Source organism: Rattus rattus, chromosome 2 (genome assembly GCF_011064425.1).
Source record: "Rattus rattus isolate New Zealand chromosome 2, Rrattus_CSIRO_v1, whole genome shotgun sequence".
Taxonomy (NCBI): Eukaryota; Metazoa; Chordata; class Mammalia; order Rodentia; family Muridae; genus Rattus; species Rattus rattus.
Window position 1 is genome coordinate 210,231,346 of NC_046155.1, and position 72,089 is coordinate 210,303,434.

The window sequence follows — 72,089 nt, forward strand, 5'->3', positions numbered from 1 at the left end:
CGCTCCCGTGAAGTATGGGATGCCACCTCACAGTAAAACTGATTGGCATAAGCTCCTGGGCACAGATACAGAGAAAGTAGATAGGATTATAAATAAGTGTGCACAGAGGAGTTTACAGAACATATTTGTTTCTTAGCTTTATCTATGTCCAAGCTAGCCCATTACATTAACAGTGGGCTCTCTGATCTTGATTTCTAAACACTTTTTAATAATAAGAAAGAACAGACCTGTTATTAAATGAACAGGTAAAGAGTTGGAATGGAAATAAAAGTGGAAGGTAAGCCTGGATCATCTTGTCCCAACAAATGTGAAGGAAAACTAGAAGACCTGCCAAATGGACAGAGTAGCCAACCGCAGAGAACTCTTCAGTGGGCTGCGAGGGATATCAAGCTCAGGCAATAAAGTGCTTTCCACGCAAGCAGGAGGAACTGAGCTCAAGTCTTCAGCACCTGTGTAGAATGGCAGGTGTCACTGCAGGCCATGCTTGTCCTCAGCACTGAGCCTCCATGGATGAGGAGGACCCATGGAAGGTTCTGGTAACCATGCTAGCTGGATCAAGGTGCTGTAGGCTCAATAAGAAACATTGTCTCAAAACATTAGGTGCAGAGCAATCAAGAAAGACACCCATGAATGGCTTCTCTCTCCACACAGTTTCACATATATGTGCATGCACAATGTAGCCCCATGAACATGTACACACACACACACACACACACACACACACACACACAAATCCAAAGTGATGGAACAATGAAGGGACAATTGAATTAAAAGGACAAAAAATAAACTAAAGATCCACCAACTCACGTTGATACACATAGATGACTAAGAAATAAATCTGTGAGTAGTGACAAAGTCCTCCTTACATAAGAATAGACAGAAATAGGAAGCCAGCTCTAGGAAAACAATCACAAGAGTCCTAATGAATGTTGCTCAAAATTCACTGACAAATTTTAATTGATTTACAAAATGTTAAGGAAATCTAAAATATGTGCATGTCTCAAAGTATTTCTCCCCAAAGATTAATTACCTAATGTTGCAGTTTCAGAATAGTCCCATAAACTTTGTTACTCTTGTTTGCAGTGGTGTTTGAGACATTGTTTAACTATGTACTCCAGGCTGGTCTCAAACTCACAACAATTCTCCTGCCTCCCAGGTACTGAGATTTCATCTGTATACCCAGGCCATAGGCTTAATGAGCTTTCTTTTTAAATATGGAGTTCAAATCTATTCTTCTTGATTGTAAAGAAGGCATGGGATCCTTCTATAGTGTTAAATGGAAATGAAACTAGTCTTTTCCCTTGGGGGAACTCAGACACCACCTTAACCTAGAGACTGAAGCCGCCATCACCAACAATGGGTCATGCCCATGTCCTGTTCCATCTGAGATGACATAACATGAAGAGAAGGCCACTTCCTCTGTGGTTTGCTTTCCAAACGCCTCTGATCCTGCCCATTTGCGTAACGCATCAGAGAAAGGTAAAGTGAGGTGCATTATGCAGAACTCATGACTTAAAAAGTATCAAGGTCATGACAACAGAAAACAGAAATAGTCACAGATAGGAGGAGACAAAGGAAACACTGTAAAAACATAGTTTGGATTCCTGGGTTGGTTCCCAGAAGAAACGGACATTAGCATAACTGTTTATCTGAAGCCAGCAGTTTAATTGATGCTACAGTACAGAGATTCACTGCTTATTTTCGACAAATGTCATACAAGTTGTTACCTTAAGCACCTGAATGAGCTTCATATACAAATTCTGCAGGATCTTTGGGAAGTCTTCCAAACATCTTTCTAGATCATGTATTTATTGAGCATGTGTGCATCGTGCAAACACGTAGAGTTCAGAAGGCATGGAGTCACTTCTCTTCTTGTTTTTTTTTTTGTTGTTGTTGTTGTTTTTGTTTTTACAATTTGGAGCTGAGGACCGAACCCAGGGCCTTGCGCTTACTAGGCAAGCGCTCTACCACTGAGCTAAATCCCCAGCCCCTGTCACTTCTCTTCTTGCACCAGGTGAAAACTGGGGATTGAACTTACATTGCCAGGCTTGAGGGCAAATGCCTTTACCTATGAAACCTTCTCCCTGCCCCTGTCAGTCAGTCAGTCAGTCAGTCCAGTCAGTCTGTCCGTCCATCCATCCATCCGTTTGTCTGTCTGTCTATCTGCTAATTGATTGCAAGGCCTCACTCTATAGCTTATTCTGGTCTCTAGCTTTCTATGTAGGTCAAGTTGGTCTCAAATTCACAGCACTCTTGCCCCACCTCCAGAGTTCTGGGATTTCAGGCATGAGCTATTATGCTCAACTTGCAACTTTCCTACGTCTAAAATTATGCTAAAATTAAAAAGAAAGCACACACACACATTAAAATGAGGAAGTAGGAACAGCAGATGATAGTTAAAGATAACTCTGTGAGCCGAAGTACAGAAATAAGAAAACCTCCAGTGTGTGGTCGGTCATGCTGTTGCCAGGAGGGAGGTAGGAGCAGAGATTGAAGTTCCTTAAAGCAACGCATTGTAGAGCATGGAAAGCCGGGAACTGAAGCATGTGCTCCTTAGATGCTCCTTAGACTCAACGATGTATCTTCTGAACTGAGGTACCTTTAAGAGTGAATGGGTGGTTCAACAGACAGGATGCTGGGAACAAAACAATAAAGTAGGACTCTTAGAAGCAAAGCAGACATGATCAACTCTGTTCTGTAAGCATAAGAAGCTTGGACATAATTTTGGAAGTTTACCACAATAAAAAGTTTAGACTTAATTTTGAAAGCAGTGTTTTCTGTAATGCATACTTGAAAGCTGTTTTAAGCGTTTCTATTGTTGTGATAAAGCACTATTACCAAAAGCAGGTTGGCAAAGAAAGGGTTTACTTTATCTCATAACTTTTACTCTATAATCCAGGGAGGTCAGGGCAGGGATTCAAACTAGGAACATGGAGGCAGAAACTGAAGCAGAGACCATGGAGTGATGCTGTGTCCTGGCTTTCTCCTCACGGCTTGCTCATCCTGCATCTTAATACAATCTAGTAGCACCAGCCCGTGAGGGGCAATACACACAGTGAGCTCTGCCTTCCACACATCAATCGCCAACCAAGGAAATGCGCCCCCAGGCTTGCCCTCAATCCAGTCTGATGGGGGCACTTTCTCAACTGATGTTTCTTTTGCCCAAACTACTGTAGCTTTATCTAAAAATGACATAAAGCTAGCCAGCGTAAATGTTTCTCAAATATTAAATGTAAAAGTGTTGATAATGGAATGTTTTCAGAAACGTTGGATCAAACAAAGCCACACCTGCTTCTTTACTGAGCCACTTTTCATGGTCTCTGATTTATGAATATGCAATGTGCCCTTTCATCTTCAAAATGTCATGTGTTGCTCAAGCATTTCTCTGTAGACCAATTCCCAGCTTCCTTCACCTAAAGTTCCACCCTCTCATTGCTGAGCATTTCCATCTTGAAGTAGCTTACTTTGGGGTTTAGGAAATCGACGATCATGGAGGGCTGGTTTCAGGGTCAGGTTTCCAGCATGTGAGTATGTGCTGTGGTGACAAGAAAATGGAACAGAACTGAATTGGTCACCTTCATTGCTACTGAAGCAGACAGAGAACAGACGATGAGGGACAAAAAGAAAAAGGCTTCTGGAAATGGTTTGAAAACTAATGATTAAAAAAAACGGGTGGTTTGCTGTGTCTCCTAAGATTTCTGTGTTATAGATGGGAGTTCCCAGTTCATACAAGTCATGGCTAATGTCAACTATCAACTTAGTGAAATTTAGAATCACCTTGTAATAGGCCTTTGAGCATACCTGTGGGAGATTGTCTTGATTTGATTAACTGAGGTGGGAAGACCTGTCCACTGTGGGTAACACCATTCCCTAAGCAGAAATCCTGGACTAGAGAGGAGAAAGTGAGGAGGGCACAGACATTTGTCAGACCCTGCCACTTGACTGTAAATGAATGGTTCTCTCCTGTTCCTGATGGTGCTATTTCCTTGTCACGATAGTTTGTAACTCAAAAGTGTGGGTCAAAACAAATTGCTTTTGCCACAGTATTCATAGAGCCAAGGAAAAGTAATTAAGACAATATGCTAATCTTGCTTGAAGGAGACCTTGGGAGTTACCTGTGATTAGGAAAGATCAAAGGGGCATTAGCAGCTTTGTATGAAGATTGCTGTCTTGATGAGCGCTTCTTTAATCCTCAAAATGTCATATGTTTTATATTAAGTATAAAAATAGTCATAGTGAAATACATTCAGCAACGTTGGATCAAATAAAGGCGGGCTCATTTCTTTACTGAGCCATTAAATAGCTGCTAAGTAATAAAATGTAGTACCACAATTTTCAGGAATTCCTTTGGGATCCATTTGCTCTCTGAGCCTCTAAGTTTAGCAGAGTATTATACTTAATTTTTCTCTTTGAAGTAAAATGACTAGGAAAGAATCCAAGTATTATGGTTTAAAAAAATGGCAACTTGGGGCAAGCTCAAAATTTGGAATGCCCAGCTTTTGTCCCTGTATAGCCAGTGACTAGTAGGGCAACTCAGAGGTCGCTGAGTCTCGGTGTCCTCTCTATAGACCTGTATCCTTCCTTCTACCCAGTCCAGGATTCTAGCAAAAGTAATAGGGAAGGGCAGATGGAAAGCATGTTGGATATCAGTTCCACTTCACAAATCCTCTCTTTGGCTCTCCATACCCAGTTGTTGTACAAGTCTTCTTGAATATTTGTCACCTTAACCTCACCTCTTCTCCATCTTATTTGCTTTAGTGCAGCCCTTCAACATCTCCAGTCCTGATGAAGTTCTTTAGCGAGGTCTGCTACTGTTACACATGTATTGTTACATTATGGGTGTGGTATTGTTACATTTTTGGCATGCTACTGTTACATTTTAAGCATACTATTGTTACATTATAAGCATACTATTGTTACATGATTGCCTTTCTTCTCTGTAGTATTTCCCTTTAATTTTCCTTACTTCTCCCAGACTTTCCTTTGTGGCAGGAAGTGAACAGCACTTCTTACCTTTCATCAAAATCTTGTAGTAGCTCAACTCCCACTACTCACTTAACGTGAGACAGGAGCAATTTGCTTTAAGAATCTCGTTTGCCTTCCTAGCATCTTGACTTTTTAAAAAAATATGTATTTATTATATATATGTACACTGTATCTGTCTTCAGACACTCCAGAACATCAGATCTCATTACAGATGGCCGTGAGCCACCATGTGGTTGCTGGGATTTGAACTCAGGTCCTCTGGAAGTCAATGCTCTTAACCACTGAGCCATCTCTCCAGCCCTTGACTTTTGAGTCCATGCACGATGCTTTATCCAAATAAAGTAAACATTTACATGTATTATACACACTAAAGTCAACATGCACACTCCTTCCTTGCCAGAAATGTCCCTTTCCATGTTGTCTTCCAATAAAACTTTATATAACTTTCAAAAATTTTTGTTCCTGTTTTCACTTCAAAATTTATTGCTGGCACTACAGTAAGGCACTCATCTTTTGGTTAGTGCTGTGCTCTGTATAAATCTCATCACATTGTGTGCTGTCCTGGAAAGAGCACCACTGCCAGCTAGGAAAACACCGTACTCTACTCAACCATGAAGTCTGTAGTACAAGGCCTGATAGTCGCTGCATTACAGACTCTTAGCAGTTAGCAGTTGTCTGGATTCGGTGGCACGAAGGACTCCAGAGTTTGGGCAGGACACTCAAGCCTTTGCTATTCTTAATTATCTATGGGGCCGGGAAGTGTTTTGTGTTTCAGGTTCCTGAATCTGTATTATGAGGAAACAACTAGATTTTCTAAAAGGACTCTGTAGCATTAACAGCTAACATGGCTTTTTATTGCAGAGGTTTTTGCCTTGTGATTTTTAAAAATATAACAAGTTTGACAAAAGGAGAGATTTCAAAGAAAAACCTGAATCTCCTCTGTATCTTAGGAAACATATAATGTCAGTATGATGGGCTAATATTTCTATAAGTTCACAGTGGAGATGACAGGTAGAACTCAGGGGTGGATCAACTACCTGAAATGTGAGGCCTTGGGTTTTGATCCCTAGGACCTCCAAACAGAACCACAAACAACTTGGGAGAGGCCTGTACTCTGAACGGTGAGGAAAGAGGGTTGCAAGTTCAGCCTACACAGTGAGTTCAAGGTTAGTTTGGGCAACCTATGGAGACTTTGTTTCAAAACCAAAAACCTCTGGTGCTACAGGACACACGGAAGGCATGGGCTTCTCATGGGCAATGACCTTGGCTCAGTTTCCAGTGCCTGAAAAAAGCAGCAAAACCCTACAGTTCACAATGGCTCTAGCTGTATCATATCACACTTTAAATGGGTACACATCTTTGACCAGTGTGCTTAGTCCACTGTGGATCCTACTTGGAAGATGCCGTGTTTGAGTCAGACTTAAATCACCAGCGTATGCTTGCATGTGTAAAACCAACCAACGTACATTTTGCTCTGTGGTTCTGACTCACAATAGTCTGGAACTACCACCACTACCACCCCACCCCCACCCCCCTACCCCCACCCCCAGCCTCCACTTGAGTTCGACTGCACTTTTGGTATCATGCGTTTTCATACTCTTTCCAGAAATAACGCTGTCTTAATTACAGGCAAAGGCCAAGGCAAGATAGTCTAATTAATTTGGAAAAGTATTTCTTTTACCTGAACCACTGATTTTTCTCATCTGAGAGTCACATGTTTGAAGAGTTATTGTTGGAACAGTCTGTGCTCTTAAAGCCTGGGAAAACCGCATCCTGTATTTCAAGGACGAGAGACTCATCGTGAACCAGGAAAACACCCTTACCAAGTGGGCATCGGGAGGTGAGTCTTCATTTATTCTTTGCGTGGGCTTAGTTAGGATTGCCTTGACATTTTTGCAGTGACATTTTAAAATGGAGTTGTCAAGTCTGCCACAGAGCTGAGGGTTAGGAAACAGGACCTTCAGGAGCTGATGGTGCACCTTCAATCCAGGAAGGATGGCGCCACCGAATAAAGAACGCAGCTCTCCTCTATTGGATTTCTTCCTCTTTTCTTGCACGTAGACATCACTTTGTCACCCATCAAAGCTTGGTTCCCTAGGAATTTTGCCAGTCTCTCCAAGCTTCAGCTGTCACTGGCCAATGGGAGAGACGCGAGCCCCGCCTCCTTCTTCCTGGGGCTTTGGCCCTGAGCATGCGCATTGGGCGTGCTTGCGCCACCGCCCATTCGCTGAGACTGCCTGCGCAGGGCCGTGGGCCCTCGGTGACAGCAGCTGGAGGTGACAGAGGAAGCCAACGAGGTCAGGGTAAGAGGAGACTGCAGAGGCGGGGGGGCGGAAGGGGCACCCCAGAACCACTGCTCGCCGGTGGTTGGTTTGGGGTGCGCAGAGCGGGGCTCCCTAGGGCGCAGGGCCAGCGCCTCCCTCTCGGGCTCCCACGCCCCGAGGCAGACTCGGGAACGAGCACCCAAGTGCGCGGCAATGGAGCCTCGGGGACCTGACCCTACCGCCAGATCCTGGCAGGCGACAACCGTGTTTTCATTTTCTGTCAACTTCCCCTCCAGAAGGACAGAAAGGGAAACGCGATGGGCCCTGGTCATCCGGCCACAGGTTCGTTCCATGGCCCAGAGCGTTTGCTTGCTTGGCTGTTGACCCTACTCACACAAGCTAACTTTCTCTGACCTACCTTGTGCACGTCTTTAATTGATTTATCCACCAAGACCCTTAACAAAGTATTTTGAGAATTCCCATATGTGTTTTGTAGGTTAAATTCAGACAAAAGAGAGAGGGGGAGAGGGAGAGGGAGAGAGAGAGGGTGGGGAAGAAGAAAAGAAAAAAGAATGAGAGAAAAAATGTTGGGAGAGGATGCCTTATAGTCAAATGGTAATTTTTTCCTTATAGTTTTTAAAAATTATGCTTGAATTTTATATGCATATATTATTTTTTGGTTGCTTTAGATCTCGTATTCTGTTAGGAATTATTATTTACAAGCTTTCCACAATCAGGAAAAAAAAAGGAAGTAACTGTGGAACACTGGTTTGGTTCCGTTTAAGGCATTCCTTTAGGTAGGTGTACCTGATCCGCGCTGTGCAGAGATTGATAAAACTGTTAAATTGTATCGAGGTGGGGTTGGGCCTTCAGATTTGCAAGCTGCTTTGGAAGTTGGCCCTGGGCTTGTGACTTGCTAAGAATAAGGCTGTAGTTTCCCAGCGTCTGGGGAAGTTAATATAACACAGTATTAACTCATTGACCTCTGGGTGCTTTCCCTTCAGCGAGCTCACTTCTAATGCTGCTCCTGATTAGCAGTCATTTCTAATTCTGATTAGGATCCCAAATGCATCCATATGGTGCTGGTGGAAAATTATGAATAATGTTGAACTATATGCCACTAAACGGCGTGTGCACAAAACCCTGGTTCAGTCCCCAGTACTGCAAGGAAATATTTCTGCAGTGTCTGATAGTCCTACTAGGTAAAACTCTCACCCTTTAGTCTGAGTGGATTTTGCTCTGGTTCAGTGTAACTCGAAATATTCATGTGTGAAACTGGAGAAAAAGAATGCTTGGTGAATTAACTGAAAGCAGACAGTGTAGCACAATGGTTGGATCCATGAAGGAGCTGGGTGGAGACGCACTTGGGTAGTTCGTGGATGAATCCTCATCTGAGAGTTGGAGCACCCTCGTGTTCATTGATTGGGTCCTATGACTCCTCTCCTGCTTGTGTCAGGACTTGGGAACAAAGTGTGAGTGGTCCAATCTCCTGAGGATGATGCATGGCTCGAAGTAGAAGTTACACTGACAGAGCTGTAGTGGAGACTGCTCACTTCAGACCTGGCGTCTCTGGAGTGTGATAACATATTGCAGGGAGAAAGAGCTAGGTGGGCGGGTGTCCTGGGAAGGACCATCTAGAGACAGAAAAGGGACACCAGAAAAGCCCAGGTGGCAATAAACCTGAAACGGTGTTTTAGAAATGTTAATATTTACTCTCAGGCTGGGCAGTGTTCTTGGGACGTGGGTACACTTGTTGATTCACACTTCAGACACTTACTCAAGACCAAGTACTAGGGACTAGACTTTGTCCAAGGTTTACACTCCCCGCACAGTGCACACCACACACACACAAATACAAACCCAGGGGAGCAAAGCGGGAGGAAGCTCATAGTTTTATGCTGGTTCTCATGATTTAAAAAGCGAAACTGGCCATTCGATTTCAACAGGCTACATTTCAGGCCAGTTTTCTGCTCAGCGGAAGCCTTTAAGAGTCTACGATGGTATGTCCAGGAGTAACTCCGGGGTAGTATTTTACATTCAAGAATCTATAACGAAATCCCCTTCGCTTGTTTTTAGATTGTACTTTCAACACGGTCTTGAGACAGCCCTCACCGTGGGTGTTACAGTTTGGCCCCCGCCTCTTCTCTTTCACCTCAGTGTTTGTATATCTTCATAAAAAGATAATTACTGAGAAGTTGAGTTGAACTCTGGCCAATAGAGCTTTCTGCAGGGAGAGAAGTGAATATGTGAGCTGTTCCAGCCACTGGCTACTGGCCCCATCTAGTTTCCGAGCACTTGAAAGGTGGCCTGGGTGGCTTTCATCTACCTTAATTCACTTTAACAGTGCCTGTCAGTGGCAGCTGGTCTGCAGGAAGTGCAGGTGCGCGGTGAAGAGCTACGTAATTATTTTGAACGAAAGGAATTCCAAATAGGTTTTCAACACAGAGTAATTTTAGGCATTGCAGCTCAGGCTACGTCCTGCAGATGGTTATAGAGCACAGGCACTTTACAAACACAGAATCAATCAACTCACTTGGAAAAATAGACCTCAGAGTCATCTATCGATAATTATTCATGAATTTATATGTTTATTTTTTTTTCCAGCAAAGTTAGCCATTGTCCCACTTAACTTGTCTTACATCTAAAGAGCCAACTCTTCTCTTTTAAAATGTCACCATAGCCGAACAGGACAGAAAAGGAGAGTGCTGCTCAGTGGTGTTACCACCGTCCAAGTTTGTTTCCTTGTTGTAAAGAAACTACCCTCGGGCCTGCAGAAACGTGTCAAGCTTGGTCGTGTAGTTGACCTGGTCCACCTGTGCTAAGTTGTTCTACAGAAAGCAGTAGGGTTTAGTCTAGCGTTTGCGACAATGTGAGCTCCCAGATTTACTGTAAGAGTTTAAGTCTTTTGCTCATCTCAGCGATGCCTCTGTTTCTTTTTTAAAAAAAAAAAAAAAAAAAAAACCAAACTACAAGAGTAGTTATGCCTACTACAGAGGCTTTCGAGATTGAGAGAAACAACCATAAAAGGCACCATGTGCAGGAAATAATTCAGCCCTTTCTCCGATTCCTGATCCCTCATCACTCAAGACAGGACCGTGGTGGTCATCTCCTTACCCTTTCTCTGGTCAGTTATGCACAGATGAGGAGGGGAAGCCCTTAGAGTGAGTGAAGCCCACTTTTCTCACCACCAGCCATGTTCTCCAGTTTGCTTGACTACAGGGAAGAGAACAGCAGGCTGTGATTGTGACTGTCTGACTTAAATTATGGAAAGGAAAATTATGGAAAAGAAAACACTGAGAAGGTTTGCACTGTATGCGTGTGAATTTTGCGAGGTAAGAGAAAGCTGGAAGGCTTTGCAGGAATGAACAGGATCCTGACATTAGTCTCTCTGTGTGTGGGGAGTGTAGGTTTCAGGGGAGTTTGTGGCCATATGCCTCTGATGAGAGCCCCATAGGTGCAGGAGCACATCAGACCTGTCCTCTGTGTATAGGAGAAAAGCACTTGCTCCCATTATCTTATTTTGATCCTGGCAGGAGGCCCAGATGCTAAGTATCTCGCCCAAGGTAGAGATTTTCTGGTTGCCACTTATCCTAGCAACTGAACAAGCAGGTGATGAGTGCTAGTAACTTCAAAGAATGGGGGAGGGCAGGAAGAGAGAGAGAGAGAGAGAGAGAGAGAGAGAGAGAGAGAGAGACAGAGACAGAGACAGAGACAGAGACAGACAGAGAGAGACAGAGACAGAGAGAGACACACACAGAGAAAGAGAGACAGAGACCGAATATTAAAGGTGTCTTCTGTAGGTAGGGATGTGAGACTTATTTGTACCCATGGTTACAGGAAGGAATTATTCACAGGGTGTCTATGTTGACTGTAAACCAAGGGTCCTTTTGGAAGCTTGACTGATAGAAAGATGCCCCTAAGCCGAGAGAAATTGTCTTTATCCATTAAGAACAATATTATATGTCAGTAAAAGGCATTGAGGTACTCATACAGCTCCTACAAGGATCTTGAAAATACATGGAGAAGAAACAAGTCAGTCACAGAGAAAACACGAAAACACACACACACACACACACACACACACACACACATCATGATCCCACTCATGTGAAACATCCAGAATAGAAAACCATTCAAGTGGATTAATGGTCCCAATGGCTGAAAGGTTGGGGACAAAAGAGATGAAAAATGATGGGAAGGAACTTTCTTCTTGGAGTAATATGCATTATAAAAGTCACACCATTGTCACGGACCTTTGTTAACACATTAAAGACCATCGAATCATGTGACTTGAATGGCTGCAGTTGTATGGTATATGAATTGTATTTTAAAAATATCTTTATTACGATATAATTCACAGGATGGGGCTAGCAAGAAGGCTCAGCAGGTAAGGGCCCTTGTTGCTCAGCCTGATGACCTGAGGTTGATCTCCAGGACGCACAATGGTGGGAGGGGAGAACCAGCTCTTAAAGTTGTTCTTTGATCTTGACACACTCACAGTAGCATGTGTACACACACACACACACACACACACACACACACACACGCACTGAATGCTCAAATATTTAAAGATACAGTTGGTTCATAGTCTGCATACAGGTCGTCAGGGTAATTGGCTCTCCAGGCCTCAGCTGATCTTGAACTCGAGGTCCTTGTGCTTAGTGACTCCCGTGCTGGGATTGCAGCTATAGAACGCCACACCTAGCTTTTTCCTGGGAGGGAGTTTATTCCTGCTACACTGTCACTGGGGGGTCAGCTTTAGTTAACTCTTTGACTTGGCTTTTAATTAAGTTGGTTGAGTCTGTATCCTCGACCTGGTGCGTGTAGAGCAAGGAGTGCGAGTGGAGGAGATCCCAGAGCTCCCGAGACTGTCTGCTGTCCAGGCATAACAGAGCCAGCTGTACCCGCTCAGCTACTGTGTTTCTTCCCAGCAGTGTCCCTCCGCCTCCCCTACACTTGGCCCCTTGTTTGTAGATTCAGCCCAACATTGCATCAAAAATGTCATTTAATTATATCAGCGTAGCACATACATGCATGTTTCACTTTTTAGCATGTTCTCTAAGCAGGACAGTGTAGCAGCTGTGTGCATAGCCTGAGACCTGAGCATAATCAGATTTTAGTAACCTGGCACCTTTCTCTGTTGGAAATCTCAGTGGTTGTTGTATTGGGTTATGGTCAGACTAGACCTGGAAACCAAGACTCTTGCTCTTCCGAGGTATTTATTCTCAGTGTTAGCAAACATGGGTAACTTTGGAATCTGAACCCTGGGCTTAAATCTCACCTTCATCCGTGGATGCTTTTGTTACTTTGGACCAGCTATAAGCCACAGTTCGCTCAAAAGAACAAAACACAGAGGATTTAAAGAGGAGGCCGTGACGTTACATTAGACACTGTGGAGCATCTCCATTTCACAGATGTGTAGTAAATGTTGGGTGACTCCTCTCTTCCCTTTCTGGGTCACTTCCCACAGATACCAGCTGTGAAGCATTTGATCTGGAGCTGGCCATGAACTTCCTCTTTATTTGCTAGATAACATTTGCCTTTTCCACGTGTTCTAGATCTGCCCGATTGGATTGGTCTTTGCATCTAAGCCTTTGTTCTCTGTCTTGATCATACCCAGATATACAATGTATGTGTTTGTTTTATAAATGCTTTCTAGAAAATAGCAGTAGTGATTTTCCCCTTTCAACCCTATAATATCCCAGGAGGATATTATATTATTTGGGAAATGTACACCAATAACTTTAAAAAATGTGATTGTACAACTTGGATGTTCTTTTAGGTGACTCCTAGAAAACCAGACAGCCTGCTTGCATCTGATGAAATCGGCCAGTCATCCAGCCAGCCATGTCTTACACTCCGGGGATTGGTGGGGACCCTGCCCAGCTGGCGCAACGCATCTCCTCTAACATCCAAAAGATCACACAGTGCTGTGAGTGCAGTTCCAAACGGACTTCCTTGCTGTCCTCAGTTCTTAGTTGAACTTAGTGGTAGTTGATACAGCATTAGCAATTAAGGGAAGAGGGAGGGAGGAGCATGATAAGAACACCACTGAAGTGGTTAGAACGCTTTAGAGTAAGTATGGAGGTGGTTTAATAGAGGGGCAGGGTGCTCGCTCGCACAGGCCCGAGTTGCGTTGTTTCTTTAATGAAATAAAGATTTACAGGTTGGTGTTTATAGTTGCTCTAAGACCGTCTGGATATTGACGTTGAGGTCTGTTGGCTTAACCTCAGAGGTTAAGATCCAGTAAGCACTACTAAGAGCTCGAAAGATGAATATTTATTAGGAATAAAATATGAATAGATAGTGCTCAGATTGACTTTGTACTCTCGAGTATGTGCTATAAAATTAAAAGAGGCAGGAAAGAACTAAGCAGGTATTTAAGGTTTTGGTCATTGTTGCCATAACAAAATGCACAGGGGTGGACAACTTATAAAGGAGTATGGCATTTAGCCACCGTTTTAGAAGCAGGAGCGCAGCTCAGCATCCCGTCTTCTGCTGATGACCTCTGGACACGTCACATGGGGAAGGGAAGCTGGAGAAAGAGGAGAGGCAGCCACACTCACCAAAATGACTGTCACCTTCATGAAGACCAGTCTAGTTCTGAGACCTAGAAATGTACTAATCACCTCTCAGTGCCATCCTAACCCACTCTAACCCTAACCCTGACCCCAACCCTAACCCCGCCCCGGCCATAAATGTTGTTTTTTATAAAAAGATAAAGAGAGAGGGGATATGTTTTTGGTGGATGTGTGGTAAGGTGTGGGGGAAGTGGTGCCTCCATGGGCCCATGCTGAGGCATCCCTTCCCCCTGAGGGACCAGCCACAGGATGGTATAGTGTAGAACAGAGTTTATTCAGGGCATGGGGAGGGGAGGGGAGATGATAGTAGAGGCAGAGAAAGGCAGAGAGAGGGGGGGGGAGGGGAGAGGAGGAGGGAAGAAGGAGGAGGAGGAGAAGGAGGAGGGGAGGAGGAGGAGGAGGAGGAGGAGGAGGAGGAGGAGGAGGAGGAGGAGGAGGAGAGGAAAGGTGAAGTAGAGGACTAGAGGCCAGCCATAAGCTCATGGAGAGAAGGGGAAGAGACTGGGAAGAGAGGGGGAAGGGACTAGGGAGAGGGGGAAGGGACTAGGGAGAGGGGGAAAGGGATGGGGACAGAGCAAGAGCAAGAAGGAGAGAACAAGAGAGAGCAGAGCAGAAAAGCAGTCCCTTTTATAGTGAGTCAGGCACACCTGACTGTTGTCAGGTAACCGTGGGGCGGAGCTTAAATAAAATGCTAACACTAACCTTAACCAATCCTAACGCTAATCCTGACCCCAACCCTAACCCTGGTCAATGCTAACCTTAACTCTAACTCTAAGCCTAATCAACCTTAACCCTTAACCCTAGCCAACCCTAACCCTAACCCCAACCCTAACCAACCCTAACCCTAACGCACTTTGGGGAGTCAAGCCTCAGCATGACATTCAAACATGGCAGAATGGTGCATTTTAATCTGTTGAGTGAGGTATTATGGAAGACGTTGTAGATTCCCTCATGAACTTCCCTTATTACAGACACAGCAAACCATCAGAGCCAATGTGGCATTTACCCCTCAGCACATACACACATACATGTATATGTTTTTTCATATGCATATAGATTTTAGGTATTAATTCCTGAATCACAGATAATCGCACACTCCAGAATACTGTAGCCATACTTCTGTAGGTGCTTTGACATTAAGAAATTGCCAAAATTCTATTTTTTTTTTCCTTTAGAGACAGGGTCTCACTAAGTATACCTGGCCCAGACCTTGCTATGCAGACCAGGCTGGCCTCCAACTCACAGAGATCCACCCGTGTCTGCCTCTGGAGTGCTGGGAATAAAGGTTCCACCGTATGGGACCCCAGAACTTGTTGACCGCATGTTAAAACACTTTTATATGTCAGCCTTACCAACAAGATAACATACTACCAAAATGCAGAATGCTTTCTAATGATCTTACCATATTTTAAATTTAATCATTGGCCTCTCAATACTATTCTACCCAAGAGATTTAAATGAGATGCCAATGTACTTTGAAGGTAAAGGAAATAAAATTACAGTATAGATGGTTCTAGAAGGCACTGGTGTCTGCTCTGATTTGGAGTAGTGTTTTCTTTGGCCACCCTCAAGGGAACCAGGAAAGAGTAATATTGAGTGTCACGCTGTTCATGGCTGCAGTTAAGAGTGCCCCATCGAGACAATGACTCCAGCATCTCCTGGCTGCAGATTTCTCTGATCTCTCCATGGCTCCCTTGCTGCTGGCTGTCTGGATGTTGCTGATTGGCCTCAGACGAATGTAATCCCTTGTGTGAAATTTAAGGGAGCTCATTGTTCAGTTTCTACATGTGGAAATCTAGTCCTTTTGTAAGAAAGGGTGCCAAAGTAGATAGGTCTCTTGGCTTCTCTTCTTAAGCAGTGCCAGGAGTTCAGGAGGCTGAGGAGTGACTGTAGCACTCTGAGATTAGAGATGCGGTAAGCAGCAGACACTACAAGCTGGAGACGGTGGCAGCTTGAACTGGAAGGAGGAAAGGACCGGTTTAAATCAGACCACGCTTGCTAAGAAAGAGATCAGTTGTTCCAGCCAGATAAGAAGTGACGATCAGAGCCAGGGCTCGGTACTACATTGTGGATAACAGCCAAATAAACAACCCGATTATTACCTACAGCAATACTGGATTATGTAGAGAGCTTCCCCAAGTATCCCATGTCCACAATTCTTGAGATGGGACCATGCTGAACCTCATTGTTCAGGCCTATAATTTCAGATACTCAGAGGGCTAAGGCAAGAATATTACCAGTTCAAGGCTTGCCTGGGCTACTGAGGAAGTTTAAGGCCAGCCTGAGTAACTTAGTGAGACCCCTGTCTCAAAAATCAAAAGGAGGGATAGAGAGATAGTTCAGTAATAGGACCCTTAGCTAACATGTGCATGGCCCTATAATTAAAATATTTTTGAATGAAGACTAATATGTTAGGAAAAAGTCCAGTCACTCTCTTCAGATATGCAAAATTCTGTCCACTGGGGCCACCGCACAAGTTCAAAGCTTCTGGAAGTTAGGCCCCCAGCTAAAGTGGGGATGGGGTATTGTTGCCAAATGACGAGAAATAGTAGTCAGATGATTCCTAGATCATTTATTCAGAAATTTACATCTTGTGGGGATAGTTCAGACCACGTGACTTTTAATTGTGGTGCTCTGGTTTGCCACATTCTGTAATAGTTCTTCGAGCGCCTATGACACGTTCGATTCTGTTCCAGAAAATGTGAACGTAGCCGTAAATAAGTCTACCAGGTCCTGCCTTTCTGTAGTTTACAGTTGGAAGTTGACAGGTGGAAGCACTTAACAAGCAACACAGCATCCTGTGAGGAGACAGACTGAAAGTGATGTGGGAGCAGCTGGGCGCTTTACTGCTTAGCTGGGCCCTGGATGCAGAAGGAGGAAGGCCTAGCTGGCAGAGAGAGCTACCAGAGCAAGTCCCATGAAGGGGATCCAGCAGTAAACACCCCAAAGCAGTCTAGAGGTTGAATTGCTCAGAAGAGAAAGAGAACAAACAAGCCTCACGTCCAAAGCTGGAGTAGCCAGAGGGGAAATCCGGGTGTGGTGTGGGGAGGGGGATGGATGAGTTACCCAGAGCTTTGTCTGCTCTGTGGGGACTAAGTTTAGATTTCACTCTACTAAGGCAGTGGAAATTACCCAAAGAGTAAGAAGAGACACAGTCAGATCTGCCCTTTGAAGGGATCCCTCAGTTGCTTCTTAGAGAACAGACTTAGGAGAGTGAGGGGGCATATACTGCTCTTGCGGAGGTCCACTGAGGGAGATGTGTCAGTGGGGAAGAGAGACCATGAAGAGAGCCAGAGGCAGGAGGTGCCAGAGCAGGTCCGCAAGGGCGAGCCTGGAAGGATAGGGAAGGGGCCTGCGTACACAGCACTGGAGCAGAGTGGTTGCAGGTATGAACTGGGTGAGACAGGCTAAGTCCAGGACTAGTTGGGGAGGACTTTGTTTCTTTCTAGTAAGTGTTTTCATTTTTATAAGAGTTCTCTCAGAAGTACATTACCACTGGATCCCTTCACCCTCGGTCAAGTAAATCTTGCAATGCCTTTTGGATGTCTACAGGAGAAGATACCAGACAGTTGAGATGCATGAGTTTGGAAGTTGGCGTCTGTACCATGATACGGAATTTGGGATCGTAGCACAGCTGGCACTTAAAGCCTTGTGTGAGTTGAGCCCGAAAGATTAGGAGAAAGGGATTGAGAGAGGGAAACTCTGGACGCCAAGAGGAAAGAAACACGAAGAGTTTGAGCGACCAGAACAAAATCCAGATGAAGTAGCTTCCTGGAAATAAGATGCATTGTTTGTTTTCAAGACAAAGTTTTCAAGACAGAGTTTCTCTGTGTCCTGAAATTCGCTCCGTAGACCAGACTGGCCCTGAACTCACAGTGATCTGCCTGCTTCTGCACTGAGCACTGAGAGTAAAGGTGTGCGACACCATCACCACCCTGGCTCTCTCTGTTCACTTTCAGTGCCTGTCTTACCTCGGGTCCTTTCCAAGTTCCTCTCTCTGCTTTCTCCTGGTTCACTGCCTAGGATTAAAGGCATGAGCCACCACCACCACCAGCAAAGATTATGGTCAGAGCAGGGGTTTCATTTTTTCCATTACAAAAGGGAAATTCTAAAATTGTACAATTGTAAAAGAAATCTTTCAAGGCCAGAGGGGGGGAAATGTACCATTCTAGAGCGGCGGTTCTCAACGTGCCTCACGACCCTTTGAGGGGTCAAATGAACCTTTCACAGAGATTGTCTAAGACTACTGAAAAATGTCGATATTGAGATTGAGATTCATAACAGTAGCAAAATTCCAGTTATGAATTGGCAATGACGAAATAACGTTATGGTTGGGAACTACCACAACTGTATTAAACGTCGCGATGTGGGGAAGGTTGAGAACCACTGCTCTAGAGACCAGCTTGCCTCTCACTCACTCTGCAAGGTGAAGCGGGTGTGATACAGGGACGGGGTGGTGTCATCCTCTTCTGAGTGTGTCTGCCTTTAAGTGCAGTCTGAAGAAAAGGCATCAGATAAGGGAAGGGAAGGAGGAGATGTGTGTGTGTGGCTTGAACAACTGGGATGGGAATGTGCCATCCAGGAAGAAGTTTGGTTGGTTGAGGCAAACTTGAGATTGGTCATGACTTTGTGGCCAGCACTGCTGTGCGTGTTTTCTGATTCTAGCGTTCAGTGTCCGAATGAAAAGAGGTTTAGAGGGGAACTAAGTGGCTGGTAGAAATCTAGCTTGCCACTCTGATAGGAGCTGCGTAGAAACCTGTGGAACCGAAAGGCAGAAGTGTGAAATCTCACTTCTCCTTTCCCAGTCTGACGAAACTATTAATACAGAAGGGTGCGACAGAATAGGGCTCTGCACCACAGGTAAGTTCTTCCTTTGACACAACGTTCACGTTTGCATCTTTTAAGTCTGTGACCTTGCAGATGACCTGGTTGTATAGATGAGTCTAGGGAGGGTAAGTAAGGTAGCTAGAGGTGGGTGTCTTGATCAAGCAGAACTCCAGGCTTCCTGGAACTGGTAAGGGACCGTTTACGTTCGCGCTAGTCTTGATCAGACAAACAAACAAACAAACAAACAAAGACTTACATGAATATTAACTCTTGCAGTTTATTTTGTGCCAAAGAAGAAAACAACAGGTTTTTTTTTAATTAAGAGGAAGTCAAGATTAACCAATAGCAAGAATACACATTTGTCTTCTTTTACCAGTATTCTGATCATCTACTTTGCAAAGCCTAAGAGAGATGAACTTTCCCCCCCAGAGGTAGTGGGTGTTGGATTGAGGGCCTCATGCGTGTAAGGCAAGTGTCCTGCCACTGAACTGTGTCTCCAGAGTCCTTGGCTCTGAAACAGTATTTTAAAGTTCAGGGTTATTGCTGTTAAATCATTTTTTATTGAAGAGAATGTGTACTGTTCTAAATCTGCTACAATCGTAACCATTTATACTACAGCAGTGATGTAAGTAACAGTAAGTAGACTATTTAGGTGTTTACACGTATATGCTGCAGATCGTAAATATTTATTACTTACATCAAAGCGGCAATCCGACCTTGAAATGACAAGTCAGGATGGAACAAGCCAGAACGTGATGGACCGCCTCGTGAATCCAATAGGGGATGTTAAAACGACGTAGCAGACATTTTCATCTCTTGGTGTAGACTACTGATCATTAGCAGAGCTGGTAAGACATCGGTGCTGCCAGCCCTCCCCGATGTGCCTGTGTGCTAAGGCCATGCTGTCTGTCCCAGGCCTCACAGGGTGTCTAGTCCTTCTTAGCTCAAGGTTTCTGACAACTGTTCCCAGAAGGTTAGAGTTGCTATGTCCTAGGTCTAGAAGCTCAGCATGCACCTCAGAAATGATATTTTCTCAAAGCTTGAGTTCACGTTCAAAAGTAGCATTTTTATTAGAGTATATGGAATTGGGCTACCCAGTCATTACCTTCTACCATCCTTAGTCAAGTCCTGGTCAGTGAGCATCTGTGGGCTGACTAGAGAAGGACACTTTTATACAGGCCACGCAAACTTCTTCCCAAAGACCTCATAGAAAAATGTTTTTAGAACACACAGCGAGAGCTTGTACTTTTGAGGAGCAGAAGAAATTTACTGAGATCTTCAGCGTAACATTTTTGCGTCTTTAAAAGCTGGCTTATGTTTATTGCTAAGTAGTGCCCGTGAGGAGTGTGCAGCCCAGATACTGTGCAGATCGCAGGGTGCATTCCGAGCCCAGAGCTCTTCGCTGGATCACACTCCCTCCGTGTCCGGCACTATGCATTTTTAGCTTCACTAATTAATTTACATGATCCTTAAGCTTCATCTGATCAAGTTAATAAGTGTGTTTTATTTTGCGTTGAGCTCTTTCGACTCTGTGGGACTCATTGGTGTGGAATAGGTCATTCGTTTTCATTTATAGTAAGTAGTCCTTATTCAGACATTTACACCAGTTTCCTTTAATACTGTCAATGTCTTTCCCAGGGCTTTTGCTCTGTTTTGTTTCCGTGCTTTACGGTTAGAAGCGATGCTGCATCTGTTCCTGGGTTGGTGGGTCTCAGGATTTGTGCATGGTCTGCATTAGTAGACACAGAAAAGCTTCCTGAAGTGCTCGCTTCCTCCAGCAGTGTCGGCGCTGACATAGCTCCATATCCTTGCCAACGAGAACAGCCTAAAGTTTAATCCATTTCAGCAACATTCTTATCTCATTGTGGCTTAATTTGCATTTCTATTTGAGTCAGGTTTCTGGGAACATAGCTGTTAGGGAATTCAGTGAACGTAGAGCATTCTGTAATCCAGCAAGCTCTGTGTGTGTGTGTGTGTGTGTGTCTGTGTGTCTGTGTGTGTGTGTCTCTGTGTGTCTGTGTCTGTGTGTGTGTTTGTCTGTGTGTGTGTCTCTGTATGTGTGTGTCTGTGTGTGTGTCTCTGTGTGTCTGTGTGTGTGTGTCTGTGTGTGTGTGTGTGTGTGTGTGTGTGTCTGTGTGTGTGTCTCTGTGTGTGTGTGTGTGTGTCTGTGTGTGTGTCTCTCTGTGTGTGTGTGTGTGTGTGTGTGTGTGTGTGTGTGTGTGTGTGTCTGTGTGTGTTTGTCTGTGTGTGTCTGTGTTGTGTGTGTGTGTGTGTGTGTGTGTGTGTGTGTGTGTGTGTGTGTGTGTGTGTGTGTCTGTGTGTTTGTCTGTGTGTCTGTGTGTATGTCTGTGTGTGTGTCTGTGTGTGTGTCTGTATGTGTGCGCATGTACATTTCAGTATGGGTTAGCATGGGCGAGCATGAGCTTGAGTGTGGTTTTTTGGGTACTATGGGCTGGACTATAATCTCTCCCAACATTATAAAGCCAGATCTCAGCCTGAGTCCTGTGTGCGGGTTTTGGTGTTAAGAGGCCATTTGTCAAGGGACTTATGCGCTACTTACAGAGCCGCATAATGGAAGCAGCCATTTGTAAGAGTGACTAGAGCAGTGCTCCTCAACTTCCCTAACACTGTGACCCTTTACTACCCTTCCTCATGGCGCAGTGACCCCCAACCATAAAAGTACGTTCCTGCTGCTTGATAACTGCAATTTTGCTACTGTTATGAACCATGGTGTAAATATCTGATATACAGAATGTCTGATCTGTCGCCCCCAAACAGATCACGGCCCATAGCTTGAGCACCACTAGGCTAAAGTATCACCAGGTTTAGGAGGTGTTTTCTGATATTAAAAGATGGGAGTTATTGGCGTAAATGTTTCAAGAGTGAGTCATGCAGCAATTAGCTGAATTAAGAACCGGAGAAAATTAATAAATAGAATTGAGGACAGTTAACTGTGAAACAGTATTTGACAAAAAAAATTTCCCTTACGTAGTTGTTATAGTTAACTCTCTGCCACTAATGGGTAGTTACAAACCTAGGGTCACACAGATGGGCCTAGTCACATTCTGTGGGACCAAATAAAAAGTGTGGGAAGGAGATTTGTGAAGAAGTGTGGCTGCAAGGGCACAAAGGAAAGGTGAGGGGAAAGAGAGAGCAGCCATAGACATTACAGACATGTATGAGTTGCCAAAGAATAACATTTTGAATAAGAAAAGAAAACTCTGGTATTTAAGTATTTTTTTTTTTTTTTGTTTTTAAGGAAAATCTGAGGTGGCTAAGAACTAACTAACGAAATACATGGGTAACAAAACCTTGTTATGGGGCTGGAGAGGCTGCTCAGTAGTTAAGAGTACTTGCTGCTCTTACAGAGGGCTGGATTCAGTCCCCACTTACAAACATCTGTCACTCCAGTTCCAAGGGGTGTAACACCCTCATCTGCTCCTCAGCCCCACCCCCACCCCCAGTATACGGTGCACATACGTGTGGGCAAAACACTCATGTACATAAAATAAACAGCAGATAACTGGAAAAAGAAAAAAAAACCTTCCCATCAGAATTTTAGTAGAGACATTTCTGCTAAAGCTTTTGTAATATTAAATGTGCCTTTCTGTGTATGTGTTGTTTTCTGTGCTCTCTGGGAAGGTACTAGGTAAAAGTTTGAGCCTTTGCTATAAATGTTACAAGAAAAATAACGGAAACATGTTTTGTGTTGAATCCCCTCCCTCCCTCCTCCCCGGCCATGCATCTCCCATAGATTGAACTATCTCATTAAGTGTAACCTTGATGGAATTTTAAAGACCCACGGTGTCTCCGGTCTGTTCAGTAACCATTCACACTCACTGTCCCTTTTGATCGTAAGAATCTCTGTTTAGCTCCTGGCCCCTTACGGTTCTTAGGACTCTGAAATGCAGTAAGAAGTTTCTATAAAAGTGTAGGTTCTTAAGTTGAGTGGTTCTGGGAGGAACCACGGGAGCGAGTCTCGTCAAAATACATCGTCTGAAATCCTCACAGGATCAATAAAAAATAGTTTAGTTTTTTTTTTTTTTTTTTTTTTTTTTTAAAATAGGGCCTTGCGCTTCCTAGGCAAGCGCTCTACCACTGTGCTAAATCCCCAACCCTAAAAATAGTTTTTAAAATATAGGTCATTTTGTTGTTGGGGGGTGGAATGTGTTTCGGTCTGGTGACAGGACGCTTGTTTTTGCCTCTGAACACATGACTGCACAAAAGGGAAGCGAGCCTCTTGACTTTTGTCCTCAGCACCAGAGCAGGCTTTTCTCTAAAAAGGACTCCAGTCCCCTGAAGTGGGCATGTCCGCTGTCACATTTGACAACAAGTGGCTGAGATTATTTACCCCTTGAATACCAGTAGCTCTGGTGTCATAGTTTTCTCACGCCCAAACCTTTGACACAGCCCAGATATAGGTAGGAGAATATCTCTTGTCCAAGGGCGTCTCAGGGAGAAGGGCAACTTTTCTTCTCTCTGGCGACTTGTCTTATAGGGTAGAGCGGGACTGCTCTTGGAGGAGGGAGTTCACCCTTCTTACTTAACTTGTACACCACATTCTCAGTCAGTGGCTGAGGTGCTTCATGGAACTCTCTCTCCTTCCTGGGTGCGAACCATCTGTTGGCTAATGCCCCGAGCATGAACTCTCTTCCCTTTGGTTTCTATCCTACCTTGTAATGTGGGAAACTCCCCTTCCTGGATCCAGTCTAAGTGCACAGAGGTGCACAGAGCTGCACAGCCGGCTGGTTCCACCTGCCCTCTTGTCCTCTTCACTTCGTTTGTGGTCACCAGATCCACACCGTTCTTCAGATGACAGCAGCCTCCACCTTGTTCTCTGGCCCCTTTCCTGTATACCTTATATTCTCCACATAAACACATAAACAAGGCAGACGTTAAAACCATGAGCACATGTCACACCCAGATTAAAACGAGGCTGTGACTTTCCTGGCCCTTGCAATGAACTGTGAACCACTGTGCTGCTCACACACCTGTCTAACCCGTCTCCACCCATCGTCCACCTCAGGGTTTTCGGCAGCTTCTTGGGGCAATCCTTTGTCACCTTTGAGAAAGCCTTTGTACCTGCATTTCTTTCCGATAGCTCCTTTGGGGTATTCAGGTGATCTCAGTCCGTTTCCTAAGTGATGTCTTACTTGACTGTTCTCTGATCATTTCCATTTCATCTCGCTTTGATTCTATAATGCCTTGTATCAGAAAAATCGAAATTTAATTGCTATTTGTCCCTGTGTTCCTCCCATTAAAATGTTAGTCTTTGAGATAAAGGTTTGAATATCTGAGCCATCAAAGTATACGAAAAAATTTAAGAATATAAGATTATAATATTCAATGGGTATTTTTTATTATTTACTTTTTCTCCTGCATCTGTTAGCTTTGTGTGTTTCATTTGTGGGTGTTATATCTATATATTAACAATCCTTTATTCATGGAAATTTTATCTCAAGAATGAATGTCTATGAGTTGGGTATCTTGACACATAGCTGTCTCCAGGAATTCATGTTTGGAGACCTACATGGGTAAAGTGATGCTGTCCATAAGACCAGCATCCCCATGACTGCACAACATGCAGCATTTACTTAAATAATTACAATAATTTTTAGCCTTATTTACCATGAACATAACTCTGTCCAGTGACTGGTTGGATCACAGTGTTGCTTCCCTTTTACGAAATTACAGTTTGTGGTTAGTTGGGCAATGGTCCCACATGCATTTGGTTGCTTGAAACTGACTAGTTTTTGTTTCTTGGAATTATTTTGACCATACTCGTCCTCATCTCTTTGGCTTTTTTATGAACTTGTCTGCTCATCTGTTCTGTACCCCTTCCTGAGCAGTACTTTTCATTACGGAGTAATTGCCCTTCGTGTGTACACCAAACAGAGTTGTTGTTTTTTAATGTAGTTGATACTTTTAGTTACTTTGAAAGAGTCCACATGGGACATGAACACTGTTTGGCTTGGTATATTTATTGTCCATAGTCTTCCCTCTATAGTATAGTTATCATGGTCAGTGAAGAAACCATGTCTAAGGTAATGAATTAGTGACGTGAGTTATGACCGCTTAACTTCTGTATGGGGGGGGTTGTCTTCATCCCCTTTGAAGTCAAAGAGAACACCCACGGACATCACCAAGGTCTGCGCTAACCCCATGGACCATTGTTCTCCCTTAGAGCCATTAGGAAAGTCCTCCTGAGGCCCTTTCACCAGGGAACTCACTGTTGCCTTGCTGCAGGCACAGGTAGGAAGCAGGCTGGGCAGGAAGCATCTCGTGATCGTGATCTTAGTTATGATGTCTTCCCAGAAGGAATCTAAGCTCTTTTGGTGTTTGTTTTCTGAGAGTGATTTGTGCTATATGGCCTCTGTTGGTCTTGAGTTTATAACCCATCAGGCTCCAGAGTGCTGAGATTGTAGCATGTGCAATTGCTAATCAAGTATTTTATTTTTTAGTTTTTTAATTTTGTGCGTGGATGGTATGTATATGATTGTGTGTGTGTGTGTGTGTGTGTGTGTGTGTGTGTGTGTGTGTGTGTGTGTGTGTGTGTATTTAAGTATGGAAGCACAGGCATTGTCCCATAGCGTAGAGGTCAAAGACAACAACCTCAGAAACCTGTCCTTGACTTCCAACTCACTTGGGACAGTGTTTTTGCTGTGCTGTGTAAACCAGGCCAGCTACACAGTGACCTTCTAGGGAGCCTCATGTCTCGGCCTTCCACCCTGGCATAGGAGCACTGGGGGAATGGGTGTGAGCTACTGTGCTTGCTCATGTGCATTCTAGTGATTTGAATTCAGGGTCTCAAGCGTGTGTGGCAAACATTTTACCCACCGAGCCATCTCCCTAACCTTAACCAGGACATTTAAAGATCTCCTTTAAAATTGTATATTCTGTGCCTTGAATTAACTGTCATGTATTTTTGAAAATGTTCTTATCAGATTTTGCCGTCGAGTCTATGGGATGAAAATTTAGTTTTGGGATGATTAAGTTACTTGCTCGAGTTTATATAGTTGTCGGGAGGTTTGTGTCGGATCTCGGGAGACTCTGTTCATATGACACTATGCATTTAGATTATGTCATATCGTAAGAGAGTGTAACTTGTGTGTCTGGACACTTGTCCCTGTTTATGAAGTATCTGCGGTGTGCTAGAGCGTCTGGATGCTAGAGCTCTGCCAGTGAGTAAAACAGAGACACCTGCATCTGTAGAGTGAACCTCAAGAGAGAAAAGAATGAGGTGAGTAAGTGAGCTCAAAGGGAAGACTAAATTGAACAACAGCAGTAACAAAAGCACACCGTGTGCTGGAGGGGGGCTGCCCATCCAAGGGGGCAACAGGTCCGTTTGCCGAGGAGTTCGTGGCTAAGATGATACTTGAACTCATCACTGAAACAATTTGCAGAATGCGTCTCGCAGTGTCTGGGAATGTTTTCAATGGGGAAGGCCATAGAGCGGACTGTTTATATGGCAGCTCCCTTGATGTATTAGAGGTGCAAAGAGGCCAGTTCCAGGTTAGATAGCCCTTTACCACGGTTAGAACAAGGGTCGGGGCAGAGGTTCTCAGTGGCAGCGCAGAGGCAGAGGGGGCATGGCTGCAGGTGTGTCAGCGATAGGTAAGCTGGCCAATGTGTGTAAGGGAGAGCAGATACAGGGACAGACCAGGGGGTGTGCATCTTCTGTCAAAAGTCCGCTAAGAGCAAGGAGAGAAGAAACAGGGCTGACACCAAGTAGGCCGGTGGAGTCAGCAAGCCGGAGGGGAAGCGGATGCCCAGAATGGCTATAAGTGATGTGCCTGGCATGGCCCTGGAGCTGTGGAGGAAGCACACATGTGACATATTCTTGGAGCGTGCACTCTCGGGAGCAGTGCAAGGATCAGCCACTTGTGTGTTGAAATCAGCAGGAATTAAGACAGGAGTCTGGGCAAGCAAGATAAGAGTGAGCCAAGAGCCACGGCTACCAAGAGGCGAGTGTGGCTGAGAAACCAGAATTAGCCAAAGGGTCCTGGGCAGAGGAGAGGGTTTCGGCTCCTCCTGCACATTGGTTCTTTCTGGTCGCCCACCCCTCAGACCTTGTTTTAGTGTTTGCCCTTTCCCTTATTTCCCCAGTGCCTCTCAGTTTAACGTTTTCAGTGTTTATTATTTGGCTAGGTCTTCTAGTTCTTTTGTGGCCTTCCCTTTCCTGTTTAAGGATCTTTTGTGTAGTCGAAGCGCTTCTTTGACATTCTGTGGGGAGACTTTGATTCTCCAGGTAGGAGGTTGACGTGTGGAGAAGAAAGTAACCATTCCCCCCGACACCCTCTGCTCAAGGACTTTTCCTAGCCTCTGCCTATGTCCCCAGATGTTTAAGTCCCTCCTTCTTTGCCTCTCGGGATTGGAGGGTTTTCCTAAATCTTGATCACGCTGTCATATTAGGGTCCCTGTCATATTAGGGTCCCAAGATACACAGACAGCTCTTTCCAAACTGCTCCTCTCCCTTTAGAGAGTACTTAGCCATCCACTTGACTTCCGATCTCCTCTGCCCACCGGCCTTGGCAGCCTGCTCAGGGCTTAACTGCCCAGCAAAAGCCAGTGAGTCTGGATCTGTCTTTCTTCCTCCTTCTCCTTCAGGTTGAAGCTTAATTGTGTTGCGGATCTACCTTGATAAAAACAACTGTGTACAATGTTTTTATAGTGACTTCGTACAGGAAAAAGTCACAGCATGTGGCTCTCTGCTCATGTCACTATGTAGATGCTCAAAAGTTTTTAGTTTGGAACAATTTGTGTTTTGTTTTGGATTATGGATTGCGAATGCTCCGGTCATAGCAAAGTTCTGTGAGTGACTTTTGCAGCTCCGCATGGCATTCCCTATGGTTACCTGCCTGGCTTATTTCTGCTCATTTCTGTTTCTTTCATTTCTGGTTATACAATCTTAAGAGTTTTTTTAATACCTCTGAAAATATAATTTATATAAGCTCTCCAGCCCCATCCCCACGCCTGTACTATGCATCCAGTTATGTGGAGGGAAGGGAGGAAAAAATGCCAAGCCAAGCTTTCTGCTGCCTTCTTAAAGGAACCAGACGTCTATCCTTAGTAATTTAGAGTCCCATGAGTGGTGTTTTGGTAGTGAACACAGATCAGAAGTTGAAACAGAAGTAAGGGTTCGGAAACCATTGCCATAAATTCGAGAGGTGATATAGCTTGTCCCCTGCTGACTGGGCAACCATGAGGGTGGAGGGGGAGGCTAGAGATACCACGAGCAGTCAGATATCAGGAACTCTGGGCTACTGCAAGGTGCAGGACACACCCACCCCTGCCCCAGCCCAGTTCAGCTGTGTTTCTCTTTCCAAGTTCCACTCTGCAGAGACCAGGACTCACAGAACAGCTCAGTAGTCCACCCGAGAGCAGAGCAGCCCAGCAGTGCATGTGTTGAAAGGGGGATGCAGAGAAGCCTTGCTAAGAGGTGCTGCCCGTCATGTTCTGCTCACCCGGAAAGCCAGCCGAAGAGGACACTTGTTTCCATGTATTCTCGTTGAGAACAGAACTGCCCTCTGTTAAGCTAGCGTAGCAGTAAACTGCCCATATTTTGCTACTTTGGTGACTTACCCTGATGAGAAGCCTAGACCTGTTCTAGACCTAACTGCTTTACAGACAAAGGCTGGTCTGTCTGGGCAAGTGGAGTGCTAGCAGCTACAGACTGGGCTATCTCTCTCCACTCCCCCCAAAAATGGCCTCCGCAGCCTGCCCAGGGCTTGCACTGTCCTAGAAGATAAACTCCTTTCTGCTGAAGTCACAAGACAGGACAAGAGATAAAACACTTCGAAAGGAGGCCACTGTTCTCAGCAGCTGGTTTTTGTGTTTCCCCAGAAGACTTTTCTATTTGAAACCAGAGCACAATTTTACTGATATTTGATAGGCCAAGTTCACTCGACTTTTTCCCTTCAAGCTGTTCTTTTGTATTGATGACTTAAGCATTTCAATGGCCAACAGGACTTTACGTGAGCATTTCCTGCTCTCTGCACACTGAGCCTGGTTTCGGCTCCCCAATTTACTAGCAAATGTCTTACACCCTTCTAGAGGATCCAGGCCACTTCCAGGTTTTTGGTACATTTCTTTCTGATATTCTAAATTACTCTGCAACACAGGTAGGCACCGAGAGGTGAGGGAAGACTCGAACCTTTAAACATTTAATCTTTGTTTCGTTCTGTTTCGATCTTGTCTCTAGTATGCAGCTGCAGGGTATATGCCCCTGGCAGGCACTAGCTGACTCGTCTCTTCTAATTCAGATGTAACTCTCGAGATATCTTTACCTCTGACTCAGGCAGTAGTTGTAGACTGTTGTCTCAGTTAGGATAAGCACTGCTGTGACAACAGCATGATCAAAGCAGCACGGGGAAGAAAGGCCGTATTTGACTTCCATGGCCTGGACCACAATTCACTGAGGAAAGAAAGCCAAGGTAGAAACTCAGACCAGGCAGAAGCCAACGGCCATGGAGGGGTGCTGCTGACTGGCTTTCTCCTCGTGACTTGCTCAGCCTGTTGTCATATAGAGCACAAGACCAACCAGCATACTAAATACCATTTTAAAAATGGTACCATGTGCTTGCCTGAACTTATGAAGGCCATTTTTTTCAATCTAGAGTCCCTTTTCCCAAGTGTTTCTAGCTGTGTCAAGTTGATATAAAACTAGCGAGGACGTTATTACTACTGACTTCTCCTCAAGCGTGAGTCACAACGGTTAATGGGGACGTTCTTACTGTTCACTCCTAAGAGAAAATGACAAACCGCTTGCTTCTGTTTGCCTATCCGATGTCCCCAGTACAAGCCGCCTCCCCATAAGTTAATGACAACTGGGAATTAGGTGGTTTCTGGGTGTGAGACCGCCAAGAAGCTGTGGCTGGAGCAATGTGGTAAATGCAAACTCAGCAGCAGGAAGTGGAATCAAATTTCCAAGCCAGGCTGACTCAGGTGCCCTTGTCGGTGTCCTCTCCTGGTAGGCAACCGCCTTGTTCTTCCTGAATCGGCGTGTCAGCATCTCACGGGGTCTCACCGGTCATTTTATTTCCGACACGTTGCAACTCTGTTATCGTAGATTCAGTGACAGAAAAAATTTCTGCTAAAAGATGGTGGTGAATTTTTCCCTCGGCTGTTTGGGGAAGTTATTTGAAGGTGTTTTATGAAGGTTAGGGCAGATTCTGGGCTCCCCAACAGCCCTTTGCACTCACTTGTCAAACATCTGCAAGAATTCACATAGCCCAACTAAGCTGCAACTCTACGTAGCCCCTTCCAATGTACCTGTAATTTATTGACTGAAAGCACATACACGTATTTATGTCCCAGTCCACTAGAGGGCAGCACACGCTTACCTAGCAGGAAAAGACTGGGAAAACTGATGAAACACAAAGCCCTTGAGGTGGATGCGTTGGAAATAGTTTTATATTTCTGTTTTAAAAACCAGTATAATAATCAGAATAATAGTGCAAACAGTACAAGATGAACGACGATGGCAAAAGCAGTGTCTGTATTTCATTCTCATAGAAGTCTTGACTTACCCTTTCCTCGGTGTAGTAAATCATAAATCAGACATTTCTAGGATTCCTTTCATAATTTGAAAAATACTCATTAATACTTATGCATCATAATTTCCTTAAATCGAAGTTATTCCAGTCGAAACAATATGACTCTCCTGTGAGCTCAGAACACCCCTAGACTATAAACTGAAATGGAATCCCCAGGGATGGGGAGGATTACAAAAGAGTAACTGTAGTTCAGATTCTAAATTAGAGCAAGGAACTCTCTCAACCTGCTCAAGCCCGACTTCGCAAGCACTAGCAACCTCCTGAAAACTGTAGGAACCTAGCTTGACGCTCAGACAGCATTGTGGAAAATTTGCAACATTGTTAATTATTTATACCAAACAGACAGAGTTACCTAAGGAGGGAGCTCTTAGTACCTCAGGGCTGAGTGGGCTTTTGAATACAGACCTTAGTAATATTTAATAAATCACAGCGGGGATAAGTCAGCTTTTTCATTAACGCCTCAAACAGCACACATTTTAGACAATGCAGGAGTTCCTGCAAATCCCATTTAATACCCATCTTGGCTGGGAAAATGGAACAGAGCCAGGCTTACTGGGCCATTGATGACCTTGGTACAGGAAGCTGGCATCGGTGATATGGAAAGTGTGTCTCTAGGAGTTTGTTAGTTCACAGACCCTACCCCCAGGGAACAAAAGCGGGCTGGTTTCATCTGTATAGAGTGGGCCTTGTGCTGAATGAAGTACTTGGAGTGCTGGGTACACGCAGCCTCCACCTAGCCCCTTTCCATTTCTTCCTGAAGTTCGTTAGATACATTTGGCTCCTGTCTCCATTGTCACACGCTCAAGCTGTCACACTGAAAAAGCTGTTTCAAAAGCCAGGAGATCACTCCTGCAACCCCAGCACCATGACTAAATAGATAGTTTCTTGGACTTTAGGTATTCTCTATAGCAGAGAGAGAGGGAGAGAGAGAGAGAGAGACAGAGACAGAGACAGAGACAGAGACAGACAGAGAGAGACAGAGAGAGACAGAGAGACAGACAGACACAGACAGATACAGAGAGAAAGACAGAGAGACAGAGACACAGAGAGAGAGAGACAGACAGACAGACAGAGACAGAGAGACAGAGACAGAGAAAGAGAGAGACAGACAGATGGACACAGACAGATACAGAAAGAGAGACAGAGACAGACAGACAGACACACACATAGGCAGACAGACAGACAGATACAGAGAGAAAGACAGAGACAGACAGACACAGAGAGACAGACAGACAGACACAGAAAGACAGAGAGAGAGACAGAGACAGAGACTTGATAACTTCAGATTTAGACAGACAGACAGAGACAGACGGGGGTGGAGGGCTTGCTAACTTCAGATTTATGTTTCCATAGCCTTTACCCAGTGCCCAGTGATTTAGTTTATCTTCAAGTACACACCTACTCAAGTCAGAGAACACGCAGTTGCTCTTTGTGTCCAAAACTTCCTCCTGTGTCTGGCCCACTGTGGATGGCCAGTAATTACTGAATGGGTGAAGTAATTACAGTTGAGCTACTTTAAACTCACCCCCTGCTTTGGCTTTGTGTTTTAGAAATGCTTGCAGTTTCTTTTATAAGTTCTTATTTCTCTAGGGCTTTCTTTTAAATAAAGAGATCAATAGTATGGTAAATCCTGTAAGCACAGAAATGGATACAGTATTGTCTGTAAAGAGCTGACTCTCTACATGCCGTGTCTAGTGGGTAGTCTGGTCATTTAACTCTGCTTCTAAGTATGGGATTAGAAATCTGAGTCTCCACATTGACCGCTTACAGCCAGGCAAGGCCAACAGCGTAGCAAATCATACATGAGCGGTGGCCAGAGGGGACCTCAGTAGGTCCTAAGCAGGTGGGCAGCCAACGGACAGGGTGTGCTCATCAACGTGGTTGGGCCAGGGGATATGCAGAGTGTGTTCTGATCCTCCATTGCTGTTGATATCCTCGAAAGGTAACCAGTCTTAACAAGTACCCCAACCTTTGTGCGCTTTCTGCCATAGCCCTGTGTAACTCTAGACGAGGAGACTTAAAGGCCTCCTCCTCTCTCCCAAACCTCTCTCACTTTCCCCTTAATTTCCTACTTGTCTGCATTGTCTTTAATAAAGTGAGTTTCCACTTCCCACACTCCCAGGAGTGTCTGTAACTTCAGTCTACACCAGAGTAAGTCTTCGGTGACCACCAGTGCCCGGACACCTAGGTCCTTAGGTCACACTGGATTGTGAAAGGTCCCACCACATGAAATCCCTCATCACTGACATTTTTATGAGTCCTGTCTGATGTCCTGTGCATCATCTCACTGTCTAGATTGGCCCAGTCTCTTCCTCATGATTTTAAACTCAGGAGAAACATTTCGGAAGTAAACTACAGAAGGACTGTCGGGACTTTTCACCACACCATGCCATATGGCTCCTAGGGCCACTTTGTCTCATGTTGGTGCTGACTTTGGGTTTGTTTTAAACAGTAAATTTACCAATGGAAAAGTTGTCTCTTAACATTGTCCTTCAGGGATGTCTTGTGATTTTAGCATACTTTAATTAACCTTCTCTGTATCGTTTGTTACACAGATGACTGAACATAATTTTTCTAATTCCAATATACATTTCTCATTAAAAGCTGTAATATGTGCTTTATAATAAAACAAAGTGTATAATTTTCACAGCTACTTAGTGTTCGATAATTTTAATGCCAGTAGATTCAAGTAAAATTTATATGTATTACTCACAACATAGTCCTCGTAGCATAGGAAACAGACAGCCATTTTGGGTCATGAGCACAGTTTCACAGGTCAGTGTTCCCACTCAGTTTGCTCTTGGAAAATCAGTCTGTCAATTAGATATTAATAAACCACTTACTTTCCTTTTTTTCCCAGTTATTGTAATCTATCACTATGGTTTTGATTTTCTTTCTTGTACTCATTTAATTACGCAGTTGCTTCTAGTGTAACATTTTACGTGGCTATAACTTTTGTAACCATTCATTAATTTCTATTATGATAGCCGTGGAAATACAAAGGACTCTGAATCAACTGGGAACACCTCAGGATACACCGGAGTTGAGGCAACAGCTGTAAGTCTTTTCCTAAGACAGAGAAAAGAGTACCTGTTTCATGCTGCATGTGTGGTGACTTTTTATTGGATGAAAATTTAGTAAGGGTTCTCTGGTACCAAGGCAAGCTTTTATGTAACTCAGCTAATCTAGTGTAGACAGGTGGTTTTTTTCCTCCTTTAAGTATCTGGCTTAGTCTATCAAGGCAAAACTGTTTATTTATTTATTTATTTTTGCATTCCTATGGGTTTTTTATAGCTTTTGAAGATTTGGACTTAGACCAAATTATATATCATAATAAAACATATCATATATATATATATATATATATGATTTGTTTCTTGCTTTTTTATTGGTTTCAACCCAGTATATGTTCAATCGGATGAACTATCCCCTTTAAACAAACAAAACAAAGCCAGAAACCTTCCACAGTGGAAACTAGAGAGCAAGTACCAGCTTCTTAGCTTCTGTGCAACATGAAGCAGCTTATGCATGGCGGCTCATGGCTGTAACCCCAGTTTTTTAGATGCTGAGGCAGGGGCATGACTGAAAGGTAGAGTAAGTTCCAGACCAGCCTGCGCTACATGGACACACGTGCACGCGCACACACACACACACATATACACACTCATGCAAACACACTAAGCATTGTGTCCATACAGAACAAAAGAGCAAAAAGGTATGAAAAGTTATACAGAAACGCGTGGATTTTAGAAGTACCATTTGAAGTATTTGTAGTTATTTGTAATTTACATTTCATTTTTCTACAAGAAAAATAGATGCTGGGTATAAATCATAGGTACTACGCTATCACTCATTGAAATAAAATCCAATGCGGGTACGTAATAAAGAGCGACATTATTTTGGTAGAGTTAATACTGGAAGTTCTGAATTCCCAGGTTCCCCTTTGAGAACTTTGAGGGTTAGGGAAGTCTGTCTAAGCAAGGGCATCTGGGGGTTGGGGATTTAGCTCAGTGGTAGAGCGCTTGCCTAGGAAGCGCAAGGCCCTGGGTTCGATCCCCAGCTCCGAAAAAAAAAAAAAAAAAAAGAAGCAAGGGCATCTGCTGTAGAGCTGTGAGCTGGTGATTATTTTCCTCACTAGCTCCACACAGAGATCTACATCTGAGCGTCTTTTTACTGTAAGCCCCACTGGCTGTCCTTGTGTGCAGGGGAAGCCTGGGGCGTTTCTAAGCATTCCCCCAACGCAAGATTATATTGTTGAATAGTAAGTACTTTTCATTGAAATTTGTACATTTTTCTCTATAGCTAGGAAAATATAGGTATAGGTATAACTTATCCCTTTTGTTGTATTCAGATCTATCTATAAGGAAGCCCTGTTAGGTTTCCCACTTCACGATTAACTACTATTCAGTTCGTACTACCGGCCCTCTCTCTGTCTTTGTAAGTGTTCACATAAAGAAATACGATATACCTCATGCCTGAGAACTGCACAGAGACAAATAGCCTTTCCCTCTCAGGCGCCCTCCCAGGAGAGACGCAGATAAGAACTGTCCGCACTCCCAGTCCCTTATATAAAGGATCAGCCAGCCAGCACTGTCCTGGCCACAGCCCTCCTCACCAGAGTCATCTCCATGTATAAGTAACAACTTTTACTTATAGGTAACACCAACTCGTATTTATTTCTCTAGGCTTGGGTACTCTGGGGGAATGAAGACCCTCCTATGTCGTATTTCTTGGTATCAACCAAGACCCAGAACCTAAAGATTTGGTTTGGCAGAAAAAAATTGACAGCCAGTTCAGGGAACTATGAGTCCTTTTCCAGTCGGTAGCTTGAACACACACTTATTGGGGTTGATGCAGGGGGTACAGAGCGTTTCTTGGGCTGTGCTCTTCTTTGCTTTCTGATTTTGCTTTGTCATCTCCATTTCCCTTTTGACTTTAGGCAGCAGGAGCAGCAGTACACTAACCAACTTGCGAAAGAAACAGATAAGTACATTAAGGAGTTTGGCTTTCTGCCCACCACCCCCAGTGAACAGGTACGCGGCTTCAGATGGGAGTTTTGATGTCCTGGATGGGAGAGAAATTAAATGCACAGTCGGATCTTTGAACTGGGACGCTACAAAGGAAGTTAGGCAGCCAAAAATAATTGTATTTGAGATTAGTTACCAGAACACAAAACTGTATTTAACTGTTCAGGTAGCATCATGTGCTTCCGTAAAGCAAGAATTATTTCCATGTAGTTGCCCTGGCCCGTAATTAAGTGCATGCTGAGAAAATGCCTCCTTTGTAATTGCTTCCTGGCTTTGCAGGACCCTCCCCACTCCCCACCCCTCACCCCCCCCTCACCCCTCACTCCCACCCTCACCCCCCCCCCACTCTCCCACCCCCCATCACTCCCACCCTTCTCCCACCCCTCACCCCCCCCTCCCAACCCCCCACCTCCCACCCCTCCTCCCCTCTCCCACCCCCACCCCTCACTCTCCCTACCCATCACCCCCCCCTAACCCTCACCCCTCCTCTCCACCCCTCACCCCTCACTCTCCTACCCCTCCCCCCCTCCCACCCCTCACCCCCCCCCCCACCCCATCACCCCCCTCTCCCTAACCCTCACCCCCTCCCCTCCCCTCACCCCCACCCCTCTCCCCACTCTCTCCCACCCCACCCCCCACCTCCTCCCCACTCTCCCCCCCTCAACTCCCTGCCCCTCCCCCCCTCCCACCCCCCCCCCTCCCACCCCCACCCCCCCCCCACCCCCCCCCAGTACATTTGAATTTTCCCCCATAAAAAATAAAATGAAGAAAATGTGAGATTTTTCCAAGGCCCTACCCCCACCCCCTCACCCCCACCCCACCCCCACCCCCCCCCCCTCACCCCCCCCCCACCTCCCCACCCCTCACTCCCCCCCCCCACCCCCACCCCCTGCCCCCCCCCCCAGCCCAGACACCGCCCAAGCCCCTGCCTCCGAGAACCCCGCACCTGGAGCTTCCAGACCACCCCCTCCCACACCCGCTCCCCCCCCACACCCCCCCCGCCCGCCCCCACCCACGACACCACCCCCACCCCCCCCCACCCCCACCCCTCCCACCCCCCCTCCCTCCCACCCCCACCCCCCACTCTCCCCACCCCTCACCCCCTCACTCCCCTCACCCCCCTCCCCCCCATCACCCCCTCACTCCCCACCCCCCCCCCCTACTCCCCCCCCCCACCCCTACTCAAGCATGCACACACTCCAAGTGTGCCTGGGGCACAGTTATCTCCTTGCTTATTTACTGCAGGTTATGAGGTGTATAGGGTATAGGCTTTATTTGCCTAAAAAGGGGATTACTTAAAATTGACCTTGACACTGGGACTGACTTATCCGCAGCTAGGAAAGCCTAAAGTGGGGGTCCTGCAGGGTTGACCTTCTTCCCCCTTAAGATCCAAGTGCAAATGCTGGGACCCACTGGAAATGTGTGTGAGAGGCCATCAGAGGGTCCCTGTGAGAACGGGTGGCAGTTTTCAGGGTCAAGTAAAGAGGCAAACAAGTGAAGCAACCACTGTGGGTCCTGTCGGCCTCTCCGTTTGGTTTACTAGACTGTTTCTCTCCTGTCCGCCTAGCGTCAAAGGAAGATACAGAAAGACCGATTGGTGGCAGAATTCACCACAGCGCTAACAAACTTTCAGAAAGTGCAGAGGCAAGCCGCTGAGAGAGAGAAAGAGTTCGTGGCCCGAGTTCGAGCCAGTTCCAGAGTATCGGTAGGTACTGTGAGGGGCAGCTGAAAGCAGGGCGCTCGCCTCATCCTGGCGTGGAAAGTTGTTGTTGTAAAATTATAAAAAATATTGTGTTGTGTTTTACCCCCACTAGGTCCAGCACCACAGTGCCCCAAAATATCTGCTGATATCTTAATTCTCAGTCAGCAAAGCCTCTCACCCGCTTTGCTCCATCCCATATCACACTGCCGAAGGCCTCTCTCTGAGCCGTCAGCAATCTCTCTACCCACCCAGTTCCCTAGGCAGGCTTCACCATGCCAGAAACACACATCCCAACTCCGTGGCAGCCCAGTGTCTCTGCCACCACACACTCTCCCAAACTTAAATCCCCACAAGAAGGAACACACAACACAATAACTTCTGATCCAATTGATGAGATATAATTGCCCACCTAAGCATACAAAGCCCTGTACACATCCATCCCTTAAGAACATTCATAACAACCTGTAAACACACAGAGTGGAATCTTAACACCAGCCTCCATGTTCTCTCTGCGGCCTCTCCTGCAGTCTCCCGTCCTTTCTGTTCCAGTCTCCTCCTCTTCCCTCAAACTTTTTTCTCCCGCCCATCCTTCCTTCTCGTCCAATGACAGGCCCCATTCTATCCTGTACCTGCCTTCACCTGCATAATGACATCATCCCACGTAAAGTTGTAGAGGGCTCTGGCACCTTTAAACCTGTGAATATTAATATTAAATCTGTAAGTCTCGGGTTATAAGACATAATGTGCATTGCTGTAGTTACTCATTATGGAGCAGTAGCAAAGTCCAGACCACATAAAAGTCAAAAACCAGGAAGAGATCAGTGAACAGATGCTCTAACATGGACTCTTGAGTTAATCCAGCTTTAAATCTCTCGGGAGCTGCCACTCGTGGATGTTTCATTCTTTAATGCTCAGGTTCCACAATGACATTAATGTGAGCTAAATGATATTTATTAGTTGGACCTTGTGAATAGTGAGTCGGTGAATTCCCTCCTTGTTGGCTTATGATATTATTTTGACATTGCATGCGCAATTGAACTTGAAAATTAGAACAAGAACTTAGATTTCCCTGCTCCCCACATATACCCATATGTATGCACACACATGTATATCCACACACATGCACACACCTATACACATACATATACACACCCAAATCTATGAACACACATGATCACACCCATACACATGCTCATCTACACACATCCAAATATATGCACACACATATACATAACTCACACCCACTCACATATACACACCCAAATATATGTACACACACATATACACACCCATACATATACTCACATGCACATATACACATACAAATGTACACACACATACATGAACACACCATACATATGATCACATACACACACCCAAATATAACTACATATGCATACACATGCCCATACATATGCTCATATATACATACACACACCTATATATATACACATATGCATACACCCATACATGTGCTCACATGCACATGCACATGCACAACCAGATGTGTACACACATATATACACACACCCATACATATGCTCACGTACCCATATATACACCCAAATGTATGCATGTATGTATGCACACACATGCACACCAATGTATGCACACATATGTATGCACAGACACATGAACACATACTCATACAAAACACAGGGAAAATATAAGTGTTTTGTTACTTTTTCTTATTCTTGCTTTGTTTCTGTCCTCTAACCAAATTATTCAGGGTGGTTTTCCTGAAGACAGCTCAAAAGAGAAGAATTTTGTATCCTGGGAAAGGTAAGAAATAAGAAAACTGCTTTGCAAATCAAAAGATAATTTTTGAGGTTCTCTATATTATAGTCCATGATGCAGAATGAAACCTTTTATTATAATATAAATAGTCTATTATTTATCAACTGAAATCATAGATTTGGGAAAAGGTAAATACTTATAAACTATTATGTAATATATAAGTAGATCACACAAACTTATTTTCTTACTTTTAAGAATAAAATATTCTTAGACGAAGTTACCAAGTATGACTCTTAATGAGTACGTCAAAAGCAGGATAAGCTAAAATTATGAGTAGAGTAAAAATGGGGTAAAATTTGGATAAAATGTCTATTTATGCCTACAAGTTTTTCTTTATTTATTGAGGTTTTTTGGAGACAGGATCTCACCATGTTGTCCAGGCTAACCTGGGATTCCCCGTGTAGCCAGGACCAGCCTTAAATTCTGGATCATTCTGCCTTACCCAGTGAGAACTGGGATTCTAGGCACGTATCACCATGGCTACTTATTTCAGCACCTTTTAAATGAGCAGTAGTCTGATCTTGAGTCTGACCAGAATATCCTGTTCAGTAAGCGTGTCTTAAGTAGTACATAAGTCTCCTTTCTGTGTTTGTTTTTATAGCCAAACACAGCCTCAAGTGCAAGTCCAAGATGAAGAAATCACAGAGGATGACCTCCGGCTCATCCATGAGAGAGAGTCTTCAATCAGACAGCTGGAAGTAAGCCTTACACGCCTATGCCCAACTGTTGCTCCGGTCAGACACCCGGAGAGCGCTAGAGAAGAAAACTCTTAAAACATCTGGCAGTTTGATGAAATGTCTAGTGTAGAATTTGGAATAATTCCTGTGTAGGAAACGATAGTGTTGGAACTGGGATGAGAAGCTCTATGCCTCCCACACGGTTAAATCACCATTCTCTTTAGTATTGAGAAAGCTCCACTCTAGAAATGAACACCACCCAAAGAACCTGGGCAGCGCCCCGAAGCCACCACACCATCCCTCCGTGAGTGAGGCTTTGGTGGTAGCTTTAAGAGAACTGTAATTTTCTTAGGGTGACCACCACGTCACAGAGAGGAAGGATTTGTTCCGTTGTAGCTCTGTTGAACTGATGCCACTCCTAACAGTGGGCTAATGAAGGTCTTCCGTGTGCCAAGGCTCTGTGATAACACAGAGTTTTCATTCCATCCTCAGACAAGCTCTTTAAACTTGCTAACTATGTCATCATCAGTGACATTTTTCAGATGGGCGTACTAAGGCCATGATAGATATACAAACGTCCTAACACACTTAAAAGAGTTTTTAGTTGGGAAAAATAAATGGGTATGTACTGAGGAAAATAAAGTTACAATTTATCCAATAAATTTATAATCTGTTTACCCTCTGATGACGTCTATAATTTCACTATGATCTACCAGATACTCAAAGGTATTAACGCATGGCTTTAAATTTATACACATTTATACACAATTTATTGTAATTGACAAATTCCTGGGTAAATTTTTATTGAAATATAAGGATATTCATATTCTTCTAATCAAATATTGGTTGTGACAATTATCAGGTTGAACTTAGTACTCCACGGCCTTCCTCAGTTTCAGTCCTGCCTCACTTGAGGTAGTGGGTGTCACAGATTCACTTTGGACAACTAGAAGCCATCCAGAGGCTATTTAGTTAGAAGTGCTTACAGCAGTGTATTTTCCTAAAATGTATATATTACTTCTGAATGCATGCTGATATATGCATGAGTGGGTGTAAATTTGTTTCTTTTTTTCTTTTCTTTTGATTTTCCCATTGAAGGAGTGGGGACCGTGTTTATAATAATGGATAATAACGTGTGATCTTTGTCCTAGGCTGACATTATGGACATTAACGAAATATTCAAAGACTTGGGGATGATGATTCATGAACAAGGAGATGTTATTGGTAAGTCCTGCTGCTGTGGACCGTTCACCTGCCACAGCTTTCTCAATGAGGAGAAAGTGTCTCTTCCATTTTTAGTGTAGTCTCTACAGTTTGCAGGCTGCCCTCGCCTACGTTTGCATTCCTGCTGACTGAAGGAAGTTCCACGTGCTTCCGAAGCTCGAAGCTCGGAGTGTAATCAGCGCCTCCTCATGGAGCCCACATGGCATTCCTACCTACTTCCAGGGCTTGCTTTTCATTTTTATCCAAATAGGACAGGGGTCGTCTCGTGATATTTGTAACTGTGTGTGCTGTCTCGTTTTGTGGGAAATTGTTAGCTATTCGCCTGGTCATTTGTCCTGCCAGTGACCAAATAGTTTTTGATAAATTAATGTAGCTCATTTAGATGCCAGGGGCCTGAGACCCGTGGCATTAACGCTTTAGATGTGAGATGGAACTGTGGAAGTGTGTCACGGATGAGGTCATTAAGAAAAGTAAAGGTGGGGAGCTGGAGGGAGAGGTCAGTAGGTAAGGGCCCTTATTGTGTAAGCTGAGTCTGAGATCAGATACCTGTGAAAAGGAAGCTGGGTGTGGCACCGTGTTCCTCACCCCAGCATTGTCAAGTGCAAAGACTGAATCAGGTCCCGGGAGACCCTGTCTCAAAGACATAAAGTGATGGGTAGTGAAGCAGGACACCTGGCATCCTCCTGTAGCCTCTGTGAACACAGAGGCAGGTACCCCAATACACACGTGCACATACACCACACATACATATACCACAGTCTTATACATTCACACTCCCACCCACGCACACTCATGTGCGTACACACACACACACACACACACACACATACACACGTACACATGTGTGTGCATACGGTAGGGCTGGAGAAATGGCTCAGTTAGTAAAACAAGTTGGTATACAAGCCATGAGGCCCTGAGTTCAGATCCCTATCATCTACATGAACAGAGTGAGTATAACGTGGACACCTGCTCCGCTCGCCCTAATCTGAGAACGGAAGAGACAAAGACATGGGTGTCCCTGGAGCTCACTGGCCAGTTAGTCTTGCAGGATTAATGATCTCTAGATTCACTGAGAGGCTCGATGTGTCAGAATGGAGTGAGGAAGGCATCTAAGGAAGACTCCTGATGCCAACTTCTGGCCTCCACACCCACGTTTACAAGTATGTGCACATCAGACATGTGTGATCAATTTATAGGAAAACCAGGGTGTAGTTAGACGGGCCTGCCACTGCAGAAGGCAGTCACCATCTCCAACACCTAGGAAAGTTTGAAAAGAGCATCGCTGAGTTGGGAGTCAGGATAGTCGAGGAACGAAGAAGCCATGAGACCTTTGAGTGTCTTCTGCCAGGGAAGGAATGACAGATAAATGAAACACAATCACTTTGAGAGTCTGCAGGGAGGAGAAGAGACAGATCTCTGGTCCTGCAGAGCAGTGTCAGTTCTGCCCTCAGGTTAGAACAGAGTGGAAAGCGGGACTGCAAAGACCGGCGGGCCCTGGGCGAGGCTTACAGCTCTCTGCAGTAAGGAGTACGAAGAAAACAGAATGTTACCAGATTCTTACAGGGAAGTCCACCACTGCACCAGGCATCGTAGGTCAAGCATTGCATTTATGTGAATGACTTGACGTGGGCCGCCCTTACAGAAGTAAACACAAAGCCAAGAGACTCCTACAACTGGCAGGATATTTTGATTAAATCAACATAGAAAGGACCAAGGTGGAGTGTTTGGGCTCTTCCATTGCTCTTGTAGACTACAGTTTCGAGAAGTTGAGGTGGGATTTTTTCCTCTGTGATGACGAAAGTTCTTTGGGACTGGGCAGAGGGGGTCAGTGTGCTTTGCACTTTGGTCTTGAGACCGTGAAAGCTCTGGGGTTAGAAACAGACAGGCGCTTGTGCTGGTACTGATCTGCAAAGTGACAGTTCTGTGTCGCGTCCAGGAAGAAGTGCAGAAGGGGGTTAAGGTCCTTCGTTTATACATTCGTATGTAGGTTGGGTTACATCTTTGCCTTATACGTCTGCTGCATGAAATGTAGTGATTTATTACTGGAGCACCAGGCGTGTCCAACAGTCCTGCATCTGTGTGTCTTTTATTTTAAAGACAGCATAGAAGCCAATGTAGAAAGTGCGGAAGTTCACGTACAGCAGGCGAACCAGCAGCTGTCAAGAGCGGCGAATTATCAGGTAACTGTAATACATTCCCTTATAACTTGGAGTTTTTGACTTAAAATACAATCACTTTGAAGTGGCTGCGTATGCTGATATTAGAGTTATATAGAAGGTCAATGGTGGCACTGGTCAGAAATATGCCAGTCAGTTCGAAATGCCAGTCTGTTAGTTTGGCCATCTGTTTTTTTCATGGTGATCCACAGAGATAGGAAGTCATGAAGCTTGCAAGAGATTACTGCCCCAGACTCTACCCATTGTCATGGTCCCTGCACGCACCATAGCTGGCAAGGAACCTATGTGGGTAAGCTAAAAATGAAACAAGTCAGCACAACATGGCGGATGCTGGGTCAAAACCTTTGCAGTCTGACACCAAGCAATATATTCTTCATATGTTTAAATACAGTAAAAATGGAAACCATTTGGGAAAAAAATGGTTCCATAGACACTTATTACAACAGAGTTTTGGGCATGGCTACACTGAAGAATATCTCTTGAGCAAGACAAGCATGATCTTTACATAAATAAGCATGAGTTCTCTTCACAGATGAGCAGAGCTCAGGACAAGGACCTAGAGAGGAAGGATTTGATAAGCATAAAGATGGTTCTAGCAACGGAGAACCCATGCTCAGGATTCTGGGGGAGTCAATGAGGGCTGGCATTACAGCATAGCAAAGACCACCAGGGATTAACACACACATCCCCAGACGTGTGGATGGCAAACGGTGTCCGTGTCTTTCATTGAAAAACAAATCCATGTGGAAATTCTAGTGTTTCTAGTGCTACATGGGAGCTGTCCTCTGCATCCATGACAGTTTATGACAGCAAAAGGCCTGACACATGGAGAGACCTCTTGGGTGGCCTGTTCCTCTCAGTTTCCCTTTCTTTCTTGTTACTTTTTTTTTTTTTAATTTTTTTTTTTTTTCAAAACAGAGTCTCTACACAGTCTTGGCTCTCCTGGAACTCACCATGTAGACCATACTGGCCTCAAACTCAAAAATCCACCTGCCTCTGTTGGCCAAGTGCAGGGGTTAGAGGGGTGCATCACCACCACCCGCCCCACTTTTTCTTTCCTCTTGTCAGTGGTACACCAGAGTGACGTGACAAAGGCCCTCACACTGGAAATGTCTCATCAAAGTCCCTGGAAACCACATTATCTGGGAGTGTCGTCAATCATTACATAGTATGTCAACATGCAGCAGACCCTTCAGTAGATATAAATGTATTAGTCAACGAAATCTCATTAATGTGAGATACTCTATACATAATCTATGAAGTATCAATCATGCTTCAGATACTATGGCTGTGAATTATTAACAATTGTACAGCATGTAGACCTTTGCCCAGTAAGAGCAAGGTTGAACTCTTTTGAAGATTCTAAACATCGTCATAAGACAATACTTGATTCTCCTCTAAAAACATGTTTTTGTCATTCTTCATAATTACCACTTTCTTGAACCTTGTCTACAACATTGTAACTTTTTAGATATTTTTTAATTGCTTTTTACTTTCCCCTCTAACCTGAAAAGTTCGTGTTAGCACCATTTTCCATCAGGTGAGCCAGTGCGTTTGGCAGCTTGTGATGGTGACATTTTACAGGGTTATCCCTTGTCCTCATTTCTAGGTATCTTCCGTCTATCACTTAAGCTGGTAACTTCTCTGTCTTCCTTTGCATTGTTGTGGGTTGAGGGGGAACAGGAGATCTCTCCTAGGCCCTTGCACACCAAGCAGATGCCTTGCCCCAGAACCACCTATACCTAATACAGTGTCTTCTTTCTCTTGTAAACATCTTGACTTAAACTCTACTCTACAGGCAGTTGAACCTGGGAGAATGGAGCCTAAACATGAGACAGACTCCTAAATGCTCATGTAGTAACCAGCTTTATTCACAACGTCAGGCAGTTTATGCTCTGAGGGTTAAGAAGAGCCACATGAATAAAGTGTACGGTCTCAAGGACAAGCCAAGTGTAAACAGGCTTTTCCATAGAGGCACATAAACAAATAACAATATCTAGTTGTAATGAATAATCCGAGGTGAACTCACTTCTACCCGCTGTACCTGGGAGGGGCACAGAAACACATTTTAAGAACAATTGCATGTTTCTGAAGAAACCGAAGTCCTAAGACTCTTAGCTTGTTTTCTTGGAGTTTTCTCGCCAAAAACCACTCAGAGTTCCCCTTACATGACTGCATTCTGGCACCATGTCCCGACAGTGTGTTGGCCACATGCTTGAGTTACAGACATTCGAGCTGCCGTGCAGGTATTAGGAATTGAACCTGGGTCCTCTGAAAGAAAGTAGGCAGTACTGTCAACCTCCAAGCCGTCTCTCCAGCCACTGGTTTCTTCTTCCTTAAGTTCACCCATACCCCCAAGAAAGTACCAGCAATCTAAAAAAAAAAAAAAATTGCTCTTTGAATTATAACATTATCTCAAGAAAAATATTTTTTGAAAATCAAAACAAAGCAAAACACCACCATGTGTATTGTAGAAGTTTTTTTTTTTTTTTTAAGAAGAAAAATCTCAGCCCCAAATATGAGGTCTCCAACGTGCTCCTGAAGTAAACCAGGTGACACTCAGTGGCGGGGGGCCCCTTGCTGACTCACTTACCGGGTCTTCTTCTTGATTCTGCAGCGCAAATCCAGAAAAACCCTCTGCATCATCATTTTAATCCTGGTGGTCGGAATCGTGATCATCTTCTTCATCGTATGGGGTCTGAAAGGCTGAGACCGACAGAAGGCTCGGACGACTGCATGATGTTATCAGCGTGACGTAGGCAGGCTCTCGGGATCACTTTCTTTTGTCGCTGTTCTGAGGCTGTTGTATAAAAGATGGCTCCACACTTCGTCGTTTTTACCAGGGGATTGTGGGGGGGGGTTCTTTTGGATTCAATCTGATATTTTCTAATACCCAAGGTTTTTTAAAATTCCCTTTGCTGGCCCAATTTCCCTGCTTTTTAGTCCAACAACTGTTGGGTTTTTTGCTCACGTTGTATATGCCTTTCATTTATAATTTATTTATATTGTTTAACTTTTGGGGAATTATCTAATTGGCATGTGTGCTCTGCCTACACCTCTGTCACTGTGTAACCCGTGTAACATGATTGTGCTATCTTATTAAAAAAAAATCCGAGTTTAAGTTTCATTTGTCCAGTAAATATTCTCAGTAGGCAAACCCTAGCAGCCCCATCTGTGGGACAGTTTATCCCCTGTGGTCCAGGGCAGTGCAGATCATTGTTGCTCTGCCATTATTGGATGGCTCTCGTCACCCCTGAATAAAATCAGTGAATCTCTTCCCTATGTGTATATAAGCGTTTGCTGCAGATTGCATCATGAAGATAGTGAGGATAGATTGTTTTTAATGTGGACTATTTAATCCACTACATACTAAGGGCAGAAGCGTCTGAAAAACCCATACCAATGTCTGTTCTGTTTAGATGCTAAAGATGCCAGTTTCATACTGCACGGAACCACTTTCCCCACACGGTCTTGTTTTATTTGGCCATTAGTTACTTTCCCTTGTGTCCCTCAGAACACTCATTAGACATGTATCTTTGGGTCCCATCTTTGCAGAGTAATGTTCCTACAATTACAGATTTGGGATTTCATTTTTATACTTAAATTTTGACACTTAAATGTTAAGAGTTCGTTTAGATGCCACTTTTTTTCTTAAAACCATTCTTCATTCAAATAAGAATCAGGTGTCTGCCAGTGAACTCACGTGTCTTTTTGAATCAATGTTTTAATGCACTAATATGAATGCTGTAAAAGGGGCTATCTTAGATTATCGCTTGTGTTTTATAATGTTCTTACACAGCCGTCTGCTAATGCTGGCACTGTTTAATGTGGCTCTGAAACCTTTACATGGGAACAAGTGAAATATTATCAATGGAAGCAGAATAAAGGTGATTCTGGACTTGTCTGCTACTTCTGATTCTTGAGGACTCTATCCGTGGAACCCGGCATTTTCCGACATTAGCTACTGATGGATACACCGGGGCGGGACATTCGACGTGTTTCTGGATCACTGGTTAACATGTTTAATTTTGGAGTGTCGAATGAGAACATTTTTGTGAGAGCGGACACTGAGGTTTTCTGATGCCTGGCTCAGAATGTTTTCACGGATGATCCAAGAGCAATGTCAGCATGTGCTGTCAGGACAGCACCAGACCACCAGGCCTGCTCCCACAAGGCCTTCTCCCCCATGCCCCTGTAGCTTGCCGAAGGAGAGTTTCAGTGGCATCTGCAAAATGGCTCTGTGCTGGGTGCTCCCAAGGAAGTTTGTTCTCCTGTAGACCACACCCATTTGCACCTCTTCTCTTCATAGCGCAGGCCCCACAACAGCCAAGCTTGTTCAATAACTGGGGCATAACTTAGCAACTTTACTTGAAATTTGAGCTTCAATTCTTATTTTACCTGGGACACTGACCAGTAGTTGTTTGTACTCTTTAAAAAAAAAAAAAGGTTAATTTGAGGAAACTTTCACAAAGGTATTTGGAACACAAAGTTACTTTCATTGAAAAGATTTAAATTGGAAAGGTGAGTGAGTGTGGCTCAGTTTGGTATCCTGCTTATGTAGTGTGTGGAAAGTCATGGACCCAATCCTCAGCATCACATAAACCAGTCAGGACTCTGGGGAGTGAGGCAGGATGGTTGGAAATTCAAGGCCATGTTCCACTCTAGTGAGTCTAAGGCAAGCCTGGGCTACACTTTATGCATCATAAGAAAATGCAGTGTAGGAAAGGAAGAGGAAGTGTACAGGGAAGAGGAAGTGTACAGGGAAGAGGAAGTGTACAGGGAAGAGGAAGTGTACAGGGAAGAGGAAGTGTACAGGGATTAATTCGCTTTGGGACCACTGGGCACTTCAGCTGTTGTCCAGACCTTGAAGACTAGGCTCTCCTGTTGATCTTTTTTCCCTTCACGAAGTGACAGAAATTAATTCTCTTTCCTCAATTAGAAGGCCTCTAGAAAATCAAGTTTTCTGGAAAGAATCCATTTTGGTGGTCCATCTAAAACCGTCACCAAATAGAGTTGTTCTGATGGCCGGGGCTGGATTCAGGGTATCTTGAACATGGAGGTCTGGTGTTTGGAAGACATTCACAGGATGCTGCTGCGTCCAGTAGAGGGCAGAGATGCCTAAAGAACCGAGGGACTGAGGGGAATGTGGACTCTATTGCAACACAACAGCCTCACATGCATTGATTATCCTCTGTACAAAATGTATCACAGGATGTTTCTAGTTAACCTTACCCTGCGCCTCCGCAGTTGTTCTTCTGTGTTGTGTTGTCTTTAATGAAAAGGGAGTGTGGAAGGAAACCCTCACCCAGGCTGGAACCAACGCTTGAAATCCCAGCACTTTGGAAGGGAAGGCTGGACGGTCAGGGATTTAATATCCGCCTCCCCTGGTTACACAGAAAGAACCAGGCCAGTTTGGGCTACCTGTGACCCTGTCTTTAAATGAACCAAGTGGAGAGGGAGGGAAGAAAGGCAAGGGAGAAGCAAGAGAAAGAACAGGGAAAATGAAGATTAAACTCTAATTTCCTGTAATTCAGACTCATGCCTCAACATGCGAATCTTAACCCGTTGTCTTGGTGATCATTTTGACTGACACACAAAAAATTAACCGAGGAGTGTTATTTTCCAAATAATCCCCTCAAACCCTGAAATCTGAGCTAAGTGGCCAACACTGTTGCTTCTTGCAGGGCTTTAAGAAGTCTGTCACCTAGTTACTCCCAGTGGGTTCATGGAGGTTGAGAAATTACAGGATTTTTTTCCCTGAGAGTGGTGGAAGGCAAAACCAGGTTTCCTGTGTGGGCCCTGCATGCATAACACATCTCCTTGTTCTCAAGAGAGTCTTCTAGAACTGAACCGAGGAGTCTTTAAATAAACTTGAAAGAGCATTAATTCCCACTTGGGCCAACCCAAAGTACAAATTTTTAAGTGTTTACTGTAAGTGCCCTCAGACAGTAGTTGTTCACTCTGAAAGCTTTGGGCCTGGGCAGACGCTGAGTGATGAACTTACTTAGCCTCAGCTAAGGCATCCCGATTCCTGCTTTTACCTCAGAATGCCTGCTTTGTATCAGTGCTGTAACAGACTTAATGGTGAAGACTTCCAGCTCCATGCCGGGCTTCTGTCAGTAGGAACCAGGAAACACAAGGCACGTTTTAGTGATGAACATGTTACGGTTCAGTCCATTTTCCACAGTGTTATACGACCAGAACTATAATAGCATGGGCCCTTTATGGTAGACATTTTGAAGTTCGGTTCTTAGGGGATTCACCCCAGATATGTATATATAAAGTCAACTGGCATTTTCTTTGTGGAGTATGGTTTCCATAATGTGGCATATTTACCAGCTGAGGAACATCTGGCCAGTCCTGTGTTTATATAAGTGAAATAGCTATAAACATGCATGTGTAGGTTTTATAGTAATATATTTTTTATGGGGTAAATGTCCCACAGTGCAATTGTGGTCATGTGCTAGTTGAATAGGTTTTTTTTTTTTTTTAACTCTTACTATCTTTAAGGTGAATGTGTGCTTTGCTTACATATGTGCACTCCAGACATGCCTGATGCACGCAGAAGACACAGCGTGGTACTGGAGTTCCTAGAACTGAAGTTACAGATGGTTGTGAGACACCATGTGGGTGCTGGGAATTAAATCCGGGTCCTCTGGATGGGCAGCCGGCATATTAAACAATGAACTATTCTTCTGGCCCCTGAATAGATAACAGCATTAGCTGTTCCTTTTCGTTCCCACCAATGGTATAGAAATGAGCCGGTCTCCTCCCACCTTCACTCCATGGTGCCATTTTTCTGTAATTCTAATAGTTGTGCAATCCTAAATGGCTGCCATTCACATTATGTTCTACTCTTGACCAGTGTGGAACGCCCTGTTTCCTGTTCATTGCCACCAATAGTTCTTCTGTGGTGACAGATTTCTCCAGGTCTTTCTACTTTTTTCTAACCGAGCTTTGTTTTAGAAACATGTGTTTGCAAGACAGTCCTTCGTTGGATCTATGGTTCGTACTGGCTGGTTTGGTGTCCACTTGACACAGGCCGGAGTCATCCGAGAGGAAGGAACCTCCATTGAGGAAATGTCTCCAGGAGATCCAACTGTGAGGCATTTTCTCAATTAGCGATCAATGGAGTGTGGCCGGGGCCATCCCTGGGCTGGTGGTCCTGGGTTCTATAAGAAAGCAGGCTGAGCAAGCCAGAAGGCACAAGACTGTAACCAGCATCCCTCCATGGCCTCTGCATCAGCTCCTGCCTCCAGGACCCAGCCCTGCTTGGGTTTCTGTCCTGAGTTTGATGATGAACAGTCATGCGGAAGTGTAAGCCAAATGATCCCTTTCCTCCCCAACCTGCTCTGGTCATGGTGTTTTTCTGCAGCAGTAGAAACCCTAAGGTGAGGCTCATGGAGTTTCTTTCCCAGTCTATGGCTTACCTTCCAAACCTCTCATCTGCAGCTTTTGCAGAGTGAAAGATTTTAATTCTGATGAAATCTCACTTACCCATATTTGTCGGCTGCTCACTTTTCTGGTACTAAACTCCTTGCCTAGCTCTGGATTCCAAAAGTTTTCTCTTTTGTGTCTAGGAGTAACATGTCTCTATATTACCTTTAAATAATTTAAATAATGAGTTAATTTTGCATGAAGTCAAACATGGATCTAGATTCATGTCTCTGCTGGATGATGTCCAGTAGCATCAGAACTGTGTTTGTCTAAAATGTCATCTTTTCCTTTTCCCTTCCACTGGGTTGGTTTTCCTTCTCTGTCAATATCAGTTAATCAAGGAGGAGGTAGAGGATACAGCTGATTGGAGACGTGTGTGTGTTTGTGTGTGTGGGAGTCGGTCTCTTGGTCGTCTACTGCGATCCACTGAGCTGCCATGGTGCATATATACCAATGCCAACAGTCTCGGTTAATGCAGAGAAGTCTTGAAATGGGCTGGAGGGATGGCTCAGACTTTAAAGCACTGGTCCTCTTCCAAAGGTTCTAGAAACCACATGGTGGCTCACAACCATGTTTAATGGGATCTGATGCCCTCCTCAGGCATGTAGCCATACATGCAACTAGAGCATCAGTCAGTCAGTCAATCAATCAATGATGTCCTCCTCAGGCATGCAGCCGTATATGCAAATAGAGCATCAATCAATCAGTCAGTCAATCAATCAATGAATAATTATCAAAACTTTTGAATTAAATAGAGGTATTGTTTCTGCTTTATTCTTCCTTTCTGAGACGGGCCACTCCTATTTTTAGTGTCTTGCTATTTGACTATTTTCATGGTGGCTCCGGCTATCAAATTTTGAGTGTCTAACTCTTGCTATCTATAGTGTCCCCACTTTGCCAGCTGATATTGTGAACAGATATTGTGCTGTCATTTATGTCTCTTATCACCTCCTATGCCTGCTATATGTATTCCATCCATATACATGCAAAACCATATTTAAGATCATAGTTGTAAAAGTTACTTTTATTCGCCTGATGTAATTGCTGTCCCCAAGGCTTACTGCTGAAGCCTCTAGCCTCCATACAGTCTAGTCTAGGCCTAGAATGTTCTCAGCCCTTTGAGACTTACTGTGGAATAAGCTCACCGTTTCTAACTCTTTCTGAACACTGGCTGGCTGGTCAACTCAGCTGTTCTGGTGCAAAACTCATGTCCACACTGATTCAATCTGGCTTCTCTCTCTGGGCCTCTGATTGAATTGCTCTGCCTGACCTCATACTAACTCTGCAATCTGTCCTTATCTTCAGGTTCCTTCTCATTTTCTGGCTCAGTCTGTCTTCACCTTTGTTCTAGCTTACTCTCTCTTCCACCTTTCTCTGTAGAACTCTCCCAGTACCAGCAAAACTGCTCTGTTCCTTTCTCTCTCCACACTGTCCTTCAAATAGCTTCTCTTTCCTCTCTCTTCCCATGAGAGTTGGGCGTATCCTATTCTGTCAAATCTTTCTCTGATTCATCACTTTGTCTACCACTCAATTAGACATCACTTTCAAACACGGTGCTTCCTTCTACAAACTAATGAAGGTTTTTTACTTTCGTTGTTTGGAATTAAAGATGTGTGCTAAGGCTGAGCCACAGGACAGGACAACTGCAAACAGCTTTCTTCAGTAAATAACACAATCTCAGGGTTCACAGTGTGATCAAATATCCTGCAACACATAGTTGTTATTCAACCACTGAACACAGGGTGTGTGGGATAGTTCCTCATACTCTTCCGTGTTGGATTCATTCTTTCCTCATAGCCCAAACTCCTTCAGCTATTATTACATTTCTGTGTGGTAGGCTTCCTTTGACCTATAGTAGTTACTGTCACCATTGCCCTGTTAACATTTAGTTCTGTAAGCTCCTTTTCCTCACCATCTGCATTTCCCCTTTATCTTTGGAAGACCCATCCTTTTCACTAGACATAGAATTCAAGGTTAGTAATTCCCGGGTACCAGCACTTGATAAGGACTGTCCTGCTATTTTTATATTCTAGCTTCCATGGCTCCTCCTACAAAATTCACCAGTTTTCAATTTTTCTTCTAACAACGTGGTATCTAATTGTTTTTTTTTTAATTTTATTCTTTGTCTTCAGTTTTTAAATGTTTAAACTTGAATGTGGTTGTGTGAATTGGTGGTACTTTGGAACCCACATTGTATGAGAATTTTTGGCTTATCTGTGTATTTATGTCTTTTGCCAAATTGGGCAAATTTAGGGACATCATTTCTTCACGTCCTTTCAAAATGGCCCCTGGGCACTCCCATATGAATGCCAGGCCTCTAACTGTAATCTCATGGGTCTCCAAGGTCTGTCAATGTCTTTTACAAATTATTGGAGTGGGAATTAATATTTATTTTTTTATCTTAAAATGTATTGCTTTCTCCCCTCTGTATCCTCTATTTTGAATCCATCAATTCTATGAAAAGTATTAGGATGTTGGAGTAGATCTCTCAATGAAGAAGTCAGAATTAATCATTTTTAAAGAGAGTGGAAAAATTAATATAACTACAGAGGAAACCAGAGAAGCCTCATGCTTCACTTACCCTCCTTTCATTTTTTTTTTAGCTCAAACAGCAAAATAAAATAAAAGTAATAATAGCAATTCTTCAAAGACATGCAAAGAGCAATTCTCAAAGTCATCTGGAGAAACAAAAATAAAACAGAATAGTGAAAACAATTCTTAACAATAAAAGAACTTCTTGGAAAATCACCATCTATGACTTCAAGCTGTAATACAGAGCAATGTGATAAAAAAAAATGCATGGTATTGGTACAGAGACAGACATGTTGATCAATGGAATAGAACTGAACACCCAGAAATAAAACCACACACTTGATCTTTGACAAAGAAGCCAAAAATAGACAATGGAAAAAAGAATCCATCTTCAATAAATGGTTCTGGTCTAACTGGCAGTCTGTAGAAAAATGAAAATAGAGCCAGTGTCACCTTGGACAAAGATCAAGTCCAAATGGATCAACATAAAACCAGATACACTGAATCTAATAAAAGGGAAAGCAGGAAAGAGCCTTGAACTCATTGGCACCGGGGAAAATTTCCTTAACAGAACTCCAATGTCTTATACTCTTAGATAAAGAATTGATAAACAGGACCTCGTGAAACTGGAAAGCTTCCAAAAGGCAAAGGACATAGTCAATAAGACAAATCAGCAACCTACAGATTGGGGAAAAATTATCACTAACCCCACATCTGATAGAGGGCTAATATCCAAAATATATAAAGAACACAGGAAGCTAACCTCCAAAAACCAAACAACACAATAAAAAAAAAAAAAAACGGGGCATAGAACTAAACAGAGAATTCACAACAGAGGAATCTCAAATGGCCAAGAAGCACTAAAAGAAATGTTCAAAGTCCTTAGTGATCAGAAAAATGCAAATCAAAACGACCCTGAGATTCTAAGATCAAAACCTCAGGTGACAGCACATGTTGGTGAGGATGTGAAGAAAAAGGAACACTCCTCCATTGCTGGTGGGATTGCAAAATGATACAACCACTCTGGAAATCAATCTGGAAATTCCTTAGAAAACTGGAAATAGATCTACCTGAAGACCCAGCTATACCACCCTTGGGAATATACCCAAAAGATGCCCCACTATGCCAAAGGGGCACATGCTCCACTATATTCATAGTGGCCTTGTTTGTGATAACCAGAAGCTGGAAACAACCCAAATGTGCCACAACAGAAGAATGGATACAGAAAATGTGGTTCATTTACACAATGGAGTACTACTCAACTGTTAAGAACGAGGGTGTCTTGAGTTTTTAAGGGAAATGGATGGCTCTAGAAAATATCATCCTGAGTGAGGTAACTCAGACCCAAAAGGACATGCATGGTATGTACTCACTAATAAGTGGATATTAGCCAAAAAAAAAAAAAAAAGTACAAAATACCCAGGATACAATCCACAGAACTCAAAAAAGTTAAGAAACAGAAGATCCCAAGTGAGGACTCCCACTTGGGAAGGAGAAGAAAACAATGACAAGTGGGGAGGGACCTGGATGAGAAAGAGGACAGGGAGTGGGGAGGGGAGCATGATCAGGTACTGGGTGTGGGGGAAAGGACTGAAGTCCTTAAGGCCAGCAGAAAGAATGGAAACAAGCAACCTCAGGAGGTAAAGAGTCAGGGGACCCTCTAAAATGTTCCAGAGACCTGGGAGGTGAGAGAGTCTCAGGACTCAAAGGGTGGGACCCTGGATGAAATGCCCTACAGTAGGGAGAAGGAACTTGTGGAGCCCACCTCCAGCGGAAAGACAGGGCATCAAGTGAGGGCTGGGGTTGCTGTCCCACAGTCAAAACTCTGACCCATAATTGCTCCTGTCTGAAAGAACTGCAGGGCCAAAAATAGAGAAGAGCTTGAAGAAAAGAGGTCCAACAACAGGCCCAAATTGGGATCCAGCACAAGGGGAGACCCCAAGGCTTGTCACCATGACTGAGGCTATGGGGTCCTCACAAAAAGGGACCTACCATGACTGCCCTTCAAAAGACCCTACGAGCAGCTGAAGGGGTCAGATACAGCTATTTACACCCAAACAATGAACAGAAGCTACTGACCCCTGTGGTTGAATTAGGGAAAAGCTGGAGGAAGCTGAGGAGGAGGGTGACCACTGTAGGACCAGCAGTCTCAATTAACCTGGACCCCCGAGATCTCTCAGACACTGAGTCACCAACCAGACAGCATACACCAGCTAATATGAGGTTCCCAAACCATCACTGAGACCAAATAAGTAGCTAAGATGGCTCCATTTTGAAGCTATCTTTCCTTTCAGTGAGTTATCCATCTTGAAGGCTGTAGGTGGAGTTGACATCATCCTAACAGCCTAGACTGCAGATGCTGAACCAGCCATCTTAACTACTTACTTTGTCTCAGTGATGGTTTAGAGACAGGCAGAAGCCCAGTCCCAGTGATTCCCTCAGCATATGATGTTTCCTTCGACCTGTGATGCAACCTGGGAGAGACGCAGATGAGCATTGTCTGATGGTGAAGCCAGACCCTAAAGAAATGTTTCCATCTTATGATGAAAAGACATCAGCCAGACAAAGGCAGGAATGTGCAAAGCCCTTCCTTCCTTTATTCATTCAGAAAGCATTTGCTGGGTTCTTCATGAATGCTGGGCCCTCAGAGCAAAGTCTTATTCACTAGTTTCTAACACTGGCAGTAATAAAATAATCGATCATTTTCCATGCTTAATTAGAAACAAAAGTGCATCTCTTAAAGCTTCAACCTTGTATCTAGGAAGACTTGTTTTTCCAACCAGGAATTTCAGTTCCAGAAGGAGAATAAGACCATGAGAACAATGCATAAAAAGTTCTTTTCAAACCTCTCCAACCGACCGTCTTCCTGCTCGGCTCACCACCAGGCTGAAAGGCCTCGGAAACACAACTGAGGCTGTGTTCAGACCAAGTACTTGACCCGGGGAAGATGAATGACCAGACCCACTCACCATATGATTATAAGGGTCAGGTAGTTTAAAAAGAAATTATAATCTGAATCAAAGCAAGGATGAACAGTGTTACTATTGATCAGTGTTGCTACGGATCAGCCAATAAGCATAGTCCTGTGAACAGAGGCTGCTGATAGGGAAACTGCGTGTTCCTGGGGATGGCAAAGCTCCTATAACAGAAACGTAAGGGAGCTTAAGGGAGCCAGCTTTTGTCTGTGATGCTTTTGCCCTCATGGTTAAAACTGTTCTGGGGCTATGTTGAGATTTTTAGGAATCCCAAACACTATAAAGGTTATGATGATGACTTCACTTGGAATTCAAAAGAAAAGTTTCCTCTTTTTCAAAATGGTATAAAACTCACGTGAATGCCGGTAAGCAAATGGTCCTCCCTTATTTCACAATAATGAGTCAACAAGTCGCGTTAAGCTTTTCTTGGCCGTCTCGGAGCCCTCGTTTTGTGGTGCCCTCAGTGACTACTTAGTCTGTTGACTAACTCAACTTCAGGGACCTACTACTCTTTCTATAATTTACAAAATCTTCACAGGGAGGAATAATAATATTTACCCAGGAATCTGATCGCTGCCTTAGTTATTCACTATTCCTGCGAAGAGGTTCCATGACTGTACCAAGGAAAGCATTTCATTGGGGCTGTCTTACGGTCCCAGAGATTTAGTGCAGGATCATCATGGCGGGAAGCATGCTGGTGTGCAGGCAGACATGGTGCTGGAGAAGGAGCGGGGAGTCTTGATCCATAGGCAGCAGAAGGAAACGGTGTGCCGCACTGCGTGTGGCTCGATCCTGGGGCCTCAGGGTCCATCCCCACAGTAGTACACTTCTTGCAGTAAAGCCACGCCTACTCCCACAAGGCCGCCACCTCTAAATAGTGTTACTTCCTGTGGGCCTATGGGGCCCAATTACATTCAAACTACCACAATTATTCACGGGGGAAAATGTGCTAGGCTAATTGTATTGAATGGCATGCATATACCATGGAATATTTTTCAGCTATAAAGAAAAAATTACAATGCTAGTCACTAGAAAAGATCATATTGAGCGAGGTACCGGGAGGGGGTGAGGTGGGGTAGGGTGCGTAGCTGACACTAAGGCTGTCCCAAAACGTGATCACTCCCACAGCCCTTCTATGACAGTTGATTGCAGTCTCCGCCACAACCGAACCAGTGCAGGAAAAAAGCAAATAAAATGTTTAAGAATACTTGAATTAAAATGTCTTTATGAAGTCCATCTCTGTGTGCAATGAATGCATGCCAACAGTTTTCTTTGTCTCTTATGCCACAGGGTAAAACCCTACTTCAAAGAAGATGTCTTTTGTTTTTAATTTGTTAAAACACTTGGAAGATTTATATAATTTCCAGAAAAGAGAGTTCTCTTTTGTCCCCACTGAGTCTTTTATTCAGCAGTACCTGATTTTATGATAATTCCAATTGGTTCGTCTAGGTATAGTTTCTCTAGGAAAAAGTTATTATTAATTAGCTGTTACAATAAAACAAATGGACTCTGAGAAAAACTCGAGTTGATTTTTCATATCTCTCGTTTACATTTTAGGGACGTGACAAATTTATAAAAGCATTTAAATATCAAGATAATCCCAGTAATTGGGTTGCATGCCTGTATCCCATCCAGCTGAAGCAGGGGGATTCTAGTTATAGGGCATACTACTGCGAGGGAGGAATAGGCCTAACAGAGCGGGGACGGAGAAAGGAAAAGAAGAACAGAAATTCATGTTACTTCTCAAATGGAATCTAGGGGTATACCTGTGTGTGTGTGTGTGTGTGTGTGTGTGTGTGTGTGTGTGTGTGTTTGTGTGTGTGTTTGCACATGTGAATATACACCTGTGTGTCTCTGTGTGTGTGCATATGCATATGTATCTTTGTGTGTGCGTGTGTGTGCACATGTGTGTACATGTGTGTACATGTGTGCACGTGAATGTATGTGTGTTTGTGTCTGTGTATGCATGCATGTGTCTCTGTGAATATCTGTGTGCATGTGTGTGCATACATGCATGTGTGCATGTGTGTGTGAGCACATGTGTGACACAGAAGAAGACAGGAGACTATTTGGAAGAAGGAAGGGGGCAGGGAGAGTAAGAGGGGTGTGGAGGGGCACTATAGGGAGGTGAGTAGGCACACAATGCAATCATTTATATATGAGCGTGTCAGGAATACTGAAACACATTATTTTATACAATAACAAGTTTTTTTTGTTTTCTTGTGTTTGTGCTTTGTAATTTTTATTCATTAATTATTTTTCCCAATTAATTAATTATCCCAAATGTGGTCCCCTTCCTGATCTCCTCTCCCAGAGTTCTTTCCCCTTTGCTTCTGAAAGGGTGCCCCTCTGACTTCCTCCCTTCCTGGGTCATCAAGTCTCTACTCCTCTCTGAGTAGCCTTTCCCAATGAGGCCAGACAAGACAGTTCTCTGCTACATATGTCCCTGAGGCCTCGGACCAGCCCATGTGTGCTCTTTGGTTGGTGGGTCAGTCTCTAGGAGCTCCCTGGGCTCCAGGTTAGCTGACACTGTTAGTCTTTCCATAGGATTGCCATCCCGCTTCAGTTCCTTCAATCCTTCCCCTAACTCTTTTGTGGGGGTTCCTAACCTCAGTCCAATGGTTAGCAGTATCTGCATCTGTCTCAGTCAGCTGCTGGTAGGGCCTCTCAGATGACAGCCATGCTAGGGTCCTGTCTGCAAGCACAACATAGCATCAGTAATAGTGTCAGGGATTGGTTCCAAGTTGGGCCTTTAAACATTTAACTCAACTGCTTGATCAGAATGGAGCATACAACTCCCTTTGCTCCAAAACAGGATCTCTCTATAGAACAGGCTATCCCACTTGACAGAAGGCCTTATGCTTGTCATGGAAAAGGATCACTTCTTTGTCTGAGACTGGGGGAGATCTCACTAGAATTAAACGATAAGCTCAATAGAAAGTATCTGCAGGCGTGACGCTCTTCTTCCCCCTACCTGAAGGGCCATGTGTAATAAGAGTGAATCCGGCTGTGTGTTACACGCTATGCTCATACGGGTTTGCTTTTGGGTTTATGTGGCTCTAGCAACATTTAGCCATGCTTGCACAGATTTTGTCTTTTTACAATCTTAGCGGCAGCATCTGAGAAAACTTGCTTTAACTGGTTTATAGTTTTGAGGGTGTTTGCATGGTATTCTAGTCCTTAAACATTCATGTTGAAAGGATGAATAACTCTGAAAAGAGTTTCAAGTATAGCACCACAGGTTTTCTCTAAGATGGAGCTCAGAAGGTAGAGTGACACTTGCTTATTCTCAGTTAGAAAACATAATGTTTAAAAACTGAATAGTCTACATTACTTAGCATCTCGTTTGAATCAGTTGACATAGGTACATAAGATATTCCACAGGAGGAAAGTAAGTGAGATTAATCAAGTGAGGTACACATCTAGTCTCATTTAAGATTGTCACTGATAAATGACAGATATGTTTAGTACTTATAGTACCCCAAACATTAGATGTTACAAGCTATTAAATATTTCTGTAGTTTAGAAATAAGAGAGAAAATGAGGCGCTCACTGTTTCCAGCCCCATACTTTGTTTAACATAGTTGTGTTCGAGGGCAGTTTACTCATTCACTTGGTTCCACTGAAATGAAGAACGCGACTGAGTAGCAACTTTTGACATTTAAAAATCAACGCTGTTTATATAGAAGATAATCTGCTATAACTTTTTCTCCTGTGAATTTAAAGAGATTTATAAACACTTGGGCAAATTGTGTTATATGCTTATATTACTGTCCTTCAATTATGTTTCCTACAACTGCAGAGAGTATAAATGAAGCCATCTGTCCATAGCAGGCAATGGTCATAATTCTTGTTTATTTTATCCTTAAGTTCAAAGCCTTTCTTCAGCTGAAAGATGATTTTTAGAAATTAAGACAAAGGTAAAAAGATACTGGGTTCATAGTTAGGAAGAAAGTTATGAACTGAGTAACCAGTTGAAATTTTATGTCCAGGATATTTAAAGAAAGTGTATACATTTTTCTCCACTAACCCATTGAATTTCCAACATGAAACAAGGCATTAAATATGTGTAGCAGAATACATTATGTATTTACATGTTGACCACAGAATATTTAAAAGGTTAAATAGAGTGAGAATTATTTGCTAGAGTTTGAATTTCATTCTTACATTTTTCAGTTTTACCCTTGGCTTTTTATAATCCCTCAAATTGCTGAGTTAATAATTTATAATTGGTTGATATATATCTATATCTATATCTATATATCATTCACACACATATATATATCATTCACACACATATATTATTCATATATGTATATATCATTCACACACATACATATAAGAATGAATAGATGATGTATTTTAATCAACAAATACATGTCTTAGGTCATCCTATAATAATTTTGTGTTAGTTACTTTTCTCTTTTCCATGATAAAATTCCTGCCTACAGACATTTAAGGGAGGAAGAATTTACTTTGGCTCACCGTTTGTAGAATACAGTCGGCCTGTCACAGTGGAGAAGGCATGGGCAGCATGTGGCTCCATGATGGCAGAAGAATGCAGCTACAATGTTCTGCCTCCTCGCTTGTTGGCAGAATAGGAAGCAGAGACAAGACGGGAAGTAGAACTTGGCTATAAATCGCAAGGTTTCAGTGATTAACTTCCTCCCTTGAAGCCCCAATACCTGAAGGTCCCACAACATCTGAGGACCAAGTGCCTGAAACAAGCACATATGAGACACATTTCATATTCAAATGGTAATGACTCCCAATTGGGAAGTGGGGACAGAGCTTGTCTGTGGGGTCCATATATAAATAGGCATAAGGTACTTTCAGGCACTGGAGAGAGCATCAACTCCCTTATCTTGTACCGAAAAAAAAATTCACGAGAAGACCTCTTAAATTTCTCTCAGGATTATGTTTGGTAGAAGGAGTTCAGAAAGTTAAATACTCAGGTATTTTCATATAAGGACTTGGGGTTCTACTTGAGTCTGATCCTGTCCTATAGCCATTCCCACATTCAGTGCAGTTCACTGCCCCTTACCAAACTGGTAGGCAGATGGCCTAATAATTAGCACAGCCTTTCCTTGCCCTACACCGAGACCTGAATCTTTGATTCCTCATCAGTTGTCGTTTTTATGATCCCAAAGCAATTACTGACTAATATCTCTATATAGAGTTTTAGTATTGTCCCATGCTAAATCAATATCGTTTTGATTTCCCAGAATCCCTACTGAAATAGCTTATGTGGTCATAAATGAACTGGGGCTTCCTCAGAGTGGTTACACATTTACAGGTGTTCTAGAACCTCACTGAAAGTATTCAGTGTACTGCAGGAAATGGGAGCCTAACAGCTCAAACCCAAGGAAGCAGAGGTGGGATGGAGGAAAAGTGTGACCCTCTGCTTCTCTCCTCAGCTGCAAGTGCAATCACAGACATGCTCCTATTTGCCACTGCAGACACAGTCCAGAAATCTCTGGTAAGTTAGGGACGGTCTGGAATCTTTCAGAGTTCATTGCCACAAAGTAACATGACAGATGCACAGAAGAAAGAAAAAAAACATTTTGGATATTTTTTTAAATCACGAATAGTTAAAATGTATCAGTGATTCCAATCATCTTGATGGCGATGGTTGGTCATCTCATCTTTAGGTTATACAGTGGGAGACTGGCCAATATTTTCTTCTTAAATTTCCATATGAGCATAGCAAATCCCCAGAGAACCGTCTCCAATGTTGGTAGATACACAACTGATTTCGATTGTTTTTTTCATTGTCGTTCTCCATCTCTGTGACAGCTGAATCAACCTCAAAACAATGAACATTCCATGTGTAATTAACTCGGTTCTTCTGCCATGTGGAGATCTGACTTTACTCAGCAGAAGGGCAGTCTTATGGTGTACTTCAAACATCCAGATGCTCGAAGAACCAGAAATAGCTTTGCTCCCATATTCTGCCCAAGTAAATATTTCCTAGTAGTATTCTAGGGGAGATGTTGCTTAACTTAAAACAACTGTTCCTTTGTATTGCTCTTAGTGGAGAAGTGGCCAGCTTTGATCATGTTCTGCTGGCAAAACAGAACTTGGTAAGGGGAGGGTGGAGAATGAGTCTAATTAGGTTACATTCTTACTTTGCAACCCACATTCTTCCAGTCCTCAACATTTATAATGACAATGCTTCTCTCTTTCTTCCTATTTTCTTTGTCTGAAGAACAACCAAATTAACATACTTCTTTGTGGTGTTATGTCAAAACAAAAAGATCATCTTGGTTCAGAATGCAAGGAGAAATAAAATTCTTAAAATTGCTTGTACCCATTTTTCCTTCCTGGAATTTTCCAAAATAACATTGCATAGATATTTTTTAACTGAGTCTCTTGAACAATGGGAGTCACCCCCTTTCCCATGCAGAGATCTGAAAAGGATTGGTTTCAATATGAAGGAACTGTTACATATGAACGAGATTTAAGAGGCATCAAAGATATTATCACACAAGCAAGAGAGAAACAGGAAACTCAGGGAAACCAAATAGCTGACTGGTTTTGGTGACTGAGACCCAAGTGAGGAGTGTAGTCCCTGAGGGAAGTAGGAAGGAACATGAGAGATATAGCACAGTGCACACACGCCCTATGTCTGGAGACCCGGAGGCTTCACACTTGATCTTCCTGGGAATCTTTGGGAATAGATCAGAGTTCTCAGGAAAGAGATTTATCAACGTAACCTGAATGAGGCTCATGTTAACATTTCTCCGGCTTACTTACCGATCAGATACCGTTTTCCAGACATGGTTTTTATGTTACAAAGCATAGCAATCAGTTATCAGACTAAAACCTCTGTAATGTATATGTTCTAGTAAAATATAGGCAGGTCAAAGCTATTGGTATCTTTAATAGTGATAAGCACCTGTGCGGGGTGGGTGGGTGGGGTGGGGTCAGGAAAGAAGGGTAAAGGAAAAGAAAGATTGAAATCTTAGGAACAGAAGCACAAAAACCAAGGAAAAGCAAAGCTGTAAGATGACCTAACTTGGAAATCAGACTGTCGTTTCCACATTACCCAAAGGTCAGCCATTTGAAGTGGAGGGAGCAAGCGGCACAAGAGCTGAGTACCCGCAGGAAGAGGACTCTAAAGACCGCCTTCGAAACCGAACGCGGTACTGATCCTTAGATAGCGTGCACCCGAGAAATAAGAAATGCCTTGGAGAACGCTTTTGTAGAAACAACATGGAACCGGTTCTGACCATTTCCTGCGTCTAAAGCATAGGCAGTATATCACTGAGCTCAAAGATCACAGCACTTATTAATAATCCCAGAAAGACAAAACTGGGAACGGGACACATAGCGTGGGGAGAACCCCAAAATGCTGAATCCACAGGAAAACGAGGACGCGAAGCCCGTGACAACCAAGGAGATCATGGGAAGATCTCTACTGCCCTGCGTGCTGGTAGGAGATAATGCTCCTTAAGGGCTTATAGTCACTGAACTTTCACACCACCTGAAGAACCCCCAAACCCAAAACTGTAAAACCCCGTAACATGGTCCAGAGCCGGTAGCGTTGATATCCACGGACGCATCAATTGTAAGTCACCTCTGAAGACGTGGATATCAGCCTCATTGATGCTGCTGTGAGAAATTACCACCACAAATGCAGCTAATGGAAGACGGAGTTTATGTTGACTTGTACCTTCAGAGGGGCAACTCTATTATGATGGTAGTCATGGCAACCATTGGCAAGCTTGGTCGTAGACTTACAAAGCTGAGAGATCACATCATTAACCGTAAGCATGAGGTGAAAATTACTTAAAAGTGGGGTGAAGATATAAATTCTCAACCCTCACCCACCTCAGTGATGCACTTTCACCAAGACTGACTTCCGGAACCTCCCCAAACAGTTCCACTAACCGGGGGATAAGTGTTCAAATACAGGAGCTCATGGGGCCCATTTCTCAAACCACCACAAAGAGCAGCAAGACTTTATGCTGTGGCTTCCATGATTCCTACATAGTAAGCCTGAGAACACGTTACAAAACTATAAAACACACTATCCAATAAGGCATTCTGGGTGAGAATCACAGGAATAATAAACAACAGAACCAAACACTAATAAATTGAAATTAATGTGTTAAAATAATAACATAACTGTACAAAATAGTAAAAGGAAATACTAAAAAGGAAATAGTAAAAAATCACTCAGTTTTCCAGAACCATGAACACAACACTAGAAATAAATATTATAACCAATATGGTCATAAGTGGGGGGTGAGGAAATATCTGTTTTCTCTGTGAAGCTGGACAGAGCATCTGATGTAGACGTGGTATTTTCCTGAAGCAGCAGCAATGGTACTAACACTTCTTCAGAGATGACTTAGAACTGGTGCTTTCCATGTAGAAGCACATTTCACAAGACCAGTACTCACATACGATAAAAAATACCTCGGCGAGACACAGATAAGAGGAAACTTCTGGAAGGGGTAATGTGCACCCATGAAAATATCTAAGGAGCGTCCTACATAACTGTGAATGGTGGGATCTTTCTTCTAGAAAATTCCCTTGGAGAGCTGGTGTTGTTCCTTTATTCAACACTGTGATGGAGGCCTCTGCTAATAAATAAGGCAATTGTTTGCTCCCTCTCCTTTTGTTAGTTTTGCTGTTGATTTGGTCTCTGGCTTTCCACTTTGGAGTAGCTGGGTTTCCAACAATTCCTTTACGACTAGCACTTTCCCACTCTGAGAGCTGGGGGCTGGAAACAGCAGGCACTGAGATCTAGTGGGACTTATATCATGCTGATAAGACGCCCTAAATCCAGTCTTCAGACTCCTGTCCTCAAAGTTTAAGCCCACTCCCAAAATTCTAGGCACAAATTTCTAACACGCAAGACCTCGCTTACTCTCCTCTTCCTTCCCTCACAGATTCCTCTAGCCCCGTCAGTTTCTCTGACACTCTTTCCGAAGGATAGCCTTTCAATGTCCGGGTGGAATAGACACCAGTCTCCGGGTACAGTTGAGTGGGATCTATCAAGGCTTTGGTTACGTTTTCCCTAAGTTTCCTGGGCCCTATTTTGATGGATCTCTCTCCTCCTCATCTCTTGAAGAATTGCCTGGAATCCCTGAGGCTGATGCATCCTTTGGAGAATACGTGATTGATTTAAGAAGTCATCCCACTCCTGGGTAGGGCTGTTCCCCAGATGTGGTGAGGAAGTGACCATTAGTCTGTATCCATCATAGTGCCTGGAGAGTGTTGCTCTTTCTGGTCTTTCTCATCTTCTTCCTGGGTTTCAGGATCTGCGGGGTGAAGCAGCTGAGGCTCGGGAGGGACCTAGGTAAGTTAGCTCGAAGGTGACTCAGCGTGCTTGTCACCTCCACTCAGAAGCATTCCGCTACTCAGCGCATGGTTTCACACACCAGAAAGTTTCTGTAATTTAAATCAGTTCATTGGAAACCTCTCATGCTTAGAAATAGGTAAAGTCAGAGTGAGTCCAGTGGCCACCTTTGCTTGACTCGTGTGACTCGGCCACCGGAATGGCCCCATAGAAGCCCCTTGTCATACAAAGAGATGACACTCCTGGTAGTGAAAACCTAGTCTTCTTTCCTTGGCAGATGTACATAAAAACACTTCTCTTACCCCGTGTCTTCACATTTGACGATTCCTTTGGCTTATTTCGTTTTGAAAGCATACAATGAACTCAGCAGTAAACAAATCAACAAGGCACACTTTCAACTCTCGGGATTGCTTACCCGTTCCAGATGGCTTACTTAGACTCCGGCTTTCACTTCCTTACAAATGAATGGCTATTTCAGAATTCTCAGGAGCTAGATCTTTCCATTTGGTCAAAGGTCAACTTGACGTAGCTCATAGAGGGTGAGTGTTTTGTGAGTGATGTCAAAGCCCTCAGGGGAGTCTGCCAGTCTGAGAGGGCCTTATTCAAGGATCCCACACAGCAGTCTCATGGCTCACGAGACATCTGGTGCTTAACTTCAAGAATTTCTTAGTTGGTCCCTAGGAGGCACAGTGTTTAAAGCATCTTGTGTGCTCATGTGGCAGGGCTGGTGTAAAATTCACCCTTAGCATCAAAGCTGGAGATTTGGTTAGTACACTGGAAAATCTAGTTGGTTCGGGGAGAATGGTTGGGCTTCTTGGTCTATTACACTTTCTCTTTGCCTTTGATGTTATTTATGCTGTAACTCTTCCTCCTACATTTATAGCTAATGGCTCAGGAAAGGGCCCACTTCTCCTCTAGCCTATGATAGGAGGCAGGCAAGGTTAACAAGGCTCATTAGATACTTTTAATTGCAGCTTTTGTAAATATTTCTCTTGCTTCACTCACTGCCTGCCTTTTAAAGACACTTCTGCTGCATGGATCTCTCCATTCACCTAATTTCTGAAGAGCCCCTGCTTCTTGGTAGTTGCCGTGCAGTGGAAGCAGTAGGCGCTTGACAGAAGTTGTGTGCACATATATGAATTCAATGGGTGAAAAGAAATCACTTTAGATGTTTTTTTTTAGACGATGCATTTTTTGTGCAAGGACAGGAGTAATATGGGTGGATCTGGTGTCTTTCCAAATTTTTCAGGCCTCTGTTCTAGGGAAACTATTTCTAAGACATTTCTAAGAAGATGAATTTTGTCTCTAGTGTTATTCTTTAATTTTATTGACTACCTGCTTACACATTCTTTCCTAGTGCCAGACTCTGAGGATTTGGAAGACGTGTCTACTTTTTCCTAACACTCCCTGAAATAATTATTACTGTCACCTACATTTTACACGAAAGAAAAATGAAGTGCAGAGGAAGTAACTTAAGTGAAGTTTCAGAAATTGTAGGTGGCGAGGCTGAGACCCAATTCCACGAATTCACTCCCTGTACCAACGTTCATGTTCTCCCCGCCCTAAAGTCTCTGAAGCTGAAGCCACATTGTCACCTACAGCTTTACCTGTTTACAGGACCCAGAGAAGGAAGGGAATGGAATAATAGAGGAAAGAACTGGAGAAGGAGGGTCAGGGAAAAGGGGGAGAGAAGAATAGAAATAAAGTGTAAGGGATGGAGGGGAGATCATAAGTGGCAATAATCAGTCTCTGTCATAATACACACACACACACACACACACACACACACCATATATAATATATATGACATAATATATATCATTTTTCCTAAATATAAGATTCTGTTTTAAAATGTAACCAAGTCTTACCTCTTGCAAACTGGACTAAGTTGACTTTAGCCGGATATTGTAGATGTGTGTGTTTTCTAGGAAGATCCAGCTATCCCATAATGCACGTTTGTGTGTTGGCTCAGTTTGCAGTGGGATGAAGGCTGTACAGGAAATAAGGTTGGGAGGGGAAGCTGAAACAGTAAGTCTTACAGAACGATGCTGCCCATGAACGTGTGCAAATATTCAAATAAATGTGGGAGAGAGGGTGAGACTACTTTTATTTCCACAGTAACTCATGATAAAGTGACTCGAATATACACAAGCAATCAATTGCTCAGCTGAATATGCTTCCTAATACATTGACCTGATAAATACCTGTGTTTTGTGATACCACATTAAAATACACACACATACACACACACACACGCACATGCACACACACACATTCCTGACTTTGGTGAGCTAAAGCCCTACCCAGAATGACCCTTTTCTATTTGTTTCTTTAGAGCCCAAGTGCATGACTTTTTGCTGGTTAAAACTCTGTGTCTTGGCTCCATGCAGAGTTTCTTGATGCTGTTTTATTTCATGTAAATATTCTCCTCCACAGCTTTTGTTTTGTTTTAGTTCTGATAATTCTTACCACATGGACAAAACAATTCAAATTTTATTTAGGAGAATAAAGGCTTCATTTTGTACTTTTGTTTTGTAGAGCTCAAAATAAAGAAAGTAGGCCAGATGAATAGAAGACAAATAGAAATATAGGTAGATGATAGGTAGAGAGAGATGGAGGAAGGGAGGATGGGCAGAGAGAGAGAGAGAGAGAGAGAGAGAGAGAGAGAGAGAGAGAGAGAGAGAGAGAGAGAGAGAAGACAGATATCATGTCTTCAAGTCTGGCTTTGTGCTCCTGCCCTACCTCCCAAATGAATCACTACTCCCAGCTATAAGAGACTAAGACCTTTGAAATTATTTAATGTTAATGAAAAAACGTATTCCATATTCAATTTAAAGGGGAGTCGTCAGATCTGGGACCAGCTCTGTTTCTTTCCTCCAATACTTTCTAAGTCACCTACGGTCTAGAATGCAAGATTCACATAAAGACGAGGCAAGCTTCATTCTGCACTGTATCTCAGGTGTCTGGAAACCCACAGGGCCATGGCAGGTGCTCGGAAACAGCGGTGAATCAATGAGCAAAGCAACACTTCTCATGGATGGGAAGATAAATGATAAATGTGTGTGTTTAAGCAAATAAAACAAAGAAGGATCAGTTTCAGTGAATCAAAGAAATGTGCATTTATAAAGCTGTGTGTGTCAGCATGATTCCTCCCTTGAAAAGCCTTGCTTTAACGTACTTATTTAGTTCTTTTTTCCTGTCTAGAAGACCACTTATGTGAAAAGCAATTGCTCACAAATACAGAAGTTTGCAAATCCTGGACTTCCCAGTTGACTTGTAATGTTTGCAAATCCCCTATATTCACAGGGGCTGATTTTTTAAAATAATCATTTTAAATTATAGAATATTAATAATATTTCTTATTTAAGTGTAGAAGTGGTCCTTCTTCATTAAAATTTTACTTTATGCAAAAGTCACCATCCTCTCTGACTTTCTGATTTTAAAGTTAGGGTGCCCCTCCGTAGCTGGGGGCTCTAGCTGGAGCTCTGTCTTACAGTCGGACCTACAGAGGCAATTTCACACACAGGCATGGTTAGTTTTATTTTAATCTTCACATTTCCTTTTGAGGCTGTACCACCGTCTCCCCACCCAAGCGTGTTTGTCATCTGGACAAAGGTATTTTGGGAAAAGGATCCAAGGTGGGCTGTATCTTCTGTGAAACCACATTAGGTCAATGGCAAAATTCTACAAAATGGCCAAGAAGGCTATGGCTCACTGTGAATAGAGTGAAACGGGATTCTGTGGGAGGTGGAGTTCATGGGGGTCAAACAAGGCCAGGAGATTCATACTGACAGGACTCAACAATTCCACAGTCACCCTTGCCCCTTGATTTTATATATGTCCTCTGACCTGTTCAGAGGAATGTTATGTGTTACTTTTAGGGCTTTCTCTTCTTGTCCTCAGGCAGTGACAAGATCCTTTTCTGGTATTTCCTCCATATTAAAAATCTTCTCCTCGCCATTAGTATACCAGCTTTAAAGATTTCCATAGTGAGACAGGTTGACTCCATGACAGGCTTTAATTTGGCAGTTCAGAAGACTAGACCTAGATCTGTTTCCAAGAACCTGGCAAGTTCAGGTCTTAAAAGCTGCCCCACCACCTGGCCTGAGGACAATGGATCAGCAGCAGTTCCCAGACCTCCTCAGCAATGGTTCTGGAATGTGCCTCAAGATAGAGCCAAGGACAGAGGTCACCGACCCCTCCCCAGAAGTCCCCTACTGCGCTTTAAATGGGGCCTACGAGCTCACTTGGGTGTCTCCCTCTTGGAATGGGAAACCCCAGCGTGCTGGATGGACTTCTGCAGAATAAAACACTCTTTGCTTTTGTGTGCTATTTGGGGGTTGTCGTTCTTCCTCGAATCGTGGACCCTTACTTAGTGGCTGTCATTAGTCTGACTGACATTGTCACCTTAAAGTAGCATGCATCTCCCGTGCTAATCTTTCATGTTCACCACGTGTTAACAAGTTAAGGTTAACATTCTTTTCCCTAAATAAATTACTATTTTCACAGGACCAAGACTATACACACAGTTCCGCACGATCATGATGGGAGGATGGGACCAGGACCTTGTTTGACCATATGATTTTCTTTTTTTACTTCTCCTTTGTTAGAAGCAGAAAAAGCAGTTTCTAAATATCGCCTCAAAGATCCTCCCCCGAAGAGTTACATGTTCAATGTTCTCTACATGGACAAATCTCACAAAAGTTTCTTTTTTATTTTTCAAATCCGTCTTGGTTCTACTAGGGAAGCAAAGACGCTCTCTAATAGCATTGGAGATATAAAAGTAATGTGGGAGTTCCTGGACTATATCTCAGGGGATATTCTTTTTTCTGCTTAGGGTTTGGTTTTTTATTTCTTGTTTATTAGTCCTAACATATAAATATTAATTATGAAACTTTATCAGTCGGGTCCATTAGTGAAGGTTTTGTTTTCTTTTTAGGTTATATATTAAAAAATGGCATAATTTAGCAGACAAAGATGGTAGAGTGGGGATGAAGGAGAAAGCAGGGCGAGAGAAGTGAGTGGTGGGGGGTTGGTATGGTGCAAAGAGGATGTGTGCACATAAGAAAAATGCCACAGAGAAACCCAATGATCTGCACAGGTAATTGTACTGCAATAGAACTTCACAACTGCAGCCAGTGATGGGTTAAGGGGTATCTGCAGTTATGGTCTGAGTGATCGCCGTGCCTTTGCCTTCTGATGCCACTGCAGGTCACAAGATGAACACGTGATTTAAAACATGTGATCCTGGCCATTTTCTCCATGTTTTACCTGCTGTGAAATCCAAGCAGTGATTAAATCTCTGTAAAGGAGGGCTGGATTTCTTTTGTTTTTAAAAGTTGCATCTTTCAAGATATCCTCTCCCATAGTTTACATTTTCAACTTGTACATTCCTAACAGCCAAAAGAAAATAGATTCAATGGTAGCATGCCCCTTTGAAAGAAGAGCTGAATTAGTCATCACTAGTGTGTGTGTGTGTGTGTGTGTGTGTGTGTGTGTGTGTGTGTGTACACACTTGTATGAAGAAATGAAGGGAGAGGGAGAGCTCTTTCCAGCTCACTTCTGCTCCTCACTTTCCCGATCGTGACTTTCTTGACAATGAATTTTTTTAGTTCTATTGCCGTATGATTAATTCCCATATATAGCCACTCCCCTGTGAATTCAGTAACCACATTAAATTCTAGAAACTTATGTCAAGAATAGCTCCAAGCACCCGTAGCAAATTGGGCCTCTGTTATGGACTTATCTGCACCCAACAGAACTGGTTTCGAAACAGTTATTTGGTGAGGGATGTGAAACCATTTTAAAAGAGGCACATGTCGAAAGCCTAATGAACAAGAGTGTAGAAAAACTTCCTTCACAGTGGAGAGATGATCCCGCTGTCTTTCTTCTTGCAGAATTTGGAAAGCAAGTTTCTACTTCAATTGCTTCTCGATGGTTTCCATGATGTTAAGTGAGTTGTTCCGTGTTTTATAACAGAGGACTCTGAATTACCGTTGTTTAACACTAAATACTAAAGGTAGCTGGCTTCTCCCGCTTTCTCCTGGCAGTTGCTTCTTGTGTCTCAGGCAAGTGTTGGAGTGTCCTGACTGTGTGTTGACAGCTGATAATGTGACAGAGGAGAGAAGGAAGGAAATGTGCACAGAATAAATTCCCAAACCTAGACTTCTTGAACTATGTTCTGTTGGTGAGACTCCATTGGCTGTTTTGCTGTTTTAGGTCCTCTTGGGAAAGCCTGCTGTCTGGATAGAACCCCACGGGGCAAAGTACAAGTGATGATCTGGTCCGTGCCTTAGCTAAGGGTTCTGTAACACACCATGACCAAAAGCAACTTAGGGAAGAAAGGTGTTCTTTGGCTTCCACTTCCATACCATGGTCCATCATTAACGGGAGTCAGGGCAGGAAGTCAGGGCAGGAACCTGGGGAAACTGAAGCTGAGGCAATGGAGGAAGGTTGCTCCCTGTCTGTGAATATGGCGGCTCAGTTGGCTTTCTTAACCAATCTAGGACCACCTGTCCAGGGGTGGCACCACCCAAACCTGGCCAAGCACTGCCTCCACATCAGTTAGTAATTAAAAACAAAACAAAACAAAACACACAGGCTTACCACAGAGGCATTTTCTTAACTGTGGTTCTCCATTCTCAGATACATCTAGTTTGTGTCAAGTTGACAGAAAACAACTACTACAGTCTGCTGCCATTGTGATGTTGATGTTGAATCTGACTATTTAAACAGTTATTCTGTAATTATCAAAGGAAGGGAAATGATCCTTTTTGAAAACAAAAACTATAGTTGTATGAAGCCAATTATATAGTTTGGATCTTAAAAAAAGTAGAAATTTCTAAAATGAACTGAGACCAGAGATTAGGTTTTAGTTAGGAAATAAAATCTCGCAGTGTAAGAGCTAGGCACACAGTTTTCCTTTTTATCCCGTGCTGACGAGTGTGTGTCAAAGCCTTAGCACTCATTCCCAATGTGCCCTATATCTGCCACTTTCTATACGAAGATAAATGCTTGA

The 72,089-nt window shown here is 43.6% G+C and overlaps 1 protein-coding gene across 2 annotated transcripts; it reads left to right on the forward strand.

Moving 5' to 3' along the window:
- The first annotated feature begins 7,168 nt into the window (after positions 1-7,168).
- Positions 7,169-46,726, forward strand: Stx7 (syntaxin 7). 2 transcript variants are annotated; one of them, XM_032894893.1, is made up of 10 exons: positions 7,169-7,289; positions 13,033-13,182; positions 33,201-33,270; positions 35,153-35,246; positions 36,808-36,945; positions 38,672-38,724; positions 39,341-39,437; positions 40,568-40,640; positions 42,738-42,820; positions 45,435-46,726. In XM_032894893.1, exons 2-10 carry the CDS (start codon positions 13,098-13,100, stop codon positions 45,525-45,527), a joined length of 786 nt encoding a protein of 261 aa, XP_032750784.1. In that variant the 5' UTR covers positions 7,169-7,289; positions 13,033-13,097; the 3' UTR covers positions 45,528-46,726. The 2 variants fall into 2 exon arrangements, with proteins under 2 accessions (XP_032750784.1, XP_032750785.1); XM_032894894.1 differs by having other exon boundaries at positions 7,186-7,283; positions 45,435-46,721.
- Positions 46,727-72,089: the final 25,363 nt, after the last annotated feature.

Coding starts and splice junctions, on each gene's coding strand:
- Stx7 (XM_032894893.1), top strand. CDS start 13,098: ATGTCTTACACTCCGGGGATTGGTGGGGACCCTGCCCAGCTGGCGCAA. Junction 38,725..39,340: donor AATTTTGTATCCTGGGAAAG/GTAAGAAATAAG, acceptor TTGTTTTTATAG/CCAAACACAGCCTCAAGTGC. Junction 42,821..45,434: donor CAAGAGCGGCGAATTATCAG/GTAACTGTAATA, acceptor TTGATTCTGCAG/CGCAAATCCAGAAAAACCCT.